The sequence below is a fragment of the Caretta caretta genome, chromosome 24 (assembly GCF_965140235.1).
Source record: "Caretta caretta isolate rCarCar2 chromosome 24, rCarCar1.hap1, whole genome shotgun sequence".
Classification (NCBI taxonomy): Eukaryota; Metazoa; Chordata; order Testudines; family Cheloniidae; genus Caretta; species Caretta caretta.
The window spans coordinates 18,939,994-19,010,715 of NC_134229.1; the positions used below are offsets into that span (position 1 = coordinate 18,939,994).

General features: G+C 50.8%; 2 protein-coding genes across 2 annotated transcripts; both read right to left on the reverse strand.

Moving 5' to 3' along the window:
* Positions 1-3,682: 3,682 nt before the first annotated feature.
* On the reverse strand, positions 3,683-55,476 carry LOC125629738 (phospholipase A2 inhibitor and Ly6/PLAUR domain-containing protein-like). Its single transcript, XM_075122816.1, has 6 exons — positions 55,428-55,476; positions 53,804-53,920; positions 6,334-6,486; positions 6,090-6,142; positions 5,969-6,059; positions 3,683-3,843 (listed from the first exon to the last, which is right to left on the reverse strand). The coding sequence occupies exons 1-6, from the start codon at positions 55,474-55,476 to the stop codon at positions 3,683-3,685; spliced, it is 624 nt and encodes a 207-aa protein (XP_074978917.1).
* A 10,305-nt stretch (positions 55,477-65,781) lies between these two features.
* Positions 65,782-70,557, reverse strand: LOC142069967 (phospholipase A2 inhibitor and Ly6/PLAUR domain-containing protein-like). Its single transcript, XM_075122817.1, has 5 exons — positions 70,509-70,557; positions 68,858-68,974; positions 68,424-68,573; positions 68,013-68,156; positions 65,782-65,942 (listed from the first exon to the last, which is right to left on the reverse strand). The coding sequence occupies exons 1-5, from the start codon at positions 70,555-70,557 to the stop codon at positions 65,782-65,784; spliced, it is 621 nt and encodes a 206-aa protein (XP_074978918.1).
* Between the last annotated feature and the right edge of the window lie 165 nt (positions 70,558-70,722).

The following is a 70,722-nucleotide window of genomic DNA, read 5'->3' on the forward strand; positions in this document are numbered from 1 at the left end:
GGCAGATTAGCCAATGGGCCGCCAGGGCCTGTGCCCAGCAGCCTCAGCCCATTGGGGGCCCCCTGGAAAATGGGCACCCCTGCACCCCAAGCCCGGTGCCTGGCAGAAGTGCCAGGTGGCGGAGGAAGCCCCAGCGCCCGGATCCCAGCTGCGGCTGTGGCCCGGGGACTGGAAGAGCTCTCACCCCCAGTTGGCGGTGGGACAGATCTTTCCTGGTCTTGGGGACGTGGGCGGGAGGGCTGCAAGGGGGTGGGTGGACTGGGACAGGACTGTGGGGGGAACCGGGGCAGGGCCACGGGGGAAGGAGCAGAACAGGGGTGGGACTGCAGGCAGAAGGGGCGGGCGGGCCCCAGGGCCTGCACAGCCCAGCCTTCCCGGCTTCTCGCTGGCCACCATGAGCCTGAAGTAGCAACTGCCGCCGAAGGAAGAACAAGAGACGTCCACCATGCGGCGTGCGGCCAGCTGCTCCCCAGGGCCGGGCAGCTGAGCTCTCACCGCTGTGACCTGCCCTGGGGTCTGGGTTGCTGTCCCGTGGATGCCGTCCCTCCCCTCGACCTCCAACCTAGACCTCCCCCACTGCAACTGGAGACCATTGCTCCTCGTTCTGTCATCTGCCACCACTGAGAACAGCCGAGCTCCATCCCCTTTGGGACCCCCCTCAGGTAGTTGAAGGTGCTATCAAATTCCCCCTCACTCTTCTCTTCTGCAGACGAAAGAAGCCCAGTTCCCTCGGCCTCCCCTCCTAAGTCACGTGCCCCAGCCCCCTAATCATTTTCGTTGCCCTCCGCTGGACTCTCTCCAATTTGTCCACATCCCTTCTGTAGTGGGGGGCCCAAAACTGGACGCAATATTCCAGATGAGGCCTCACCAGTGCCGAATAGAGGGGAATAATCACTTCCCTCCATCTGCTGGCAACGCTCCGACTGATGCAGCTCAAAACGCCTTTGGCCTTCTTGGCAACAAGGCCACCCTGCTGACTCATTGCCAGCTTCTCATCCACTGTAATCCCCAGGTCCTTCTCTGCGGAAAGGTTGGCAAATACCTACCCCTAAGGGATGGGCTGGGGCTCCCCCGTGACATCCTGGTGGGACCGGAGATGGGAGATTTCACAACCCTGCATGTGACACTGGCTGATCAGGTGATGCCAATGTGTCTTGAGGCCAATTTCCTTGTGCATTCGTGGAGACCAGCGGTTCTCAGCCAGGGGTCCGTGTACCCCAGGGGTACACACAGGTCTTCCACGGTGATACATCAGCTCATCTTTATGTTTGCCTCATTTTACTACAGGCCAGATAAAAAGCATGAGTGAAGTCAGTACGAGCTAAAATTTCCTGACACAATGACTTGTTTGTGCAGCTCTATGTACTATCCACTGAACTGTAAGAACAATATTTATATCCCAGTGGAGTTATCTTATAATTACACAGTGGAAATGAGAAAGGAAGCTATTTGTCAGTCACAGTGTGGCCGTGACACTTTTATATATTTTTAAAATAACATAAGAAAGGACCTGTCATAAATATAAAGGGAAGGGGAACCACCTTTCTGTCCCTGGTGCTCTAAAATCCCTCATGGCCAGTGGCAAAACACTTTCACCTGTTGTCATAAATATAAAGGAAAGTGTAAACCCCTTTATAATCCCTCCTGTCCAGAGGAAAAATCCTCTCACCTGTAAAGGGTTAAGAAGCTAAAGGTAACCTCGCTGGCACCTACCCAAAATGCCCAATGAGGAGATAAGATGCTTTCAAAAGCTGGGAGGAGGGAGAAAAACAAAGGGTCTGTGTCTGTCTGTGTGATGCTTTTGCCGGGGACAGAACAGGAATGGACTCTTAGAATTTAGTAAGTAATCTAGCTAGGTATGTGTTAGATTATGATTTCTTTAAATGGCTGAGAAAATAGCTGTGCTGAATAGAATGGATATTCCTGTATGTGTGTCTTTTTGTAACTTAAGGTTTTGCCTAGAGGGATTCTCTCTGTTTTGAATCTAATTCCCCTGAAAGGTATTTGCCATCCTGATTTTACAGAGGTGATTCTTTTCTACTTCTATTAAAAGTCTTCTTGTAAGGAAACTCAATGCTTTTTCTTTGTTCTAAGATCCAAGGTTTTGGGTCTGTGGTCACCTATGCAAATTGGTGAGGATTTTTACCAAACCTTCCCCAGGAAGTGGGGTGCAAGAGTTGGGAGGATTTTGGGGGGAAAGACGTTTCCAAACTACGTTTTCTCAGGAACCCAGATGAAGTTTGGTGGTGGCAGTGGAAATCCAAGGGAAAGGGTAAAATAGCTTGTACCTTGGGGAAGTTTTAACCTAAGCTGGTAAAAGTAAACTTAGGAGGTTTTCATGCAGGTCCCCACATCTGTACCCTAGAGTTCAGAGTGGGGAAGGAACCTTGACAATGCCGTAGGGATGCTAACGAAGAACTTTAGCACCAGAAAAGTGCTGACCCCAAAGGCAGGGGCATCGCGTGTGCAGACCACCGCGTTCCTCCCTCCCCCCATCGAAGGCAAAGCCCACGTGGGTGGGGGCCCTGCCACCTTGTTCTCTGGGAGAAGAAGCTGTAAGGATGGATTGAGGGAACCCTGCCTCGCTGGGCTGGCTGGATGCTTACAGGGACCAGAACCGGATGCAAAGCGGGGATCCCTGGAGACCGTCTGGGGGCACCTGAAAAGACTTTGGAAAATCGCAGTTTCTTCCTTCACCGCCACCATTTGGAATTACAGACTGCGACTCACCTGGGCATGAATTTTACCTGCTTTAACCCCTTGTGACCCTCATTCCCTTTCCTTAGCTCATGAACCTTTAGCGAGATTCCTACAGACCTGGCTGCCAGCGTTGCCTTTGGTGGAGGATCTGGGGTCCCGTGGCTCTGGGGTAAGTGACCGGTCTCCTGGGGCAGGGGACAACCTGGGTGGGCTAGGTTGGGGTGTACGTGAGGTTTCCTCACAAAGTCCGGCTTGTCTGAGAGTATCTGAGGGGACTGGCTGTGACTCCGGGGTCAGACGGGGGCAGCGATCCAGGAGTTCACACTGGGTGAAATCTGCTCACAGAGCACCACCGGCTGGGGGGATCTGCCCTGTTTCCTGACACCTTCCCTGAGCCTGGCACTCCCAGTGGAGCCGCCCCAGAGAAGAGGACGAACTGAGCCCTGCAAAATCAACCTAGAAGGACATTTCTCCCCTCCAGGGCTTTCCCGCCCACCTGGACAGCTGGGTGAGCCACGGCCTCTCCTTCCCACAGCCCTCCTTCCCCAGGGGAGCTCAGCCAGCAGGTGTCTTTCCCCCGGCCACGGGCCTTGCCCTGGGGGAGGGGATCTAGGCAGGACTCCTGGGTTCCATTCCCTGGCCCTGCAGTGGGCTTGGGAGCCAGGAATCCTGGGCTCTACCCCTGGCTTTCAGAAGGGAGTATGGTCTGGTGGGTTACAGGGTGGGGTACTGGGAGTCAGGACTCCCGCGTTCTCTTCCTGCCAGCATCACTTGTGCACAGATAGGGGCGGTGTGGGGCCTGGTACGGGGCAGTCAGGGGACAAGGAGCTAGGGGGGTGCTTTCCGGACAACCCACTTTATTCAGCCAATGCACAAAAGGAACCCGCAATCCCCCCCAAAGAGAAGCAGCAGCCGGAGGCTGCTGAAGGGAGGTGCACTGCAGCCCAGCACGCAGCAGAAGGGGAGGATGCCAGGCCGGGGCTCAGGGCTCCCCGATGCTTCCACTGGCCCAGGGAGCTGGGTAGCAGTTGGTCCGGCTCAGCATCTCCACCAGGCCCTGGGCGTATTTCTTCACCAACAATCTCTTCATGCAGGCGCCAGGGGAGCCACATCCAGCCGCACTCTTCATCAGCTTGATGTCACCTGGATGCGGGGAGAGAGATGTAATCAGGGGCTCCCAGTCCCCCCCCCGACCCCAATGAGGTCTCTCACACACTCCCTTCCCAGGAGGACTGCACCCGGCTCTGCAGGCAGAGTGGGGTCTAGTGCTCAGACCAGGGGGCTGGAACAATGTGAGAACATAACAGAGGAACGGCCCTCCTGGGTCATCCCAAAGGTCCATCTAGCCCAGTATCCTCTGGCCAATGCCAGGTGCCCCAGAGGGAATGAACAGAACAGGGAACCTTCCACTGATCCCTCCCCTGTCGCCCATTCCCAGCTCCTGGCAAACAGAGGCTAGGGCCGCCTTCCCTGCCCATCCTGGCGATAGCCACAGATGGACCTGTACTCCAGGAACTTCTCTCGTTCCTCTTTGAACCCTGTTATAGTCTTGGCCTTCAAAACATCCTCCGGCAATGAGTTCCACAGGTTGACTGTGCGTTGTGTGAAGCAGTACTTCCTTTTGTTTGTTTTAATCCTGCTGCCTGTGGTGACCCCTCCTTCTTATGTTAGATGGAGTAAATAACACTTCCTTATTTCCTTCCTCCACACCCTTCAACCTTCTCTAGACCTCAATCATATCCCCTCTTAGCCATCTCTTTTCCAGGCTGAAAAGTCCCACTCTTATTCATCTCTCCTCATATGGCAGCCGTTCCAACCCCCTCATCATTTTGTTTGGGCTTTTCTGAAGCTTTTCCAATGCCGATATCTCTTTTCTGAGAGTGGGCGACCACATCCGCCTGCAGTGTTCAAGCTGCGGGCTTCCCGTGCATTTATATTGAGGCAACACAATCTATTCTGTCCCATTCTCTGTCCCTTTCTTAATATTTCCCAGCATTCTGTTCCCTTTTTTCACGGCCGCTGCACATGGAGTCATTTCAGAGAACTCTCCACAATGACTCCAAGATCTTTCTTGAGTGGTAAATTCGACCCATTATTGTGTATGTCTACTTGGGATTACGTTTGCCCATGTGCATTACTTCACATTTATCAACATTGAATTTCATCTGCCGTTTTGTTGCCCAGTCACCCAGTTCTGAGATACCCTTTCGTACCTCTTCACAGTCTGCTTTGGACTTTACTATCTTGAGTAGCTTTGTATCTTCTGCAAATTTTGCCACCTCACTATTTACCCTTTTTTCCAGAACATTTCGGAATATGGTGAATAGCACTGGGCCCAGTGCAGATCCCTGGGGGACTCCCACTATTTACCGCTCTCCGTTCTGAAAACTGACCATTTCTTCCTACCCTTTTTTCTCTATCTTTTTAACCATTTACTGAGCCATGAGAGGATTTTATCCCATGACAGCTCACTTTGCTTAAGAGCCTTTGGTGAGGGACCTTTTCAAAGGCTTTCTGAAAATCTAAGTACCCTATAGCCACTGGATCCCCCTTGTCCACACGCTTCTTGACCCCCTCAGAGAATTCTAGTATACTGGTGAGGCGTGATTTTCCTTTACCAAAACCATGTTGACCCTTCCCCAACAAATTATGTTCATCTGTGTGTCTGACAGTTCTCTTCTTTCCTATAGTTTCAATGATTTTACCCTGTACTGAAGTCAAACTTACTAGTCTGTAGTTGCCTGGACCACCTCTGGAGCCCTTTTTAGAAATTGGCATGTCATTAGCCATCCTCCAGCCATTTGGGACAGAAGCTGATTTAAATGGTAGGTTACAAACCACAGTTAGTCATTCTGTAATTTGAAATTTGAGTTCCTTCAGAACTCTTGGGCGAATCCCATCTGGTCCTGGTGACTTGTTACTGTTTAATTTATCAATTTGTTGCAAAAACTCCTGTAATGACACCTCAATCTGGGACAGTTCCTCAGATTTGTCATGAAAACAGAATGGCTCAGGTTTGGGAATCTCCCTCCCAGCCTCAGCCGTGAAGACCGGTGCACAGAATTCATTTAGTTTCTCCGCAGTGGCCTTATCCTCCTTGAGTGCTCCTTTGGCATCTCAGCAAGTAGGACTCCAGGGTTCTCTCTGCAAATCTGCCAGGGGAGTGGAGTCTAGTGGGTCAGAGCCAGGAGGGCTGGGACTGAGCCAGGACACCTGGTCTCCACCTCGTATTCTGTGTTCAGACCCCGCCCCCATCAGGAGGACTTACCTAGTGTTAACACCCCATAATCCTCAATACAATGCTCCTCGGCGCCGGTGCAGGCCAAGAGCACCTTCTCCTTCTCCTTCTCCCTCTTCTTCTCCTTCTCATTCTCGTGATATGGCTACACGTTGAAGAACGACAGGCACTGCCAGCCGTTGGGGACGGAGCTCACAGTTGGCACTGAGAACAGTCAGACACACACAGTCAGCCAGGGGTGGGGAGTCACCACACGCTGGGCTCAATCCCAGCTCGGGGAGGGGAGTGGGGTCTAGGAGTTAGAGGTGGGGGGTGAGGCTGGGAGCCAGGACTCCTGGGTTCTCTCCAGGCAGGTGTGGCCGGAGCAGGGCTCTAGGTTTGCAGCAGACACACACCTGGGATGGCCCTGGCGTTACAGCCGTTGGTGTCACAGCTGACGATGTTCATCCGCACGGTGACATTGTGCGGGTAGGTCAGCGAGAAGGGGCTGGGCTCAAAGTTCTGGGGCTCCAGGCACGATTGAGCCGTGTAGGAGAAGTAGTATCCCTCTGTGGAAGGGAAACAGAGCTTCACCTCTGAGCTCCCCAATGGACCCCCAGCTGCTCAATCCTCCCCTTTTGTATCCATCCACCCCACCCCCAACTAATCTCATCTTCCCCCCCACCCCCAATAAAATCCTCTCTTCTGCCTGATCCAGCCCCACAGCCACCCACTGCAATTCCCCATCTCATCCCATCCCCCGTCTATGACATTATCTTTCCAGACTGGGCAGTTCCTGCTCCTGGAGAGGAGCGGAGACTATTGGTTAGAGTAGGGGGACGGGCTGGGAGCCAGGACTTCTGGGTTCTACCCCGGCTTCAGGAGGACAATGGTGTCTACACTTAGTAGAAATCTTCTTTCACTCACCCAGCCTGATCTCTGCCACGACAGTGATGCAGGTCCCTTCCGAGGGGGCGCAGAGCTGCAGGGGGCCGGAGCACGATTGCTCTCTGGACGCACACACCTTTGCACACCTTTGCACACCATTGCAGAGCGCTCCCTGGAGGCTGGAAAAATCCCTTCTCAGTACAAACCTCGGCTCCCCCCCCCTCCCCAGGCAGTGACCGTGGGCGAAATACCACGAGGAACCAAGAGGTGGCACTGTGGGAGTTGTTACCACCAATGCCTCCTCACTGAACGTGTGGGCAGGCAGATCTTGGAGAAATTCCACCTGCTTTTGCAGCAGTTCTGCCCAGTTCCATTTAACTCTCCGGATGGGGAAAGGCATCTTGCTAGCTGGTCATTTGTATCTGACTCAAAACCACAGACAAGTCTGTTTGCTGCCTGAGTGTCTGTGGCTAGAATACATTTTCAGCTGCTGATGTGGCTATCTGGGGTGTAGCTTGTGCCTGCGAACAAATCCCACACGTCTGTGCAGACAGAAAAACAAGAATTCAGCTGCTCTGAAGAGGGATTTCTGCCTGGCTTTGCGGTGAACCTTTCACACACACACACACACACACATCCCGCCATAACTCTCTGCTCTCAGAGTTATGTCAGCTCAGCCACGCTCGACTTCAGCCCACTTTTCATCGCTGATCCTGCCAATTCTCTTTTTCAGAATACGATTGATGCTTCTTAAGCCTTTGGATTGATGGCTGTGCGCCTCCAGCCAGCGATCCCAGGAGCATCAACTCTTTCCTCTCCAGAGTGTGGGGGCCTTTAAATTCATGACGTGAGTGTCAGGTAGTTTTAAGAAAGAAAGAAAGAGAAAAATTTTCCCACTTCGGTTTTTTTAGAGCTTTCATGTGGAAACATCAATTAAACCTCAGAACACCTTCCCCTGCCCTTCTATGTCCCTACATGATAGCAAAGTGATATTTTCCCCATGTAAGAAATAGGGAAACTGAGGTAGAAAAAAGATGTGTTCAATTCAGTGTTAGAACCAAGAAGACAGCCGAGAAGTCCTCACTGCTGACTCCCAGCCCACTCTAACTCACGAGACCCCACTCCTCTTTCAGAGCCACGGACAGAACCTGGGAGTCCTGATATGCACTCCTGACTCCCAGCCCACTCTAACTCACGAGACCCCACTCCTCTTTCAGAGCCACGGACAGAACCTGGGAGTCCTGATATGCACTCCTGACTCCCAGCCCACTCTAACTCACGAGACCCCACTCCTCTTTCAGAGCCACGGACAGAACCTGGGAGTCCTGATATGCAACCTGATTTGCATAGAACACCCCCTCCCTAGGGAACCCAATGCAGCGCTTCACCACCCTCCTATTGAAATAGTGTTTCATGATCTCCAGCCTAGACCTCCTCCACTGCAACTGGAGACCATTGCTCCTCGTTCTGTCATCTGCCACCACTGAGAACAGCCGAGCCCCATCCTCTTTGGAACCCCCCTCAGGTAGTTGAAGGTGCTATCAAATTCCCCCTCACTCTTCTCTTCTGCAGACGAAAGAAGCCCAGTTTCCCTCAGCCTCCCCTCCTAAGTCACATGCCCCAGCCCCCTAATTATTTTCATTGCCCTCCGCTGGACTCTCTCCAATTTGTCCACATCCCTTCTGTCGTGAGGGGCCCAAAACAGGACCCAGTACTCCAGATGTGGCCTCACCAGTGCCGAATAGAGGGGAATAATCACTTCCCTCCATCTGCTGGCAACGCTCCGACTGATGCAGCTCAAAATGCCTTTGGCCTTCTTGGCAACAAGGCCACCCTGCTGTCTCATAGCCAGCTTCTCATCCACTGTAATCCCCAGGTCCTTCTCTGCAGAAAGGTTGCAGAACACCTGCCCCCTGCGGGATTGGCTGGGGCTGCCCCATGATATCCTGGTGGGTCCGGAGATGGGAGATTTCACAGCCCTGCATGGGACACTAGCTGATCAGATGATGCCAATGTGTCTTGAGGCCAATTCCCTTGTGCATTCGTGGAGATCAGTGGTTCTCAGCCAGGGATCCGTGTACCCCAGGGGTACACACAGGTCTTCCGGGGGTACATCAGCTCATCTTAATGTTTATCTCGTTTTCCGACAGGACAGATAAAAAGCACGAATGAAGTCAGTACGAGCTAAAATTTCCTGACACAATGACTTGTTTGTGCAGCTCTATGTACTGTCCACTGAAGTGCAATATTTATATCCCAGTGGAGTTATTTTATAATTACACGGTGGAAATGAGAAAGGAAGCTATTTGTCAGTCACAATGTGGCCGTGACACTTATGTATTTTTATAATAACATAAGAAAGGACCTGTCATAAATATAAAGGGAAGGGGAACCACCTTTCTGTCCCCGGTGCTATAAAATCCCTCATGGCCAGCGGCAAAACACTTTCACCTGTTGTCATAAACATAAAGGGAAGGGTAAACTCCTTTAGAATCCCTCCTGTCCAGAGGAAAAATCCTCTCACCTGTAAAGGGTTAAGATGCTTAAGGTAACCTCAGTAGTATGAGGGCCCTACCGTCAATCAAACACCAACCCCGCCCCTTGACCCCTTTGTCCCACCCCTTGACCCCCACCGGAAGTGCCGCCCCATAGTATATTACTTCCGGGGTCAAGGCTGCCGCAAGACCTGAAGCAAGGTGTGTCTTGTGACACTCACCCCACCCCTTGACCCCTTAACCCTACCTCTGGACCACTGCCCCCTTCACTGGAATTCCCACCCCATGGGGTATTACTTCCAGGGTCATGGCTGCCACATGACCGGAAGCAAGGTATATCATGTGACCCCTCTAAATACTCCTCCCACTTCCCTCTTCCAATCAGGAGAGGTTTCGCCCCTGTAAGGCTTCCCGCAAGAGGAGATTTGACCAATCAGGGCAAGTTCCGGGGCGGGTTGTCCTCTCCACAATTGGGTCTTGTGACCCCTCTAACAACTCCTCCTCCCAACCTCTACCAATCAGGAGGGGTTTTGTCCCGATAGGACCAAGAGGAGATTTGACCAATCAGGATGAGTTCCGGAGTGGGGTGACCCATCCGGAAATGATTTGTGTGACCCCTCTAACAACTCCTCCTCCCACCAACGTCTACCAATCGGGCCGCCCCGAGAGCAGATTTGACCAAAATAGGGCAGGTTCTGGGATGGGGTGAACCACCCAGATGAGGGGCGTGTGACCCCTCTCCCAGTCAGAGCGTAGCACCATCACCCCATAAGTCCCAGCATCGGGCAGAAGAGGCTGTCTTTTATCAAGAGCGCGTGTTTTAGAAATCATGGAAACATGGACTCCTTCACCAGCCCTGTGGGAGCTTCGGACTTTGTTTTAGCCCCGAGAGCCTTTGGACTTGTGTGGAGAAAGCGCTACATCAGCGAGAGTTCTGAGGAGGACCCTTTGGCCCAGCCATCGACGGACACACCGGAAACCGACCCCGAAACCCGGCTGCTTGTGAGGCACCGCGATGAGCGTGATGGCCTCTTGTTGTCCTCCCCCCTGGAGGTGGAAGGTGATCATGGCTTGGGGGAGTTACGGGCGGACAAGGTGAATGAAAAAGACGTGGCTCAGGTAAATGAATGTTTAAGAAGTGAGGGTCGGGGTGGGGGTGTGTAATGGGGGGCTAGGAACCAGGGATTGTTTAAATCAAAAACCAGTGGGGAGCTTACCCTGTTTCTTTTTTGAAAAATTCTCTCGACAGCTCGATGGTGCCTTTCTGGAGGCCTTTGAGAACTTACACATCGGTAGCCCCGTGGGAGTAAATGTATCATGCATCAGCTGTTTTTGCTCATGTCTGAGACACAGATCTCAAGAGGAAAAGGACAAAATGGAAGAATGAACCAGCACAGACACCCTCATGTTAGGACTCATGGCGTCCATTTTTACGGGCGGCTATAAAAGGTTGTGTTAAACCAGGCGATTAATAAAACTTATTTAGATGTGTTCATATGAATGTTGTCCCCCACCCACACTTGTGTTAGTAAAAGAAGGTACCAGGAACAGTCATGTCTCCACAGGCGGCTCTGTTAAAGAAAATATATTTCACCCCCGGGGAAGCTGGGAGCTTTGGCGGGGTGAACCCTCTTTTTCAAGTGGCCAAAAAGCAGAGTAAAACTTCAAATAGAAGACAAGTAACAGCTTGGCTTTCAGACCAGGATGCTTATACTTTACACAAAGCGGCTCGAATACGTTTTAAAAGAAACAAGACCATTGTTTCAGATGTGGATGCGCAATGGCAGGCAGATTTGGTGGATATGCACCAGTTCTCCAGACACAACAGCAATTTTATGTACATCTTAACAGTGGTAGACATTCTATCCAAATATGCCTGGGCCTTAGGCCTAAGAGACAAGACGAGTGGTGAGGTATCCAAGGCCTTTCAAGCTATTTTTAGCGAAGGGCCTGTGCCTCAAAAATTACAAACCAATCAGGGGAAAGAATTTTTAAACAAACCCTTAAGCAGATTGTTAAAACGGCATGGCATTCCCCATTTTGTTGCTAATAATGAAGTCAAAGCAGGGGTTGTGGAGCGGTTTAACAGAACTTTAAAAACTAGGATGTGGAGATATTTTATCTAAAACCAAAGGAGCTTTTGAAAAAGGTTATGAACAGACATTTACCGATGAGATAGTCATAGTGGATGAAGCCTTAACCAGGGGTCAGAGACCTGTATATCGATTAAAAGACTACGAGGGTGAGACAGTTCCTGGATCTTTTTGCCCTGAAGAATTACAAAAAGTAAACACCAAACGAGACAGGATTTACAGGATTGAAAAAATTCGAGCAGAGAAAGGAAAAGGGAGAAAAAAGCAACTACGGGTGAAATGGTTGGGTGGCCTGATAAGTTTAACAGCGGGGTGAAAGCTTCTCAACTCTGTGAGATTTAGACACAAACAACAAACAAACAACAAAAACAAACAAAAGTTATTCCTCCTACAAAGACAGAGAAGATGAGCGACAGCGGGTTTTACATTACTTTGCCCAGCAACGCCAGCTCTGCAGTTTTTCCCCAAAGCACCAGCTTGAACTTTACAATACGGCTAATGAAGCTCTTGGATCTCCCGGGTTAGTGGAAATACAATACCCGCACAGCTGGAACACTATCAGCGACGACACCCCTTTTGAAGTCACCTTTGGAGATATGGCGTGGAGTTTCATCCTACGAGGAGGTGATTACCTGTCCATACCCGAATTACTGGATCATATGAACAGTACCGTGGCTCGTCACCCCGGACCGCCTGAGACAGTCATGAACTACGACCATGTGGGTAGAAAAATTAGACTTAAATCCGCCCCTTTTACTTATATGTTTTCTACCAGCGGGGAGCTAGCTAACACCCTGGGCTTGGGCCCCAAACGCAGCGAAAAAAAATTCCCTTTCTCGGCAGACATTACAGGGTGTTTTAATCCCTTGTATCTGTACACGGATATCGTAGAACATCAGTTTGTGGGGGACTTTTCTGTTCCCCTGTTACGTTGTGTCCCCGTCCAAGGAAGGAACAACGAGTTTGTCACCATCACCTACGATAAACCTCATTATGTCCCTATCAGTAAACATCGCATCGACACCGTTACCATTGAAATAAAGCCAGATCAGAACAGAAGCGTCTCATTTCGCTTTGGCAAGGTGATCATCAAGCTACACCTGCGTCGCCGGAGAGAGCGAGTTTTCTAAAAAGCAAAACACTATTATGGTGATCCTAAAAAATTATGGCAACCCCAACATCTACAGGAACTATTACAAAGCCCAGGCGGGATATGCCCTTCCTGGATATCATGGGGCCCCCGTGATGTATGGGGTTGGCGTGGGTGGAATATTCCGTAGCCTCTTTCGAAAAGCCCTACCGCTTTTGAGGAGGGGGCTAGAGATTATTAAACCCCACGTAAAAACTGCCGCTCAAAACATAGCTAAAGACGTGGTAGGTCATGTCTCCCGTGCTTTTCTGGAGAAGGTGGGGAACACAGCTTCACAGGAAGGATCGGGGCTGATGTACATTAAAAGGAGGAAGAAGAGAAAGAGAAATGCGTCATACCTGCGACACACAGGCCCCCCGAAACCCTTTAAAAGAAGGGCTTTGACCCGCAGGGTCAGCCACAAGCGAAAGTCCAAGAGGAAGCCGGGACGAAAGAGGAAACGCTCGCTGCCTGATAAAAGAGATATATTTGAATCAACATGGCTTTTGTTCACGGCGGTTCTGAAGAGCGCACCAAATCTGAACTAGACTTGTTCCAAATAGCCCCTCCGCAGACCAGCATTGAGAAAAGCATCTACATCGAGGTGCCACCTCTGTTGGCCGTTACGGAGTCTGCCCCCAATGACGTTTTTCTAGCAGGGAGTGGCGTAGATTATATGGATTTAAACAACACACTGCTGTCCCTGTGTTGCAAGATTGGAAAAGGAGACGGAACTGAGCTCTCCGCGGACGCCGAGGTGGGCCTGCTGAATTACCCCGTGGCCTCTATGTTTAGTCAGCTGGATGTCACGCCGGGAGACCGCCTTGTCAGCCAAAGCAACAACTGTTACCCTCACAGGGCCTTTGTAGAATCGATGCTCAATGACAGCGACGACACCCTGGCCACGCAATTTTCCGCTGGCCTGTTTTACAAAGACCCTGCCGGACAACAGGAAGAAACGGGGTCAGATGGCGAGAATCTAGGGTTTGTGAGGCATGCAAAGCTGACTGCCCAACGCAGAACAGTAGAGCTTCCAGGTCATCTACACAGCGACCTGTTTTTTCAAGAAAAACGATGGTTGAATGGAGTGGATGTGAAAATTAAACTGACGCCCAGTAAAGATGCTTTCTGTTTAATGGGCAGTGGAACCGAAGGTTTTAAACTGCGCATTCTATCAGCATCCCTTTTGGTGAAGAAAGTACGGGTGGCCCCAAACGCTCGTCTGGGGCACGCTGAGAGCCTGCTTACCGCTCATGCTAAATACCCTGTGGACCGTGTGGGAATGAAAGTGTTTAGCATCCCTGCAGGCAGCGGGGTCAGTAACCAGGAGAACCTGGTTTTGGGACAGTTACCCAAAATGCTTGTCCTAGGGTTTGTGAATAATGATGCCTTTAGCGGAAGTTACACTAAAAATCCCTTTCATTTTAAGCATTACGATATTCATTTTGTGGCCCTCTATGTGGATGGTGAACAAATACCAACCAAGCCTCTGCAACCAGACTTCGAGGCAGGAAGCTGCGTGAGAGAATACATGAAGCTGGTACAGACGGCTAGTAAACGCATGAAAGATCGTTCTCTGTTAATCGACCGTCAGGAGTTTGCACAGGGTTACACCTTGTTTGCCTTTGACCTGTCCCCGGACCAGGAATGCGCCAATCACTATTCCCTGATTAAAATCGGGAACCTGAGAGCAGAAATACGTTTTGGGAAGGCTTTAACCGTTACCATCAATATGATTGTGTATGGGGTTTTTGACAACGTCATAGAGATAAATCAGAGGAGAAATGTTCTGTTTGACTACATGTGAATATGGACACCGTGCAGCTCTCACGTGCCTTATCAATGGACCCTTACATGAAAAAGAATTTCTTAGATGTGTTTCCCTGCGATTGGCTCCCTGGCGGCAAGCTGTCTCAGAGACACCTAGGTTTGGTGGTCAACACACATCCACACAACCAAAAGGGTGAACACTGGCTTGCCTTGTATCTGGTGGAGCGCAACCTTGGAGAGTTTTTTGACTCATATGGGCATCCCCCAAACAGTGTGTTCTTTCCTAAAAGCATGATGAAATTTTGAAACAAAAATGCCACAGACATTGTGTTTCACAACAGACAATTACAAGACCCCAGCTCCGTCGCCTGCGGCTATCACTGCGTGTTTTTCTTACACCATCGTAGCAAGGGTTTATCTTTTGACCAGATTTCAAAATTGTATTCTAATGACTTAGTGCAAAACGACCGGCTGGGACTCCCTGACAACACCCATCCTTCCATCCGTCCATCCTCCTACACGTCCACCCTTCCCCCCACACACCCGTCCATCCATTCCCCTACGAATCTGTCTCTCCATCCATCCATCTGCCTTCACGCCCCCCATGGGGTATTATTTCCAGGGTCAAGGCTCCCACAAGACCGGAAGCAAGGGATGTCATGTGACCCCTCTAACAACTTCTCCCACTGCCCTCTACCAATACGGAGAGGTTTCTCCCCTGTAGGACTTCCCCCAAGAGGAGATTTGACCAATCAGGGCGAGTTCCGGGGCGGGGTGTCCTCTCCGGAAATGGGTCTTGTGTCCCCTCTACCAACTCCTCTTCCCCACCCTCTACCAATCAGGAGGGGTTTTGTCCCGATAGGACCGAGAGGAGATTTGACCAATCAGGATGAGTTCCGGGGGCGGGGTGACCCATCCAGAAATAATTCGTGTGACCCCTCTAACAACTCCTCCTCCCACCAACGTCTACCAATCGGGCCGCCCCGAGAGCAGATTTGACCAAAATAGGGCAGGTTCTGGGATGGGGTGAACCACCCAGAAGCGGGGCATGTGATCCCTCTGCCAGTCAGAGAGCAGCACCATCACCCCATAAGTCCCAGCATCGGGCAGAAGAGGCTGTCTTTTACCAAGAGCTCGTGTTTTAGAAATCGTGGAAACATGACTCCTTCACCACCCCCGTGGGAACTTCGGACTTTGTTTTAGCCCCCAGGGCCTTCGACAAACTGGGGAGAAAGCGCTACATCAGCGAGAGTTCTGAGGAGGAGGCGGGGGCGACTGAGGGGCAACCTTTGGCCCAACCGTTGATGGACACACCGGACCCCGAAACCCGGCTGCTTGTGAGGCACCGCGATGAGCATGATGGCCTCTTGTTGTCCACCCCCCGAGAGGTGGAAGGTGATCATGGCTTGCGGGAGTTACGGGCAGACAAGGTGAATGCAAAAGACGTGGCTCAGGTAAATGAATGTTTAAGAGGTGACGGTCGGGGTGGGGTGTGTAATGGGGGGCTAGGAACCAGGGATTGTGTAAATCAAAAACCAAGCAGTGGGGAGCTTACGCTGTTTCTTTTTTGAAAAAATCTCTCGACAGCTCGATGATGCCGTTCTAGAGGACCCGGACACCCTGGACAGCATTGCACCAAGCGGCAAGGATGAACTGGGCCCCCCTTGTTTTTGCTCGACGCCGATACAAAATGTTGAAGAGGACTCCGAGGATGACGGCTAGGAGGAGTTTAGGAGGAGGCTTGGCATGGAACTGACTGAGCCAGTGTCACGTCGTGAGTGTAAAAAAGTCATGCGGACTATTGTACGCGTTGCTGTTTATGCTGTTCTTAATCACTGTCTCAGGGAAAAGCTTTTTGAAGATTGTGAGGGCTGTGTCATAGATGTGCCAGGCCAGCGGCACCATGACTGTGTGACTTGGACTTCAGTGGATATAAACTGCCAGCTCCGGGGCCTGTGTGCTGAGCTGGGTTTGGAAAGCTTATTAACCACTGTGATTGCCATAGGTTATGCTACGCACTGTCTGTGTCCAACCCAAGAACATTTAGCGCAAGGGGTGACCTTGATAAATGCTGTGCAATTCAGTGGAGACCCTGGCTGTGTTTTAAAGAAAATGACCAAACCGGAAGATGCCTGCTTAGAGCATTATATGGACCGGCTGTCCGCATGAAAAGTTACAGAACCCTGCTTAAGAAAAAGGCTATTTGTAAGAAATCTAAAAGGATTAAGTTAGAAAATGGTGAGGGGCCAAACATATGATATAAAACTTGGTAGCTGTAAATTTAAAAAAAAAATCTTTTGAAAAGGGCTTTGTGACGATCTGTATTTCTGTTAAAAGGGCTCTGGCCCTTAAGGGAGCTTAAAGGTTTTTTTCTTTCTTTCTTTCTTTTTTTAATGGAGCATCTTGGTTCGTTTTAAAGGAGCTGTATGTCTTTTAAATAAAAAATTGTTTGTGAGCACCTCGCTCTTGTGTCTTTTCTGTAAGAGAGAGACCCATTGACAGCAAAAAGAAAAAGCTGAAATGTATGTTGTGGGAGGGGAAAAATATCCTAAAAACATGTTTACAATAAAACAAATAGGGATGGTTCAGACATGTGGTTGAGGACAATAGAGCTGATTTATCCTGTTGAACTGAATGGGTTTAATCACCCCCCTCACTGAATAGCCAGGGTGACCGTGATTACTCACCCTTGTTGCCATAGGGTTAATTTTGATGGCGGGGGGGGTGCACCCATCGTCAGGGAGGTGGGTGGGCGAGGATGGTGAGTTCTGATTAATATGAAATGAAATAAAACCTCAGGAGTTCGCAGATGCTATTGGACAGTTTAAATATAACCCCTGGAGTTGGCAGAACTCTATTGGGCAGTTTAAATATGACGCCAGGAGTTGGTGGAACGCTATAGGCCAGTTTAAATATGACCCAGGAGTTGGTTAAAGGCCCTGGGGCATTTTTTCTAGAAAGCACCCCCACCCCACCAAACTTTTTTCTTTGCAAAATTTTTTACTTCGCTATATTTTAAATAGGCCAGTTTAAATATGACCCAGGAGTTGGTTGAAGGCCTGGGGCATTTTTTCTAAAAAGCACCCGCACCCCACCTAACTTTTTTACTTTGCAAACTTTTTTACTTTTTTACTTTGCAAACTGAGATGCATTTTAATATATATATATATATATATATATATATTTGTGGGGGTTGTTTTTAAAGCGGTAGAAATAAACTCAAAACCTGTGTTTGTTGTACAGCCTGAAATGGATTATTTTGTTTTAAAGCTATGACTTTTTTAAATAGAAAAAACACCCTAATGAATATTTTTTTATTTTAAAGTTTACTAGACAGTTTCATGTGTCTTATTAGAATGTTGTTTGCTTTACAGTACGGTCAAAACGTGACGGGGTAAACAGCCTCAAAAGAAAAAGGAAAGTACAACTGAAAGGAAAAATTCACCAGTATCAGTGACGGATGGATGGATGAAGCCGGGTAAATATATTTTGCTTATTAGTCTGGTTAATTTATGAGGTTTTGTATTTTAAAAGTAAATACATAGGTGTGGGTGAGAAAGCTGGCAAAGTTACGTTTCGTAAAAAATGCATTTTTGCCCCCTGTCCCAATCAGTCAGGTGCAGCCCTTCTGACAAGGCTGTAGTGGGAGCTACCAAGACACAACCCCGAGAACCACCAAAGAACCAGGAATCTGCTTTGAGACCTTTAACAAGGCAAAACAGCACAAGAGTGCAGATGAAGCATCAGGCCAGTCCAAACCTCATTTACGTCAAAGCCAAGGACAAAACAAACACTCTGGTAAAAAACATCCATGCAAACACAACTCCAGTTCCTCAGCGGCCACCGCCACACCGAGCCCTGAGAAAACTGTGAGCGAAAACGCCCACATTCACAAACCCAGAGCACGCACTCTAGGGGCTCTGAATGTGCCCAGAAACACGCACATTCCAAACCCGGAGCAGGCGCTCTCGGGGTTGTGAATAAAAAACCAAGGATTGATAAGCCATTCTCCCAAAACCATAAGCTTGTCACAGATCCCCCATATTCTAGTATTTTGGAAGAGTTTGATGCTTCATTCAGAAAACTGATGGACGCTGTATCCTCGGGGGGTCTAAAACAACGGCATTCTCAAAAGATTTGGAAAAAATATGACGCTTTGTTCAGAAAACTGATGGATGCTGAATCCTCAGGGGGCCTAAAAGAAAGGGGGTCTGGAAAGGGTGGCTCTGATCAGGCATGACTAGGTGTGGAAAGGGGTACCCTGAAGGGTGCACGTCAGCTCATGTGTAAACAAAAGGGCTGACAGCGCTTGGGGGATAAACAGATGGCTGCCAAAAAGATCCAGGCCAGGGTCGCTGTAAAAATTTTAAGAAGGGCTAAAGAGGTAATGAAGAAAAAAACAAACAAAAAGAGATGCCCCCTACCGGAGGCTCTCAAACTGGCATGTCTGAAAATGGGGAGGCGAAATCAGACTCTGGTTTAGAAAATTCCCCAAAGGGCTGTCTAGATGGGGCCCCATCTGCTCCGAATGACCCTCACGGAGGCGTCTCAGAGTCTGACTCTCAATTAATATGGGATGTAGAAGATGCCACTGATGGTTCTGCAGAGGAACCCCCAAGTAACCCTGAAAATGCAGAGATCTATATGGAGAGAGTGAGAAGTTGGCAACGTGAATTACCTAGATCTGGGGGGTCGGTGTATTGTGACAGGTTTCAGAGGAACAGCCATGTTAAATGGCCCACCTGTTGATCACTTTAGATAAGCTATTACCAGCAGGACAGTGGGGTGGGAGGAGGTATTGTTTCATGATTTCTGTGTGTATATAAAGTCTGCTGCAGTTTCCACGGTAAACATCTGATGAAGTGAGCTGTAGCTCACGAAAGCTCATGCTCAAATAAATTGGTTAGTCTCTAAGGTGCCACAAGTCCTCCTTTTCTTTTTGGTGTATTGTGAGGAGTTTTGTTTTGTCAATCTTGAGGAAATAAATTCAGCTGAAAAGGTTGTTGAAGCCACACACAGAGGGATACAGCTAGTTCTTGATGACATTAATGGTAGGGTAGGCCCTGATGATTATGTACAGTTACGTTTAGAGAGCCATCATTGAACTGACCCTTTGTTTTCAGTCAGAAGAAGTAGGGATGAGCTTTCTTAAACCAGACCTCAAAGCTGCTACAGAGCGATAGAGAATTGCATGTCGATGGGACATTGTGCCTCGTTGTGACAGTTGTAAAAAATAGGGGTGGGGGCGCTCGAAGAGTTTTAAATTCTATCCTTAGTTGTCAAATTATTCCAAAAAAGAGACAATGTTTAGTAGAGCTGACTTACACTGGTACCAATTTCTATGTTTTGCGGGTGGGCTCTTGGCCGTCATGGCCGGTCATAAACCTACGGATGCGGAATTGTTAGCAGAGGCTAGAAAGTTGCATGAGAAACTGGGGTGGTGAGATCCAGAGAAGGTTCTGCTCAGTGACGTAGCAAAGTTTGAACAGCATTTAGGAGTTAACATACAGGTGGTGCTGTATGGCGGTGAAAGGTGGCTGGGGTTTTTTTAGGGCCTTGTGTACCCTAAGACTTACTTCATCCTGTTGCACGATGAACATTACTTTGGGGTTCTGGCGTGGGGGTGCCGCTGAGGTGTCCTAGCTGTAGACTGTTTTGTCGGCCCAAAGAGTGTTTAGACAGACATGTCAACTGTGCATCAAAAAAAACCAGTTGAATGCCTGTCTAAAACTTTGTGTGATCAGTGTCAGTCGTACGTGGACAAGCGGCACCGGTTGATCGTTGGAGATATAGACAGTCACCGCTGTTTTATGGACAGCCTTAGGAAGCCCGAATCCTCAGAAAAGTATATTTTTTATGATTTTGAATGTACGCAGGAGACTGGGTTGCATGTGCCCAATTACATTTTTGCGATGTCCCTAAAGCCAGAACAATCCTGGGAATTGAAGGGTGACGAATGTCTTTCAACGTTTGTTAAGACCTTTATTGGCAAAGAGTTCCGGGACTACACGTTCCTAGCGCACAAAGGTTCCAAAGGTGATGATGCGTACTTCAGCGTTAGACAGTTACTGAAGGAAAAGATGTGCATAGAGCTGATCACTCAGGGTAGTAAACTCATATGTGTAGAAGTTAAGGCCCTGGGCATTCGTTTTATAGACTCCTTAAACTTCTTGCCCATGAAGCTTAGCAAGCTCCCGCAGGCGATGGGGTTTGAAGGTTGCAAAGGGTATTTTCCACATTTTTTTTAACACTTTAGCAAATCAAAATTATGTGGGGCCTATGCCTGGTGTGGAGCACTGATGCCCAGGGCATGATGCCCAGGGAAAAAGCAGAGTTTCTCGACTGGTATCAAGACCACAGCTCTGAGACTTTTGACCTGCAGAAAGAGCTTGCGTATTACTGTCAGCAGGATGTAAAAATTTTGAGACAGGCTTGTATGCTATACAGAAAAGAAATGATGAAAATGACGGAGAAGGGCGATATAGTAGAGAGAGAACCTGGTAAATTCACCGAGAGAAAACTGTGTATAGTTCCATTCCGGCACATAACGCTGGCATCTGTCTGCATGGCTATGTACAGGTTTATGTTTTTGGAGCCTAACCCGGTAGCTCTTCTCCCTCCAGACAACTATCACAGACAGAAAAAGAGATATTCAACTCCATCTATTGAGTGGCTGTTGTATACCTCTCAAAAAGAAAACATACAAATACGGCACGCTTTACAGGGTGGGGAACTACAGGTAGGCCCCTACTTTGTAGACGGTTATGCCAATGTTGATGGGGTACACACAGCCTTTGAGTCTAATGGGTGTTTTTTTCACGGTTGTGTCACCTGTCATTGTGAAAAAGCACAAAACCCTATGATGGGTACAACTTTTGGATTTCTTTATTACAAGACGCAGCTCAAGACCGACTATCTAAAACGACTTGGTTTTGTAGTGAGGACTCTTTGGGAGCACGAGTGGGAGGTGATGAAAGAAACAGACAGGGAGCTTGCAAGCTTTTTAAACCGAGCCCAGTTACCCCAGCCTCTCATGCCTAGGGATGCTCTTTTTGGGGGGAGGACAAACGCTATACGTCTATATTATAAACCTAACCCCGGCGAAGAAATCCACTATTATGATTTTACCAGCCTGTACCCTTTCGTAAACAAAACCAAAGACTATCCTTTTGGACACCCCGATATAGTTTATGACAAATTTGGACCCCTTGCAAATTGTTTTGGAATTGCAAAAGTTAAAGTGTTCCCTCCACGAGGCCTCTTTTTCCCATTGTTACCTGTCAGAGTGGGTGGCAAGCTTATGTTCCCACTATGCCAAACCTATGCGGAAACCGAGCAGCGGGAGACGTGCACCCATACTGACGAGGAGAGGGCCATCCTGGGGACTTGGTGCACGGTGGAATTGAACGCTGCCATAGCGAAGGGGTACTTGGTGGCTAAAATCTATGAAATCTGGCATTTTAATGAAAAATCTGATGAACTCTTTTCAGAGTACATAAAATTACACCTCCGCCAGAAACAAGAGGCTTCAGGGTATCCCAGCTGGTGCACAGGTGAAGAAAAACAAAATAAGTATGTTAACGATTTCTACCAGCAAGAAGGTGTGCGTTTACGCCAACATGAGATCAGGCTAAAGCCCACTAAACGCCAAATTGCTAAACTGTTTTTAAATTCTCTATGGGGTAAATTCGGCCAAAGAACCAACCTACCCAATAGCAGCTTTGTGAGAGACCCTGATGAATTCTTTCAGTCCCTGTTTTATGAGGTTTCATCCTGTGAGTTTATTGACGATGAACCAGCGTGCGTATCTTGGAAGCACGCAAAGGACCGTTATTCTGTCTCTGGCAATACCAATGTTTTCATAGCCTGTTTCCCCACCGCTGACGCCCGCTTAAAACGATACAGCCTCCTGGACGGGTTGCAAGAGCGGTGCCTGTACCCCGACCCTGACTCGGTGATATTTGTGAAAAGGGAGGGGGCCTGGAATCCCGCTCTGGGGGATTATTTAGGGGACCAAAAGAGCGAGCGAGATCCGCCAGATCAACACATCACCGAGTCCCCGGGCGATGCTCTGGAGCTGCTCCCTACGAAGCCAGGCAGGACTCTGGGGAAGTCTCCTCTCGGGGAGCAGCCTGTCTGCAGGACACACAGCTCACCCGGCTCCACCTTCCTGGGTCTGACCACGGAGCATTCAGCCTCCTCTGCCCCTCCCTGCGCTTCCCTCAGCGAGTCCGCCTAGGCGGACTCCTGGGGAAGCCAGAGGGTCCTGCCCCCCAACTCTGCAGTCAGACGTGACTCTCAGCCAGCCAGTAAAACAGAAGGTTTATTAGACAACAGGAACATGGTCTAAAACAGAGCTTGTGGGTGCAGAGAACAGGACCCCTCAGCCCGGTCCATTTTGGGGGGCAGTGAGCCAGACAACCCCGTCTGCACTTCACTCCACTCCCCAGCCAGCCCCAAACTGAAACTCCCTCAGCCCCACCTCCTCTGGGCTTTGTCCCTTTCCCGGGCCAGGAGGGCTCTTGATTCCTTTGTTCTCCAACCCTTTAGCTCTCACCTTGCAGGGGGGAAGGGCCCAGGCCAACAGTGGCCAGGAAACAGGGTGTCGGCCATTCTCTGTCTCCAGACCCCTGCACACACCTGCCCTCTCGGGTTCTGCAAGGATCATACACCCTTATCCCACCACCTAGATACTTAAGAACTGCCTAGGGGAAACTGAGGCACCCCCACACTATTCAGAGGAAACATTAAGAACACTTCCACTTCATCACAGGTGTGTCGGGGATGGATGGAGGGGTGGCCCTGCACAGCCTTACAAAGCACAGAGGTAAACTGAGGCACTCCATGGCATCGTAGAAATAGGAGCTCAATTCCCACTTTGTCGCATCCCTCTGCGCCCCAAACTGCTGCAGACACCAGCCGGTGCACCCTGCCACTGCCAGCACCGATCCCAGGCACTGGCTTTAACGGCGGGAGTGAGATCAACCCAGCCAAGGCCACCTCCACAAGCCCTAAGCCTGCGGGGACCGTACGAGAAAGGGGGGACGCTGGCACCAGAAATTAAAATGGAAATCCTGCTTTATTTCCCTCCTCACCAGATCCTGTTACCAGTGTAGGAGAAATTCTGGAAGCAACTGTCCTGCTCAGCCACAGCCCTGCCCCGCTGGTCACAGCACCTGCCTCGGTGTCTGGGAGGCAAACGCACTGGTCAAAGGTGGGTGGCGCTGACTTTCCACCATCGTTCTCCGCACCGACCATTTGCTGGCTGTGGGCGGGGCACGCGTGCCAAGGGCTCAGCACACCTGGGCTCCAGGCCCCCCTCTGCCAGCCGCCATGTGTGACCTGGGACACACTACTTAGGCCCAGAGCTTCAAAGAGTTAGGTCCTGCTGAGGACCTGTGCCTCAGTTTCCCCCATCTGTTCAATGCGGGTGACAGCCCTGCCCCATCCCACAAGGTGGCTGTGAGGATAATACATTAAAGATGACGCAGGGTTCAGATACCATGATGATGCGTGCCAGACAAGTATTTAGCTAGACATGCTGGGGAGGGTGGTTAACAAGCTCCTGAGGGATGCCGTGGATGCGCCGTCCCTCAGCATCCCCCAGGCCAGGCTGGCTGCCCTCCTGGAAGATGCTTTCATCAAATACACGTGATTGGGCACAATGTAGGGAGGACTTCTCTAGCCTGGGCTATGCGGCAGGTCAGAGTAGATGCTGGGAATGGGCCCTTCTGGCCTGGGACGCCAGGAAAAGGGGTGAGGTGGCTCCCAGGAATCACCAGCCCTCGGGACGCTGGTTTCATCTGTAAATAATTTTTGTGACTGTTTTGCTTCTAACCAGAAGTGAAGGAAAATGCAGGCTATTCCTTGTCCTGTGTATCCTCCGCCACGCCCAGGAACATCTCCCTCTTCTTCGGGAACGGGGTCTTTGTGAAGATTCAATCCCGGACCTGCTCTACGAACAGCTGCAATACCCGGTTCTCTCCTGTCTGTACGTCTCTGCATCCCTCCCTGCTCGTTCCCAGTGACCCAGGCTCCGACTGAGTGTCAAACTGGTTTGGAAAAGGTTCTTTTCTGGAGAAGGGTGGGGTCCCGTGTAGCACCTGGTGCCATAGGAGGGACCCTGATCTCAGGGGAGGGAGGCGTGCAGTGCCTGGCACAATGGGGGGCCCCCAGTAGCAGGCTGGGGGGATCTATGCAGTGCCCAGTGCAATCAGGGCCCCTGCTCTGGGGAGTCTGTGCAGCTCTTGGCACAAGGAGGTCCCTGATCTCAGTTATTGCGGTGCTAGAAATAAGTGGTAACAAAGTAGAGAAGGCACCTGTCCTCAGCCCAGCCCGTCAACCCCCACCAACCCTCTCTTTGGGGGTCTTGCAAGGTCGATCATCAACACCGTCTAGACGGGAGGCCGGTGCCCGATCTGCATTGCCCCGGGTCGGAGCAGCTGTTCCAGCACGGAGACCCTGCAGTGCGAGGGCCGTGCCAGCCAGTGCATTTCCATCAGCGGGCAGATCTGGGAAGGTGAGCGCCTGTCCTGGATTCCTTCCAGCCCCGGCTCTCAGGGCCCATAGGCACTAGGACAAAGGGAGGCCCGGGCCGGGATTTCCAGTGGGCCAGGCCCCCGCAGCCTCCCAGCATTTCCCGCTTTACCTGGCTATGCCCTTGGCCCAGCTCTGGGCAAGGCTCAGCCCCAGGCTCCCTATGGGACCAGAGCCTCTTGTCACACCCTGTGGCTTTGCAAGCGAGTTCGGAGCCACACTCCCCTGTTCCAAAGCCAGCCGGCTTCCCCCTCTCCCTGTGGACATGGCTCTGACCCGTGTTTAAACCCAAACCCTGCTCCGTCCACACACAGAGCCCCCTGCCCCCACCTGCCCTGCCCTGCCAGGGCAGCTCAGCCAGGGGAGCCTGCACCCCTACCCGCAGTGCAGCGGTGGCAGATTAGCCAATGGGCCGTCAGGGCCTGTGCCCAGCAGCCTCAGCCCATTGGGGGCCCCCTGGAAAATGGGCACCCCTGCACCCCAAGCCCGGTGCCTGGCAGAAGTGCCAGGTGGCGGGGGAAGCCCCAGCGCCCGGATCCCAGCTGCGGCTGTGGCCCGGAGACTGGAAGAGCTCTCACCCCCAGTTGGCGGCGGGACAGATCTTTCCTGGTCTTGGGGACGTGGGCGGGGGGGCTGCAAGGGGGTGGGTGGACTGGGACAGGACTGTGGGTGGAACCGGGGCAGGGCCACGGGGGAAGGGGCAGAACAGGGGTGGGACTGCAGGCAGAAGGGGCGGGCGGGCCCCAGGGCCTGCACAGCCCAGCCTTCCCGGCTTCTCGCTGGCCACCATGAGCCTGAAGTAGCAACCGCCGCCGATGGAAGAACAAGAGACGTCCACCATGCAGCGTGCGGCCAGCTGCTCCCCAGGGCCGGGCAGCTGAGCTCTCACCGCTGTGACCTGCCCTGGGGTCCCGGTTGCTGTCCTGTGGATGCCGTCCCTCCCCTCGACCTCCAACCTAGACCTCCCCCACTGCAACTGGAGACCATTGCTCCTCGTTCTGTCATCTGCCACCACTGAGAACAGCCTAGCTCCATCCTCTTTGGGACCCCCCTCAGGTAGTTGAAGGTGCTATCAAATTCCCCCTCACTCTTCTCTTCTGCAGACGAAAGAATCCCAGTTCCCTCAGCCTCCCCTCCTAAGTCACGTGCTCCAGCCCCCTAATCATTTTCCTTGCGCTCCGCTGGACTCTCTCCAATTTTTCCACATCCCTTCTGTAGTGGGGGGCCCAAAACTGGACCCAGTACTCCAGATGTGGCCTCACCAGTGCCGAATAGAGGGGAATAATCACTTCCCTCCATCTGCTGGCAACGCTCCAACTGATGCAGCTCAAAATGCCTTTGGCCTTCTTGGCAACAAGGCCACCCTGCTGACTCATTGCCAGCTTCTCATCCACTGTAATCCCCAGGTCCTTCTCTGCGGAAAGGTTGGCAAATACCTGCCCCCTGCGGGATCGGCTGGGGCTGCCCCGTGACATCCTGGTGGGCCCGGAGATGGGAGATTTCACAACCCTGCATGTGACACTGGCTGATCAGGTGATGCCAATGTGTCTTGAGGCCAATTTCCTTGTGCATTTGTGGAGAGCAGTGGTTCTCAGCCAGAGGTCCGTGTACTCCAGGGGTACACACAGGTCTTCCACGGTGATACATCAGCTCATCTTGATGTTTGCCTATTTTTACTACAGGCCAGATAAAAAGCACTAGTGAAGTCAGTACGAGCTAAAATTTCCTGACACAATGGCTTGTTTGTGCAGCTCTATGTACTATCCACTGAACTGTAAGAACAATATTTATATCCCAGTGGAGTTATCTTATAATTACACAGTGGAAATGAGAAAGGAAGCTATTTGTCAGTCACAGTGTGGCCGTGACACTTTTATATATTTTTAAAATAACATAAGAACGGACCTGTCATAAATATAAAGGGAAGGGGAACCACCTTTCTGTCCCTGGAGCACTAAAATCCCTCATGGCCAGTGGCAAAACACTTTCACCTGTTGTCATAAATATAAAGGGAAGGGTAAACTCCTTTACAATCCCTCCTGTCCAGAGGAAAAATCCTCTCACCTGTAAAGGGTTAAGAAGCTAAAGGTAACCTCGCTGGCACCTACCCAAAATGCCCAATGAGGAGATAAGATGCTTTCAAAAGCTGGGAGGAGGGAGAAAAACAAAGGGTCTGTGTTTGTCTGTGTGATGCTTTTGCCGGGGACAGAACAGGAATGGACTCTTAGAATTTAGTAAGTAATCTAGCTAGGTATGTGATAGATTATGATTTCTTTAAATGGCTGAGAAAATAGCTGTGCTGCATAGAATGGATATTCCTGTCTGTGTGTCTTTTTGTAACTTAAGGTTTTGCCTAGAGGATTCTCTATGTTTTGAATTTGATTACCCTGGAAGGTATTTACCATCCTGATTTTACAGTGGTGATTCTTTCACCTTTTCTTTCATTCAAATTCTTCTTTTAAGAACCTGTTTGCTTTTTCATTGTTCTGAAGATCCAAGGGTTTGGGTCTGTGTTCACTTGTACAAATTGGGGAGGATTCTTATCAAGCCTTCCCCAGGAAAGGGGGTGTAGGACTTGGGGTGATATTTTGGGGGAAGACGTCTCCAAGTGGGCTCTTTCCCTGGTCTTTGTGTAAGACGCTTGGTGGTGGCAGCGTACGGTTCAAGGACAAGGCAAAGTTTGTACTTTGGGGAAGTTTTGAACCTAAGCTGGTAAGAATAAGCTGAGGGGGTCTTTCCTGCGGTCCCCACATCTGTACCCTAGAGTTCAGAGTGGGGAAGGAACCCTGACAGGGCCACACTGGGTCAGACCAAAGGTCCATCTAACCCAGTATCCTGTCTTCCGACAGTGGCCAATGCCAGGTGCCCAGAGGGAATTAACAGAACAGGTAATCAAACATCAAGTGTTCCATCCCCTGTCATCCATTCACAGCTTCTGGCAAACAGAGGCTAAGGACACCATCCCTACCCAGCCTGGCTAATAGCCATTGATGGCCCTATCCTCCATGAATTTATCTAGCTCTTTTTTGAACCCAGTTTACTTTTGGACTTTGCACATTCCTCTGGCAAGGAGTTCCACAGGTTGATGGTGCATTATGTGAAAAAAACACTTCCCTTTGTTTTTTTAAACCTACTGCCTCTTAATTTCATATGGTGGCCCCTAGTTCTTGTGTTATGAGAAGGAGTAAATAACACTTCCTTATCTACTTTCTCCACACCACTCATGATTTTCTAGACCTCTCTCCTATCCCCCCTTGTCCGTCTCTTTTCCAAGCTGAAAAGTCCCACTCTTATGAATCTCTCCTCACGGAAGCTGTTCCATCCCCCTAATAATTTTGTGACCCTTTTCTGAATCTTTTCTGAATACAGTGGATGTATTGTTTCTTGACTTCAGCAAAGCTTTTGACACGGTCTCCCACAGTATTCTTGTCAGCAAGTGAAGGAAGTATGGGCTGGATGAATGCACTATAAGGTGGGTAGAAAGCTGGCTAGATTGTCGGGCTCAACGGGTAGTGATCAATGGCTCCATGTCTAGTTGGCAGCCGGTATCAAGTGGAGTGCCCCAGGGGTCGGTCCTGGTGCCGGTTTTGTTCAATATCTTCATAAATGATCTGGAGGATGGTGTGGATTGCACTCTCAGCAAATGTGCGGATGATACTAAACTGGGAGGAGTGGTAGATACGCTGGAGGGGACGGATAGGATACAGAGGGACCTAGACAAATTGGAGGATTGGGCCAAAAGAAATCTGATGAGGTTCAATAAGGATAAGTGCAGGGTCCTGCACTTAGGATGGAAGAATCCAATGCACCGCTACAGACTAGGGACCGAATGGCTAGGCAGCAGTTCTGCGGGAAAGGACCTAGGGGTGACAGTGGACAAGAAGCTGGATATGAGTCAGCAGTGTGCCCTTGTTGCCAAGAAGGCCAATGGCATTGTGGGATGTATAAGTAGGGGCATAGCGAGCAGATCGAGGGACATGATCGTTCCCCTCTATTCGACATTGGTGAGGCCTCATCTGGAGTACTGTGTCCAGTTTTGGGCCCCACACAACAAGAAGGATGTGGATAAATTGGAGAGAGTCCAGCGAAGGGCAACAAAAATGATTAGGGGTCTGGAACACATGACTTATGAGGAGAGGCTGAGGGACCTGGGATTGTTTAGCCTGCAGAAGAGAAGAATGAGGGGGGATTTGATAGCTGCTTTCAACTACCTGAAAGGGGGTTCCAAAGAGGATGGCTCTAGACTGTTCTCAATGGTAGCAGATGACAGAACGAGGAGTAATGGTCTCAAGTTGCAGTGGGGGAGGTTTAGATTGGATATTAGGAAAAACTTTTTCACTAAGAGGGTGGTGAAACACTGGAATGCGTTACCTAGGGAGGTGGTAGAATCTCCTTCCTTAGAGGTTTTTAAGGTCAGGCTTGACAAAGCCCTGGCTGGGATGATTTAACTGGGAATTGGTCCTGCTTCGAGCAGGGGGTTGGACTAGATGACCTTCTGGGGTCCCTTCCAATCCTGATATTCTATGATTCTATGATTTTCCAATTCCGATATCTCTTTTATACGCTGGGGTGACCACATCTCCACACAGTTTTCAAGAATGGGAGTAGCATGGATTTATGTAGGGGCAATATGACATTTACTGTCTCATTATCTCTCCCTTTCTTAATGATTCCCAACATTCTGTTCTCTTTTTTGACATGCACTGCGTACTGTGAACTATCCACTGTGACTCCAAGATCTCTTTCTTGACTGGGAACAGCTAATTTAGACCCCATGTCTGGTTTTGGAAGCAAGTAGCTTTAAGTGAGGGGAAACTTGGGCTATGCAAGACACATCATACTGCCACAAGGGGTACAGCGGTCTGGAAAGGTCGAGAGCCCCTGGCCTAGATCAAAGGCATGGCAAAGGTAGAACAGTGTGTTTGGAGTTTCAATTTCATGAAAACCAATGGGCCGTGGTATGGTTTTCCCTTCCCCGTCTGCTGTTTTCGCGGAGTAACAACCATTCACCCTGAGCACAGCCCTGGGACTCACTGACCCAGCAGAGACGGTGGAGGGATGCTAAGGAGGAACTTTCGCACCAGGAAAGTGCTGAGTCCAAAGGCAGGGGCCATCGTGTGTGCTGACTGCCGCATTCCTCCCTCCCTCATCGAAGGCAAAGCCCACGTGGGTGGGGGCCCTGCCAGCTTGTTCTCTGGGAGAAGAAGCTGTAAGGATGGATTCAGGGAAGGATCCTGCCTCGCTGGGCCGGCTGGACTCTTACAGGGACCAGAACCAGATGCAAAGCAGGGATCCCCGGAGACGGTCTGGGGGCACCTGAAAAGACTTGGGAGAATGGCAGGTTCTTCCATCACCGCCACCGTTTGGAATTACAGAATGCAACTCATCTGGGCATGAATTTTACCGCCTTTAACCCCTTGTGACCCTCATTCCCTTTCCTTAGCTCACGAACCTTTAGCGAGTTTCCTACAGACCTGGCTGCCAGGGTTGCCTTTGGTGGAGGATCTGGGGTCCCGTGGCTCTGGGGTAAGTGACCGGTCTCCTGGGGCTGGGAACAACCTGGGTGGTCTGGTTTGGGGTGTACGTGACCTTTCCTCACAAAGTCCGGCTTGTCTGAGAGTATCTGAGGGGACTGGCTGTGACTCCGGGGTCAGACGGGGGCAGCGATCCAGGAGTTCACACTGGGTGAAATCTACTCACAGAGCACCACCGGCTGGGGGCATCAGCCCTGTTTCCTGACACCTTCCCTGAGCCCGGCACTCCCAGTGGAGCCGCTCCAGAGAGCGGGACGAACTGAGCCCTGCAAAATCAACCTAGAAGGACATTTCTCCCCTCCAGGGCGTTCCCGCCCGCCTGGACAGCTGGGTGAGCCACGGCCTCTCCTTCCCACAGCCCTCCTTCCCCAGGGGAGCTCAGCCAGCCGGTGCCTTTCCACAGGCCACGGGCCTTGCCTTGGGGGAGGGGGTCTAGGCAGGACTCCTGGGTTTCATTCCCTGGCCCTGCAAGGGGAGAGGGGTCCAGTGGTTAGAGCAGGGGGCTTGGGAGCCAGGACTTTGGCTGATCAGGTGATGCAATGTGTCTTGAGGCCAATTCCCTTGTGCGTTAGTGGAGATCAGTGGTTCTCAGCCAGCGGTCCGTGTACTCCAGGGTACACACAGGTCTTCCAGGGGGTCATCAGCTTATCTTGATGTTTGCCTCATTTTACAACAGGCCAGATATAAAGCACTAGTGAAGTCAGTACGAGCTAAAATTTCCTGACACAATGACTTGTTTGTGCAGCTCTATGTACTATCCACTGAACTGTAAGAACAATATTTATATCCCAGTGGAGTTATCTTATCATTACACGGGGGAAGTGAGAAAGGAAGCTATTTGTCAGTCACAATGTGGCCATAACACTTATGTATTTTTATAATAACATAAGAAAGGACCTGTCATAAATATAAAGGGAAGAGGATCCACCTTTGTGTCCCCGGTGCTATAAAATCCCCCATGGCCAGTGGCAAAACACTTTCACCTGTTGTCATAAATAGAAAGGGAAGGGTAAACTCCTTTATAATCCCTCCTCTCCAGAGGAAAAATCCTCTCACCTGTAAAGGGTTAAGAAGCTAAAGGTAACCTCGCTGGCATCTGACCAAAATGACCAATGAGGAGATAAGATACTTTCAAAAGCTGGGAGGAGAGAGAAAAACAAAGGGTCTGTGTCTGTCTGTGTGATGCTTTTGCTGGGGACAGAACAGGAATGGACTCTTAGAACTTAGTAAGTAATCTCGCTAGGTATGTGTTAGCTTATGATTTCTTTAAATGGCTGAGAAAATAGCTGTGCTGAACAGAATGGATATTCCTGCCTGTGTGTCTTTTTGTCACTTAAGGTTTTGCCTCGAGGGATTCTCTCTGTTTTGAATCTAATTCCCCTGTAAGGTATTTGCCATCCTGATTTTACAGAGGTGATTCTTTTCTACTTCTATTAAAAGTCTTCTTGTAAGGAAACTCAATGCTTTTTCATTGTTCTAAGATGCAAGGGTTTGGGTCTGTGGTCACCTATGCAAATTGGTGAGGATTTGTACCAAACCTTCCCCAGGAAGTGGGGTGCAAGGGTTGGGAGGATTTGGGGGGAAAGGCGTGTCCAAACTACCTTTCCCAGTAAACCCAGTTCAAGTTTGGTGGTGGCAGTAGAAATCTAGGGGCAAAGGACAAAATTAATTTGTACCTTGGGGAAGTTTTCACCGAAACTGATGAAAGTAAGCTTAGGAGGTTTTCATGCAGGTCCCCACATCTGTACCCTAGAGCTCAGAGTAGGAAGGAACCTTGACATGGTGGCAGAGTGGTGGGATTAACCTGAAATCATTTTGAGATCAATTTGAGATTTTTTTGAACCAGAAAAATGGATTTTAAAAAGGAAATATTTTTTTTCCTTTGGGGCTGCTGGAAAGGAGGTCCAACTGAAAGCAACTAGTTCTTTCTCTGCTTTGGGGCCAGAGCAGAGACAAAAGGGGATTATCTTTGTGAATTGCAGGTTTTCTTTGCCTGGAGGCAGAGTAGTTAATCTCCTGCAGGGAAATGCACAGTCTTCGAAAACCTGAGGTTTTGTTTCCCCCTACAACTAAATGGGAGGGGGGGGGGTGTTCCACCCATTTCCCTGGAGACAAAAGTGGCAGGGGTTTTTTTTTTTTAGGATTCTGATTTTTTTTTTTAAGAAGGAGCACAGATTTGAACACGAATTTTTTTTTCCTTTGGGGCTGCTGATCAGCAGGTTTCTAAGTAGTTGGAGGTTTTTTGCTTTGATTTGGGGCCAGAGCAGAGACAAAGGGAATTGTCTTTTTCTGTAGGCTGACAATCACAATCAGAGAATAGGTATCCTATTCCAGCACAGCAAAATTTTACAGCCAAGTTTTGTTTGTTTATTTCCAAACCTCCGGTGTAAAGTTAGTTAAAAACAGAGAGGTTAGGATGACAGAATCCACGGCTCAACAAAAGCTGGAAGTAGCCAGATTTCAGGCTGAGGAAAAACATAAGGAACATGAAAGACAGATAGAACTCATGCGGCTGGAGAAGGAGGTACAGGAGGCTGCCCACAGGAGGGAAATGGAGGCAAGGAAGCATGTGGAGGAGGAGAAGGAAAAAGAGAGGCAGCATGAACTGGAGATGGAGCAAGTAAAGACTCAGCAGAATATACCAACAAACCCTAGCAATCCTTCTCCAGGTAGCACTTCCCATCCCAGAAAGTTCCCCACCTACAAGGCAGGCGATGATACCGAGGCCTTCTTAGAAAAGTTCAAAAGGGCCTGCCTTGGGTACAGCATCCCTACAGACCAATACATGGTAGAGCTGAGGCCGCAGCTCAGTGGACAATTAGCTGAGGTGGCGGCTGAAATGCCTAAAGAACACATGAACGAGTATGAACTGTTTAAATCCAAGGTGAGAGTCAGAATGGGGATAACACCCAAGCATTCTCGTCGGAGCTTCAGAGCCCTAAGGTGGAAACCAGACGTGTCATTTACCCGACATGCCTACCACATTGTGAAACATTGGGATGCCTGGATATCAGGAGCAAGTGTTGAATCTCCAGTAAATTTGCCCTTCCTAATGCAAATGGAACAATTCTTAGAGGGTGTTCCTGAGGAAATAGAAAGATACATCCTAGATGGGAAGCCCAAAACTGTAATCGAGGCAGGAGAGATCGGAGACAGATGGGTGCAGGTGGCAGAGAAGAAGAAAACTTGTCGCAGTTGGAGCAGAGACCAGAAGGGACAACCCCAGACCACACCCTATTACCGGGGGTCACCCAAGGCCCCACCTACCTCCCAAAGAACCCTCCGGACCCCTTATCGTCCCACCACCCCGTTCTCCAGCAACCCACCTCGCCCCAGTGACCCCTCAGCTGGACGATATTTTAAATGTAACGGGCTGGGGCAAGTAATTGCCAACTGCCCCAAGAACCCCAACAGATTACAGTTCATTGCACCGGAATCACACCAAAGATCCGCAGGCCCAGATACCTCCCAGATACCCTTGGAGTGGAGGGAAACTGTGCGTGTGGGTGGGAAGAAGGTCCCCGCGTGGAGGGACACCAGAGCACAAGTGTCAGCTATCCATGCTTCCTTAGTGGACCCCAATTTAATCAACCCAGAGATCCAAGTGACGATTCAACCCTTCAAGTCCCACTCTTTCCATTTGCCTACAGCCAAATTGCCTGTCCAGTACCAGGGCTGGTCAGGAACGTGGACTTTTGCAGTCGATGATGATTATCCCATCCCCATGCTGTTGGGGGAAGACTTGGTCAATCATCTGAAGTGGGCCAAGAGGGTGGGAATGGTCACCCGCAGCCAGGCTAAACGAGCCGTGAGGCCTAGCTCTGTTCAGGAAACTTCTCTCAGGAGCCGGTCAGAGGTGATGGACCCGGACCCCAGCCCAATGTCTGCAACAGCAGTAGTGGATCCAGTCCCAGAGACCCAGACGGAACCAGTCCCAGAACCAGAACCAGAGGAACAACCAGCACCAGACCCATTGCCAGCACTGAATCCAGTACTTGCAACCTCAACACCAGAGGGCCCCACCGAACCTGAACCAGCAGCAGCCCATAACCCTACACAAGAGGCTCAGCCAGAGCCTGAACCCCAATATAGTGTCCCAGCGGAGAGCGGTTCACAGTCAACGGAAACAGCCCCATCCCCTACATTGCTCCAGAGGGACCAAGCATAGGTCCACAATCCAATGAGGAACTGATGTCTCCAGTATCAAGGGAACAGTTCCAGACGAACAGGAAGCGGATGAAAGCCTCCAGAGAGCTTGGACGGCAGCACGGAGCAATGCACCGCCTCTCAGCTCTTCTAATCGATCCAGGTTTGTTGTAGAAAGAGGACTTTTATACAAGGAAACTCTTTCTGGTGGACACCAGGAAGACTGGCATCCTCAGAGACAGTTGGTAGTTCCAACTAAATACCAGGCCAAGATCTTGAGCTTAGCCCATGATCACCCTAGTGGCCATGCTGGGGTGAACAGGACCGAAGACCGTTTTTGGGGGGCCATTCCACTGGGAGGGAATGGGCAAGGATGTTTCTACATATGCCTGGTCTTGTGAAGTATGCCAAAGAGTGGGAAAACCCCAAGACCAGGTCAAAGCCCTTCTCCAACCACTCCCCATCATTGAAGTTCCATTTCAGTGAGTAGCTGTGGATATTCTGGGTCCTTTTCCGAAAAAGACACCCAGAGGGAAGCAGTACAGACTGACTTTCATGGATTTTGCCACCCAATGGCCGGAAGCAGTAACTCTAAGCAACCCCAGGGCTAAAAGTGTGTGCCAGGCACTAGCAGACATTTTTGCCAGGGTAGGTTGGCCCTCCGACATCCTCACAGGTGCAGGGACTAATTTCCTGGCAGGAACTATGGAAAACCTCTGGGAAGCTCATGGGGTAAATCACTTGGTTGCCACTCCTTACCACCATCAAACAAACGGCATGGTGGAGAAGTTTAATGGGACTTTGGGGACCATGATACGTAAATTCGTAAATGAGCACTCCAATGATTGGGACCTAGTGTTGCAGCAGTTGCTCTTTGCCTACAGAGCTGTACCACATCCCAGTTTAGGGTTTTCCCCATTTGAACTTTTATATGGCTGTGAGGTTAAGGGGCCATTACAGTCGGTGAAGCAGCAATGGGAGGGATTTACACCTTCTCCAGGAACTAACATTCTGGACTTTGTAACCAACCTACAAAACACCCTCCGAACCTCTTTAGCCCTTGCTTAAGAAAACTTACAGGATGCTCAAAAAGAGCAAAAAGCCTGGTATGATAAACATGCCAGAGAGCGTTCCTTCAAAGTAGGGGACCAGGTCATGGTCTTAAGGCGCTCCTGGCCCATAAAATGGAAGCATCGTGGGAAGGGCCATTCACGGTCCAGGAGCGCCTGGGAGCTGTTAATTATCTCATAGCATTCCCCACCTCCAACCAAAAGCCTAAGGTGTACCATATTAATTCTCTAAAGCCCTTTTATTCCAGAGAATTAAAGCTTTGTCAGTTTACAGCCCAGGGAGGAGACGACGCTGAGTGGCCTGAAGGTGTCTACTACGAAGGGAAAAGTGCTGGTGTGGAAGAGGTGAACCTCTCCATGACCCTTGGGCTTATGCAGCGACAGAAGATCCAGGAGCTGTGTACTAGCTACGCGCCGACGTATCATTGTATCAGACAATGTATACCTTCAGATCAGCGGCACTGCTATGGGTACCCGCATGGCCCCACAGTATGCCAACATTTTTATGGCTGATTTAGAACAACGCTTCCTCAGCTCTCGTCCCCTAAAGCCCCTACTCTACTTGCGCTATGTTGATGACATCATCATCTGGACCCATGGAAAAGAAGCCCTTGAGGAATTCCACCATGATTTCAACAATTTCCATCCCACCACCAACCTCAGCCTGGTCCAGTCCACACAAGAGATCCACTTCCTGGACACTACAGTGCTCATAAACAATGGTCACATAAACACCACCCTATACCGGAAGCCTACTGACCGCTATTCCTACCTGCATGCCTCCAGCTTTCACCCTGACCACACCACACGATCCATCGTCTACAGCCAAGCTCTGCGATACAACCGCATTTGCTCCAACCCCTCAGACAGAGACAAACACCTTCAAGATCTCTGTCAAGCTTTCTTACAACTACAATACCCACCTGCGGAAGTAAAGAAACAGATTGATAGAGCCAGAAGAGTTCCCAGAAGTTACCTACTACAGGACAGGCCTAACAAAGAAAATAACAAAACGCCACTAGCCGTCACCTTCAGCCCCCAACTAAAACCCCTCCAACGCATTATTAAGGATCTACAACCTATCCTAAAGGATGACCCAACACTCTCACAAATCTTGGGAGACAGGCCAGTCCTTGCCTACAGACAGCCCCGCAACCTGAAGCAAATACTCACCAACAACCACATACCACACAACAGAACCACTAACCCAGGAACTTATCCTTGCAACAAAGCCCGTTGCCAACTGTACCCACATATCTATTCAGGGGACACCATCACAGGGCCTAATAACATCAGCCACACTATCAGAGGCTCATTCAGCTGCACATCCACCAATGTGATATATGCCATCATGTGCCAGCAATGCCCCTCTGCCATGTACATTGGTCAAACTGGACAGTCTCTACGTAAAAGAATAAATGGACACAAATCAGATGTCAAGAATTATAAGATTCATAAACCAGTCGGAGAACACTTCAATCTCTCTGGTCACGCAATCACAGACATGAAGGTCGCTATCTTAAAACAAAAAAACTTCAAATCCAGACTCCAGCGAGAAACTGCTGAATTGGAATTCATTGGCAAATTGGATACTATTAATTTAGGCTTAAATAGAGACTGGGAGTGGCTAAGTCATTATGCAAGGTAGCCTATTTCCCCTTGTTTTTTCCTCCCCCTCCCCCCACCTGATGTTCTGGTTTAACTTGGATTTAAACTTGGAGAGTGGTCAGTTTGGATGAGCTATTACCAGCAGGATAGTGAGTTTGTGTGTGTGGTTTTTGGGAGGGGGTGAGGGGGTGAGAGAACCTGGATTTGTGCAGGAAATGGCCCACCTTGATTATCATGCACATTGTGTAGAGAGTTGTCACTTTGGATGGGCTATCACCAGCAGGAGAGTGAATTTGTGTGGGGGGTGGAGGGTGAGAAAACCTGGATTTGTGCTGGAAATGGCCCAACTTGATGATCACTTTAGATAAGCTATTACCAGCAGGACAGTGGGGTGGGAGGAGGTTTTGTTTCATATTCTCTGTGTGTATATAAAGTCTGCTGCAGTTTCCACGGTATGCATCCGATGAAGTGAGCTGTAGCTCACGAAAGCTCATGCTCAAATAAATTGGTTAGTCTCTAAGGTGCCACAAGTCCTCCTTTTCTCTATGTTTTGAATCTAATGTTTTGAAGGACAGGCAGGGTAGAAAAGGTGGGGGAGTCGCACTGTATGTAAGGGAGCAGTATGAATCCTCAGAGCTCCAGTATGAAACTGCAGGAAAACCCTGAGTGTCTCTGGATTAAGTTTAGAAGTGTGAGCAACAGGAGTGATGTAGTGGTGGGAGTCTGCTATAGACCGCCGGACCAGGGGGAGGAGGTGGACGAGGCTTTCTTCCGGCAACTCGCAGAAGCTACTAGATCGCACGCCCTGGTTCTCATGGGTGACTTTAATTTTCCTGATATCTGCTGGGAGAGCAATACAGCGGTGCACAGACAATCCAGGAAGTTTTTGGAAAGCGTAGGGGACAATTTCCTGGTGCAAGTGCTAGAGGAGCCAACTAGGGGGGAAGCTTTTCTTGACCTGCTGCTCACAAACCGGGAAGAATTAGTGGAGGAAGCAAAAGTGGATGGGAATCTGGGGGGCAGTGACCATGAGTTGGTTGAGTTCAGGATCCTGACGCAGAGAAGAAAGGTAAGCAGCAGGATACGGACCCTGGACTTCAGGAAAGCAGACTTCGACTCCCTCAGGGAACGGATGGCCAGGATCCCCTGGGGGACTAACATGAAGGGGAAAGGAGTCCAGGAGAGCTGGCTGTATTTCAAGGAATCCCTGTTGAGGTTACAGGGACAAACCATCCCGATGTGTCGAAAGAATAGTAAATATGGCAGGCAACCAGCTTGGCTTAACGGTGAAATCCTAGTGGATCTTAAACATAAAAAAGAAGCTTACAAGAAGTGGAAGGTTGGACATATGACCAGGGATGAGTATAAAAATATTGCTCGGGCATGTAGGAATGAAATCAGGAGGGCCAAATCGCACCTGGAGCTGCAGCTAGCAAGAGATGTCAAGAGTAACAAGAAGGGTTTCTTCAGGTATGTTGGCAACAAGAAGAAAGCCAAGGAAAGTGAGGGCCCCTTACTGAATGAGGGAGGCAACCTAGTGACAGAGGATGTGGAAAAAGCTAATGCACTCAATGCTTTTTTTGCCTCTGTCTTCACGAACAAGGTCAGCTCCCAGACTGCTGCGCTGGGCATCACAACATGGGGAGTAGATGGCCAGCCCTCGGTGGAGAAAGAGGTGGTTAGGGACTATTTACAAAAGCTGGCCTTCTGCAAGTCCATGGGGCCGGACGAGTTGCATCCGAGAGTGCTGAAGGAATTGGCGGCTGTGATTGCAGAGCCATTGGCCATTATCTTTGAAAACTCATGGCGAACGGGGGAAGTCCCGGATGATTGGAAAAAGGCTAATGTAGTGCCAATCTTTAAAAAAGGGAAGAAGGAGGATCCTGGGAACTACAGGCCAGTCAGCCTCACCTCAGTCCCTGGAAAAATCATGGAGCAGGTCCTCAAAGAATCAATCCTGAAGCACTTGCATGAGAGGAAAGTGATCAGGAACAGCCAGCATGGATTCACCAAGGGAAGGTCATGCCTGACTAATCTAATCGCCTTCTATGATGAGATTACTGGTTCTGTGGATGAAGGGAAAGCAGTGGATGTATTGTTTCTTGACTTGAGCAAAGCTTTTGACTCGGTCGCCAACAGTATTCTTGTCAGCAAGTTAAAGAAGTATGGGCTGGATGAATGCACTATAAGGTGGGTAGAAAGTTGGCTAGATTGTCGGGCTCAACGGGTAGTGATCAATGGCTCCATGTCTAGTTGGCAGCCGGTGTCAAGTGGAGTGCCCCAGGGGTCGGTCCTGGGCCCGGTTTTGTTCAATATCTTCATAAATGATCTGGAGGATGGTGTGGATTGCACCCTCAGCAAATTTGCTGATGATACTAAACTAGGAGGAGTGGTAGATACGCTGGAGGGCAGGGATAGGATACAGAAGGACCTAGACAAATTGGAGGATTGGGCCAAAAGAAATCTGATGAGGTTCAATAAGGATAAGTGCAGGGTCCTGCACTTAGGACGGAAGAACCCAATGCACCGCTACAGACTAGGGACCGAATGGCTCGGCACCAGTTCTGCGGGAAAGGACCTAGGGGTGACAGTGGACGAGAAGCTGGATATGAGTCAGCAGTGTGCCCTTGTTGCCAAGAAGGCCAATGGCATTTTGGGATGTATAAGTAGGGGCATAGCGAGCAGATCGAGGGACGTGATCGTCCCCCTCTATTCGACATTGGTGAGGCCTCATCTGGAGTACTGTGTCCAGTTTTGGGCCCCACACTACAAGAAGGATGTGGATAAATTGGAGAGAGTCCAGCAAAGGGCAACAAAAATGATTAGGGGTCTGGAACACAAGACTTATGAGGAGAGACTGAGGGAACTGGGATTGTTTAGTCTGCAGAAGAGAAGAATGAGGGGGGATTTGATAGCTGCTTTCAACTTCCTGAGAGGTGGTTCCAGAGTGGATGGTTCTAGACTATTCTCAATGGTGGAAGAGGACAGGACAAGGAGTAATGGTCTCAAGTTGCAGTGGGGGAGGTTTAGGTTGGATATTAGGAAAAACTTTTTCACCAAGAGGGTGGTGAAACACTGGAATGTGTTACCTAGGGAGGTGGTAGAATCTCCTTCCTTAGAAGTTTTTAAGGTCAGGCTTGAGAAAGCCCTGGCTGGGATGATTTAATTGGGGATTTGTCCTGCTTTGAGCAGGGGGTTGGACTAGATGACCTCCTGAGGTCCCTTCCAACCCTGATATTCTATGATTCTATGATTCTAATTACCCTGTAAGGTATCTACCATCCTGATTTTCCAGAGGTGATTCCTTTACTTCTATTAAAGGTCTTCTTGTAAGGAAACTCAATGCTTTTTCATCATTCTAAGATCCAAGGGTTTGGGTCTGTGGTCACCTATGCAATTGGTGAGGATTTTTACCAAACCTTCCCCAGGAAGTGGGGTGCAAGGGTTGGGAGGATTTTGGGGGGAAAGACATGTCCAAACTACGTTTCCCAGTAAACCCAGTTAAAGTTTGGTGGTGGCAGTGGAAATCCAAAGGCAAAGGATAAAACTAATTTGTACCTTGGGAAAGTTTTAACCTAAGCTGATGAAAGTAAACTTAGGAGGTTTTCATGCAGGTCCCCACATCTGTACCCTAGAGTTCAGAGTGGGGAAGGAACCTTGACAGGTGTGTAGAGGAATGGATGGACAGGCGTGAAGGCAGATGGATAGATGGACAGACAGTCTCGTAGGGGAATGGATGGATGGGTATGTGGGGGGAAGGGTGGACGTGTAGGAGGATGGACGGATGGAAGGATGGGTGTTGTCAGGGAGTCCCCGGGCTATGCTCTGGACCTGCTCCCTACGAAGCCAGGCAGGACTCTGGGGAAGTCTCCGCTCTGGGAGCAGCCTGTCTGCAGGACACACAGCTCGCCCGGCTTCCACCTTCCTGGGTCTGACCTCGGAGCATTCAGCCTCCTCTGCCATTCCATGCGCTTCCCACAGTGAGTCTGCCCAGGCGGGGTCCTGGGGAAGCCAGAGGGTCCTGTCCCCCAACTCCACAGTCAGACGGGACTCTCAGCCAGCCAGTAAAACAGAAGGTTTATTAGACAACAGGAACATGGTCTAAAACAGAGCTTGTGGGTGCAGAGAACAGGACCGCTCAGCCAGGTCCATTTTGGGGGGCAGTGAGCCAGACAACCCCGTCTGCACTTCACTCCACTCCCCAGCCAGCCCCAAACTGAAACTCATTTCAGCCCCTCCTCCTCTGGGCTTTGTCCCTTTCCCGGGCCAGGAGATCACCTGATTCCTTTGTTCTCCAACCCTTTAGCTCTCACCTTGCATGGGGGGAAGGGCCCAGGCCATCAGTGGCCAGGAAACAGGGTGTCGGCCATTCTCTGTGTCCAGACCCCTGCACACACCTGCCCTCTTGGGCTCTGCAAGGATCATACACCCTTATCCCACCTAGATACTTAAGAACTGCCTAGGGGAAACTGAGGCACCCTCACACTATTGAGAGGAAACATTAAGAACGCTTCCACTTCCTCACAGGTGTGTCGGGGATGGATGGAGGGGCGGCCCTGCACAGCCTTGCAAAGCACAGAGGGAAACTGAGGCACTCCATGGCATCGTAGAAATAGGAGCTCAATTCCCACTTTGTCGCATCCCTCTGTGCCCCAAACTGCTGCAGACACCGGCCTGTGCACCCTGCCACTGCCAGCACCGATCCCAGGCACTGGCTTTAACGGCGGGAGTGAGATCAACCCAGCCAAGGCCACCTCCACAAGCCCTAGGCCTGCGGGGACCGTACGAGAAAGGGGGGACGCTGGCACCAGAAATTAAAATGGAAATCCTGCTTTATTTCCCTCCTCACCAGATCCTGTTACCAGTGTAGGAAAAATTCTGTGAGCAACTGTCCTGCTCAGCCACAGCCCTGCCCCGCTGGTCACAGCACCTGCCTCGGTGTCTGGGAGGCAAACGCACTGGTCAAAGGTGGGTGGCGCTGACTTTCCACCATCGGTCTCCGCACCGACCGTTTGCTGGCTGTGGGCGGGACATGCGCGCCAAGGGCTTAGCACACCTGGGCTCCAGGCCCCCCTCTGCCAGCCACCCTGTGTGACCTGGGACACACCACTTAGGCCCAGAGCTTCAAAGAGTTAGGTCGTGCTGAGGATCTGTGCCTCAGTTTCCCCCATCTGTTCAATGCGGGTGACTGCCCTGCCCCATCCCACAAGGTGGCTGTGAGGATAATACATTAAAGATGACGCAGGGTTCAGATACCATGATGATGCGTGCCAGACAAGTATTTAGCGAGACATGCTGGGGAGGGTGGTTAAAAAGCTCCTTAGGGATGTGGTGGATGCAGCATCCATCGGCATCCCCCAGGCCAGGCTGGCTGCCCTCCTGGAAGATGCTTTCATCAAATACACGTGATCGGGCACAATGTAGGGAGGACTTCTCCAGCCTGGGCTGTGCGGCAGGTCAGACTAGATGCTGGGTATGGGCCCTTCTGGCCTGGGACGCCAGGAAAAGGGGTGAGGTGGCTCCCAGGAATCACCAGCTCTCGGGGCGCTGGTTTCATCTGTAAATAATTTTTGTGACTGTTTCGCTTCTAACCAGAAGCGAAGGAAAATGCAGGCTATTCCTTCTCCTGTGTATCCTCCGCCACGCCCAGGAATATCTTCCTCTTCTTCGGGAATGGGGTCTTTGTGAAGATTCAATCCCGGACCTGCTCTACGAACAGCTGCAATACCCGGTTCTCTCCTGTCTGTACGTCTCTGCATCCCTCCCTGCTTCTTCCCAGTGGCCCAGGCTCCGACTGAGTGTCAAACTGGTTCGGAAAAGGTTCTTTTCTGGAGAAGGGTGGGGTCCCGTGTAGCACCTGGTGCCATAGGAGGGACCCTGATCTCAGGGGAGGGAGGCATACAGTGCCTGGCACAATGGGGGGCCCCCAGTAGCAGGCTGGGGGGATCTATGCAGTGCCCAGTGCAATCAGGGCCCCTGCTCTGGGGAGTCTGTGCAGCTCTTGGCACAAGGAGGTCCCTGATCTCAGTTATTGCGGTGCTAGAAATAAGTGGTAACAAAGTAGAGAAGGCACCTGTCCTCAGCCCTGCCCGTCAACCCCCACCAACCCCCTCTTTGGGGGTCTTGCAGGGCCGATCATCAACACCGTCTACACGGGAGGCCGGTGCCCGATCTGCATTGCCCCTGGTCGGAGCAGTTGTTCCAGCACGGAGACCCTGCAGTGCGAGGGCCGTGTCAGCCAGTGCATTTCCATCAGCGGGCAGATCTGGGAAGGTGAGCGCCTGTCCCGGATTCCTTCCAGCCCCGGCTCTCAGGGCCCATAGGCACTAGGACAAAGGGAGGCCCAGGGCCGGGATTTCCAGTGGGCCAGGCTCTCGCAGCCTCCCGGCAGTTCCCGCTTTACCTGGCTATGCCCTTGGCCCAGCTCTGGGCAAGGCTCAGCCCCAGGCTCCCTATGGGGCCAGAGCCTCTTGTCACACCCTGTGGCTTTGCAAGCGAGTTCGGAGCCACGCTCCCCTGTTTCAAAGCCAGCCGGCTTCCCCCTCTCCCTGTGGACATGGCTCTGACCCGTGTTTAAACCCAAACCCCGCTCCGTCCACACACAGAGCCCCCTGCCCCCTGCCCCCACCTGCCCTGCCCTGCCAGGGCAGCTCAGCCAGGGGAGCCTGCACCCCTACCCGCAGTGCAGCGGTGGCAGATTAGCCAATGGGCCGCCAGGGCCTCTGCCCAGCAGCCTCAGCCCATTGGGGGCCCCCTGGAAAATGGGCACCCCTGCACCCCAAGCCCGGTGCCTGGCAGAAGTGCCAGGTGGTGGGGGAAGCCCCAGCGCCCGGATCCCAGCTGCGGCTGTGGCCCGGGGACTGGAAGAGCTCTCACCCCCAGTTGGCGGCGGGACAGATCTTTCCTGGTCTTGGGGCCGTGGGCGGGGGGGCTGCAAGGGGGTGGGTGGACTGGGACAGGACTGTGGGGGGAACCGGGGCAGGGCCACTGAGGAAGGAGCAGAACAGGGGTGGGACTGCAGACAGAAGGGGCGGGCGGGCCCCAGGGCCTGCACAGCCCAGCCTTCCCAGCTTCTCACTGGCCACCATCAGCCTGAAGTAGCAACCGCCGCCGATGGAAGAAAAAGAGACGTCCACCATGCAGCGTGCGGCCAGCTGCTCCCCAGGGCCGGGCAGCTGAGCTCTCACCGCTGTGACCTGCCCTGGGGTCCCGGTTGCTGTCCTGTGGATGCCGTCCCTCCCCTCGACCTCCAACCTAGACCTCCCCCACTGCAACTGGAGACCATTGCTCCTCGTTCTGTCATCTGCCACCACTGAGAACAGCCGAGCTCCATCCCCTTTGGAACCCCCCTCAGGTAGTTGAAGGTGCTATCAAATTCCCCCTCACTCTTCTCTTCTGCAGACGAAAGAAGCCCAGTTCCCTCAGCCTCCCCTCCTAAGTCACGTGCTCCAGCCCCCTAATCATTTTCATTGCCCTCTGCTGGACTCTCTCCAATTTGTCCACATCCCTTCTGTCGTGGGGGGCCCAAAACTGGACCCAGTACTCCAGATGTGGCCTCACCAGTGCCGAATAGAGGGGAACAATCTCTTCCCTCCATCTGCTGGCAACGCTCCTACTGATGCAGCTCAAAATGCCGTTGGCCTTCTTGGCAACAAGGCCACCCTGCTGACTCATTGCCAGCTTCTCATCCACTGTAATCCCCAGGTCCTTCTCTGCGGAAATGTTGGCAAATACCTACCCCTAAGGGATGGGCTGGGGCTGCCCCGTGACATCCTGGTGGGACCGGAGATGGGAGATTTCACAACCCTGCATGTGACACTGGCTGATCAGGTGATGCCAATGTGTCTTGAGGCCAATTTCCTTGTGCATTTGTGGAGAGCAGTGGTTCTCAGCCAGGGGTCCGTGTACCCCAGGGGTACACACAGGACTTCCACGGTGATACATCAGCTCATCTTGATGTTTGCCTCATTTTACTACAGGCCAGATATAAAGCACTAGTGAAGTCAGTACGAGCTAAAATTTCCTGACACAATGACTTGTTTGTGCAGCTCTATGTACTATCCACTGAACTGTAAGAACAATATTTATATCCCAGTGGAGTTATCTTATAATTACACAGTGGAAATGAGAAAGGAAGCTATTTGTCAGTCACAATGTGGCCGTGACACTTTTATATATTTTTAAAATAACATAAGAACGGACCTGTCATAAATATAAAGGGAAGGGGAACCACCTTTCTGTCCCTGGAGCTCTAAAATCCCTCATGGCCAGTGGCAAAACACTTTCACCTGTTGTCATAAATATAAAGGGAAGAGTAAACTCCTTTACAATCCCTCCTGTCCAGAGGAAAAATCCTCTCACCTGTAAAGGGTTAAGAAGCTAAAGGTAACCTCGCTGGCACCTGACCAAAATGACCAATGAGGAGATAAGATACTTTCAAAGGCTGGGAGGAAAGAGAAAAAACAAAGGGTCTGTGTCTGTCTGTGTGATGCTTTTGCTGGGGACAGAACAGGAATGGACTCTTAGAACTTAGTAAGTAATCTAGCTAGGTATGTGTTAGATTATGATTTCTTTAAATGGCTGAGAAAATAGCTGTGCTGAATAGAATGGATATTCCTGTCTGTGTGTCTTTTTGTAACTTAAGGTTTTGCCTAGAGGGATTCTCTCTGTTTTGAATCTAATTCCCCTGTAAGGTATTTGCCATCCTGATTTTACAGAGGTGATTCTTTTCTACTTCTATTAAAAGTCTTCTTGTAAGGAAACTGAATGCTTTTTCTTTGTTCTTAGATCCAAGGGTTTGGGTCTGTGGTCACCTATGCAAATTGGTGAGGATTTGTACCAAACCTTCCCCAGGAAGTGGGGTGCAAGAGTTGGGAGGATTTTGGGGGGAAAGACGTTTCCAAACTACGTTTTCTCAGGAACCCAGATAAAGTTTGGTGGTGGCAGTGGAAATCCAAGGGAAAGGGTACAATAGCTTGTACCTTGGGGAAGTTTTAACCTAAGCTGGTAAAAGTAAGCTTAGGAGGTTTTCATGCAGGTCCCCCCATCTACCCTAGAGTTCAGAGTGGGGAAGGAACCTTGACAATGCCGTAGGGATGCTAACGAAGAACTTTAGCACCAGAAAAGTGCTGACCCCAAAGGCAGGGGCATCGCGTGTGCAGACCACCGCGTTCCTCCCTCCCCCCATCGAAGGCAAAGCCCACGTGGGTGAGGGCCCTGCCACCTTGTTCTCTGGGAGAAGAAGCTGTAAGGATGGATTGAGGGAACCCTGCCTCGTTGGGCTGGCTGGACGCTTACAGGGACCGGAACCCGATGCAAAGCGGGGATCCCTGGAGACCGTCTGGGGGCACCTGAAAAGACTTTGGAAAATGGCAGTTTCTTCCTTCACCGCCACCGTTTGGAATTACAGACTGCGACTCACCCGGGCATGAATTTTACCTGCTTTAACCCCTTGTGACCCTCATTCCCTTTCCTTAGCTCACGAACCTTTCGCGAGATTCCTACAGACCTGGCTGCCAGCGTTGCCTTTGGTGTAGGATCTGGGGTCCCGTGGCTCTGGGGTAAGTGACCGGTCTCCTGGGGCAGGGGACAACCTGGGTGGGCTGGTTTGGGGTGTACGTGAACTTTCCTCACAAAGTCCGGCTTGTCTGAGAGTATCTGAGGGGACTGGCTGTGACTCCGGGGGCAGACGGGGGCAGCGATCCAGGAGTTCACGCTGGGTGAAATCTGCTCACAGAGCACCACCGGTTGGGGGGATCTGCCCTGTTTCCTGACACCTTCCCTGAGCCCGGCACACCCAGTGGAGCCGCTCCAGAGAGCGGGACGAACTGAGCCCTGCAAAATCAACCTAGAAGGACATTTCTCCCCTCCAGGGCTTTCCCGCCCGCCTGGACAGCTGGGTGAGCCACAGCCTCTCCTTCCCACAGCCCTCTTTCCCCAGGGGAGCTCAGCCAGCCGGTGCCTTTCCCCCAGCCACGGGCCTTGCCTTGGGGGAGGGGGGTCTAGGCAGGACTCCTGGGTTCCATTCCCTGGCCCTGCAAGGGGAGAGGGGTCCAGTGGTTAGAGCAGGGGGCTTGGGAGCCAGGACTCCTGGGCTCTATCCCTGGCTTTCAGAAGGGAGTGGGCTCTGGTGGGTTACAGGGTGTGGTACTGGGAGTCAGGACTCCCGGGTTCTCTTCCTGCCAGCATCACTTGTGCACAGATAGGGGTGGGGGAGCCGGTACGGGATGGTCAGGGGACAAGGAGCTAGGGGGGTACTTTCCTCACAACTTGCTTTATTCAGCCAATGCACAAAATTAACCCGCAATCTCCCCCAAAGAGAAGCAGCAGCCCGTGGCTACTGAAGGGAGGCGCACTGCAGCCCAGCACGCAGCAGAAGGGGAGGATGCCAGGCTGGGGCTCAGGGCTCCCCGATGCCTCCACCGGCCCTGGGAGCTGGGTAGCACTTGGCCTGGCTCAGGATCTCCGGCACGCCCTGGGTGTATTTCTTCACCAACGCTCTCTTCACGCAGGCGCCAGGGGAGCCACATCCAGCCGCAGTCTTCCTCAGTTTGATGTTACCTGGACAGGGGGAGAGACGTGATCGGGGGTTCCCAATTCCCCCCCCGTGACCCTCATGAGGTCTCTCACATACTCCCCTCCCAGCAGGACTGCACCCGGCTCTGCAGGCAGACTGGGGTCTAGTGCTCAGAGCAGGGGCCTGGAACAACATGAGAACATAAGAGGAATGGCCCTCCTGGGTCAGACCAAAGGTCCATCTAGCCCAGTATCCTCTGGCCAATGCCAGGTGCCCCAGAGGGAATGAACAGAACAGGGAATCATCCAGTGATCCATACCCTGTCGCCCATTCCCAGCTCCTGGCAAACAGAGGCTAGGGCCACCTTCCCTGCCCATCCTGGCTAATAGCCACAGATGGGCCTGTCCTCCAGGAACTTCTCTAGTTCCTGTTTGAACTCTGTTATAGTCTGCGCCTTCACAACTTCCCCCGGCAATGAGTTCCACAGGTTTCTTGTGCATTGTGTGAAGCAGTACTTCCTTTGGTTTGTTTTATACCTGCTGCCTGTGGTGACCCCTCGTTCTTATGTTAGGAGGAGTAAATAACACTTCCTTCTTTACTTCCTCCAGACGCTTCAACCTTCTTTAGACCTCGATCATACCCCCCCTTAGCCGTTTCATTTCCAAGCGGAAGAGTCCCACTCTTATTAATCTCTCCTCAGATGGCAGCCATTCCATCCCCCTCATCATTTTGGTTGGCATTTTCTGAAGCCTTTCCAATTCCAATACATCTTTTTTGAGACAGGGCAACCACATCCGTCCGCAGTGTTCAAGCTGTGGGCGTCCCATGGATTTATATTGAGGCAACACGATCTTTGGGGTTAGATCTCTGTCCTATTCTCTGTCCCTTTATGAATGATTCCCAGCATTCTGTTTGCTTTTTTGACGGCCGCTGCACATGGAGTGGATGATTTCAGAGAACTCTCCACAGTGACTCCAAGATCTTTCTTGAGTGGTAAATTTGACCCATTATTGTGTATGTCTACTTGGGATTACGTTTGCCCATGTGCATTACTTTGCATTTATCAACACTGAATTTCCTCTGCCATTTTGTTGCCCAGTCACCGAGTTCTGAGAGACCCTTTAGTACCTCTTCACAGTCTCCTTTGGACTTTAATATCTTGAGTAGGTTTCAGAGGAACAGCCGTGTTAGTCTGTATTCGCAAAAAGAAAAGGAGGACTTGTGGCACCTTAGAGACTAACCAATTTATTTGAGCATGAGCTTTCGTGAGCTACAGCTCACTTCAGCGGATGCATGCCATGGAAACTGCAGCAGACTTTATTTATACAAAGAGAATATGAAAAAATACCTCCTCCCACCCCACTGTCCTGCTGGTAATAGCTTATCTAAAGTGATCATCAAGTTGGGCCATTTCCTGCACAAATCCAGGTTCTCTCACCCCCTTCCAAAAACCACACACACAAGCTCACTATCCTGCTGGTAATAGCTCATCCAAAGTGACCACTGTTCCTACAATGTGCATGATAATCAAGGTGGGCCATTTCCAGCACGAATCCAGGTTTTCTCACCCCCCCACCCCCATACACACACAAACTCACTCTCCTGCTGGTAATAGCTCATCCAAACTGACCACTCTCCAAGCTTAAATCCAAGTTAAACCAGAACATCTGGTGGGGGGAGGAAAAAACAAGGGGAAATAGGCTACCTTGCATAATGACTTAGCCACTCCCAGTCTCTATTTAAGCCTAAATTAATAGTATCCAATTTGCAAATGAATTCCAATTCAGCAGTTTCTCGCTGGAGTCTGGATTTGAAGTTTTTTTGTTGTAAGATAGCGACCTTCATGTCTGTGATTGCGTGACCAGAGAGATTGAAGTGTTCTCCGACTGGTTTTTGAATGTTATAATTCTTGACATCTGATTTGTGTCCATTTATTCTTTTGCGTAGAGACTGTCCAGTTTGACCAATGTAAATGGCAGAGGGGCATTGCTGGCACATGATGGCATATATCACATTGGTGGATGTGCAGCTGAACGAGCCTCTGATAGTGTGGCTGATGTTATTAGGCCCTGTGATGGTGTCCCCTGAATAGATATGTGGGCAGAGTTGGCAACGGGCTTTGTTGCAAGGATAAGTTCCTGGGTTAGTGGTTCTGTTGTGTGGTATGTGGTTGTTGGTGAGTATTTGCTTCAGGTTGCGGGGCTGTCTGTAGGCAAGGACTGGCCTGTCTCCCAAGATTTGTGAGAGTGTTGGGTCATCCTTTAGGATAGGTTGTAGATCCTTAATAATGCGTTGGAGGGGTTTTAGTTGGGGGCTGAAGGTGACGGCTAGTGGCGTTCTGTTATTTTCTTTGTTAGGCCTGTCCTGTACTAGGTAACTTCTGGGAACTCTTCTGGCTCTATCAATCTGTTTCTTCACTTCCGCAGATGGGTACTGTAGTTGTAAGAAAGCTTGACAGAGATCTTGTAGGTGTTTGTCTCTGTCTGAGGGGTTGGAGCAAATGCGGTTGTATCGCAGAGCTTGGCTGTAGACGATGGATCGTGTGGTGTGGTCAGGGTGAAAGCTGGAGGCATGCAGGTAGGAATAGCGGTCAGTAGGTTTCCGGTATAGGGTGGTATTTATGTGACCATTGTTTATGAGCACTGTAGTGTCCAGGAAGTGGATCTCTTCTGTGGACTGGACCAGGCTGAGGTTGATGGTGGGATGGAAATTGTTGAAATCATGGTGGAATTCCTCAAGGGCTTCTTTTCCATGGGTCCAGATGATGAAGATGTCATCAATATAGCGCAAGTAGAGTAGGGGCTTTAGGGGACGAGAGCTGAGGAAGCGTTGTTCTAAATCAGCCATAAAAATGTTGGAATACTGTGGGGCCATGCGGGTACCCATAGCAGTGCCGCTGATCATAGAATCATAGAATATCAGGGTTGGAAGGGACCCCAGAAGGTCATCTAGTCCAACCCCCTGCTCAAAGCAGGACCAATTCCCAGTGAAATCATCCCAGCCAGGGCTTTGTCAAGCCTGACCTTAAAAACCTCTAAGGAAGGAGATTCTACCACCTCCCTAGGTAACGCATTCCAGTGTTTCACCACCCTCTTAGTGAAAAAGTTTTTCCTAATATCCAATCTAAACCTCCCCCACTGAAACTTGAGACCATTACTCCTCGTTCTGTCATCTGCTACCATTGAGAACAGTCTAGAGCCATCCTCTTTGGATGTCTTTTGGATGGAACAGTCTAGACCCTGCACTTATCCTTATTGAACCTCATCAGATTTCTTTTGGCCCAATCCTCCAATTTGTCTAGGTCTTTCTGTATCCTATCCCTCCCCTCCAGCTTATCTACCACTCCTCCCAGTTTAGTATCATCCGCAAATTTGCTGAGAGTGCAATCCACACCATCCTCCAGAACATTTATGAAGATATTGAACAAAACTGGCCCCAGGACCGACCCTTGGGGCACTCCACTTGATACCGGCTGCCAACTAGATATGGAGCCATTGATCACTACCCTTTGAGCCCGACAATCTAGCCAGCTTTCTACCCACCTTGTAGTGCATTCATCCAGCCCTTACTTCTTTAACTTGCTGACAAGAATACTGTGGGAGACCATGTCAAAAGCTTTGCTAAAGTCAAGAAACAATACATCCACTGCTTTCCCTTCATCCACAGAACCAGTAATCTCATCATAAAAGGCGATTAGATTAGTCAGGCATGACCTTCCCTTGGTGAATCCATGCTGGCTGTTCCTGATCACTTTCCTCTCATGCAAGTGCTTCAGGATTGATTCTTTGAGGACCTGCTCCATGATTTTTCCAGGGACTGAAGTGAGGCTGACTGGCCTGTAGTTCCCAGGATCCTCCTTCTTCCCTTTTTTAAAGATTGGCACTACATTAGCCTTTTTCCAGTCATCCGGGTCTTCCCCGGTTCTCCACGAGTTTTCAAAGATAATGGCCAATGGCTCTGCAATCACAGCCGCCAATTCCTTCAGCACTCTCGGATGCAACTCGTCCGGCCCCATGGACTTGTGCACGTCCAGCTTTTCTAAATAGTCCCTAACCACCTCTATCTCCACAGAGGGCTGGCCATCTCTTCCCCATTTTGTGATGCCCAGCGCAGCAGTCTGGGAGCTGACCTTGTTCGTGAAGACAGAGGCAAAAAAAGCATTGAGTACATTAGCTTTTTCCACATCCTCTGTCACTAGGTTGCCTCCCTCATTCAGCAAGGGGCCCACACATTCCTTGGCTTTCTTCTTGTTGCCAACATACCTGAAGAAACCCTTCTTGTTACTCTTGACATCTCTGGCTAGCTGCAGCTCCAGGTGCGATTTGGCCCTCCTGATAACATTCCTACATGCCCGAGCAATATTTTTATACTCTTCCCTGGTCATATGTCCAACCTTCCACTTCTTGTAAGCTTCTTTTTTATGTTTAAGATCTGCTAGTTGAACCTCATCAGGAGGTTCAAGGAATGTGTGGGCCCCTTACTGAATGAGGGAGGCAACCTAGTGACAGAGGATGTGGAAAAAGCTAATGTACTCAATGCTTTTTTTGCCTCTGTCTTCACGAACAAGGTCAGCTCCCAGACTGCTGCGCTGGGCATCACAACATGGGGAGTAGATGGCCAGCCCTCGGTGGAGAAAGAGGTGGTTAGGGACTATTTACAAAAGCTGGCTTTCTGCAAGTCCATGGGGCCGGACGAGTTGCATCCGAGAGTGCTGAAGGAATTGGCGGCTGTGATTGCAGAGCCATTGGCCATTATCTTTGAAAACTCGTGGCGAACGGGGGAAGTCCCGGATGATTGGAAAAAGGCTAATGTAGTGCCAATCTCTAAAAAAAGGGAAGAAGGAGGATCCTGGGAACTACAGGCCAGTCAGCCTCACCTCAGTCCCTGGAAAAATCATGGAGCAGGTCCTCAAAGAATCAATCCTGAACAATCAATACAGAAGGACCTAGACAAATTGGAGGATTGGGCCAAAAGAAATCTGATGAGGTTCAACAAGGATAAGTGCAGGGTCCTGCACTTAGGACGGAAGAACCCAATGCACCGCTACAGACTAGGGACCGAATGGCTCGGCAGCAGTTCTGCGGAAAAGGACCTAGGGGTGACAGTGGATGAGAAGCTGGATATGAGTCAGCAGTGTGCCCTTGTTGCCAAGAAGGCCAATGGCATTTTGGGATGTATAAGTAGGGGCATAGCGAGCAGATCGAGGGACGTGATCGTTCCCCTCTATTCGACATTGGTGAGGCCTCATCTGGAGTACTGTGTCCAGTTTTGGGCCCCACACTACAAGAAGGATGTGGATAAATTGGAGAGAGTCCAGCGAAGGGCAACAAAAATGATTAGGGGTCTGGAACACATGACTTATGAGGAGAGGCTGAGGGAGCTGGGATTGTTTAGCCTGCAGAAGAGAAGAATGAGGGGGGATTTGATAGCTGCTTTCAACTACCTGAAAGGGGGTTCCAAAGAGGATGGCTCTAGACTGTTCTCAATGGTAGCAGATGACAGAACGAGGAGTAATGGTCTCAAGTTGCAGTGGGGGAGGTTTAGATTGGATATTAGGAAAAACTTTTTCACTAAGAGGGTGGTGAAACACTGGAATGCGTTACCTAGGGAGGTGGTAGAATCTCCTTCCTTAGAGGTTTTTAAGGTCAGGCTTGACAAAGCCCTGGCTGGGATGATTTAACTGGGAATTGGTCCTGCTTCGAGCAGGGGGTTGGACTAGATGACCTTCTGGGGTCCCTTCCAACCCTGATATTCTATGATTCTATGATCACCTCTGAGCTCCTCAATGGACCCCCAGGTGCTCCATCCTCCCCTTTTGTTCCATCCACCCCACCCCCAACTAATCTCATCTCCCCACCCCTGATAAAATCCTCTCTTCTGTCTGATCCAGGCCCCACAGCCACCCAATGCAAATCCCCATCTCATCCCATCCCCCGTCTATGACATTACCTTTCCAGACTGAGCAGTCCCTGCTCCTGGAGAGGAGCAGAGACTATTGGTTAGAGTAGGGGGAGGGGCTGGGAGCCAGGACTCCTGGGTTCAACCCCTGGCTTCAGGAGGACAATGGTGTCTACACTTAGTAGAAATCTTCTTTCACTCACCCAGCCTCATCTCTGCCACGACGGTGACGCAGGTCCCTTCCGAGGGGGCACAGGGCTGCAGGGGGCCGGAGCACGATTGCTCTCTGGACGCACACACCTCGCACTGCAGAGCGCTCCCTGGAGGTTGGAAAAATCCCTTCTCAGTACAAACCGCGGCTCCCCAACCCTCCCCAGGCAGTGACCGTGGGCGAAATACCACCACCAACCAACTGTGGGAGTTGTTACCACCAATGCCTCCTCACTGAACGTGTGGGCAGGCAGATCTTGGAGAAATTCCACCTGCTTTTGCAGCAGTTCTGCCCAGTTCCATTTAACTCTCCGGATGGGGAAAGGCATCTTGCTAGCTGGTCATTTGTATCTTACTCAAAACCGCAGACAAGTCAGTTTGCTGCCTGAGTGTCTGTGGCTAGAATACATTTTCAGCTGCTGACGTGGCTGTCTGGGGTGCAGCTTGTGCCTGTGAACAAATCCCACACGTCTGTGTAGACAGAAAAACAAGACTTCGGCTGCTCTGAAGAGGATTTTCTGCCTGGCTTTGCAGTGAACCTTTCACACACACACACACACCCCGCCGTAACTCTCTGCTCCAGGCCTCTGCCTCTCAGAGTTACGTCAGCTCAGCCACACTCGACTTCAGCCCACTTTTCATCACTGATCCTGCCAATTCTCTTCTTCAGAATACGATTAATGCTTGTTAAACCTTTGGATAGATGGCTGTGCACCTCCAGCCAGCGATCCCAGGAGCATCAACTCTTTCCTCTCCAGAGCGTGGGGGACTTTAAATTCATGACGTGAGCGTAAGGTAGTTTTAAGAAAGAAAAAAAGAAAGAAAGAAAGGAAGATTTTCCCACTTTGGTTTTTTTAGAGCTTTCATGTGGAAACATCAATTAAACCTTAGAACACCTTCCCCTGCCCTTCTATGTCCCTAGATGGTTGCAAAGTTATATTATCCCTATCAAAGAAATATAGAAACTGAGGTAGAAAAAAGATGTGTTCAATTCAGGGTTAGAACCAAGAAGACAGCTGAGAAGTCCTCACTCCTGACTCCCAGCCCACTCTAACCCACGAGATCCCACTCCTCTTTCAGAGCCACGGACAGAACCCGGGAGTCCTGATTTGCAGCCATCTCCGCTCAAACTCACTACACCCCAGCCCGCTTCTACAGCGGGGGAATGAGCCCAGAACTCCTGGCTCCCAGCCCCCACCCGTTGCACCCCCATTCCCCTTTCAAACCCGGGGAATGAAGCCAGGAGTCCTGGCAGGAATCTCAGCGCTGACAGGCAGGGGAACATTTCTAGGCAGGACGACATGTGGACGGGGGTGCTGCTCCTCATCGGGATGACCCCAAGCTCGGGCAAGAGCTGGAGGAGGAACAAGAAGAAGGAAGGACAGACGGACTCAGACCCGCTGGCCAGGCCCTAGCGTGGGCTGTGGGAGTCCCAGACTCCAATCCCTGCTCTCCCCGAGTCAGCCGGGGGAACGTGACTCCGGGTTTTCCTCTCGCTGGTTTTACCCACAAATTCCATCCTGACCCCAGAATCCACCATCGACAGCAGCATGTTCCCCAAGTGAATTCCCGACCCCACCACCCGGCTCCCTGTGCCCGGGGACGGACGGGACTCACCTGTGGCCAGGAGAGCGGACAGCAGGCAGAGGGGCAGAGCCACCCACATGGTGCCTGGATGTTAGCTGCAGTGAGCAGAACAGCGAGGAAGCATCTGGCTGTGGTTTTCTCAGGCAGGTTGGCAAATACCTGCCTGTGGCGGTTCAATACAAGACAGGACACGGCTTTAGGCAAGCAAGCAGGCTGGTCTGCTGATGGGATCACCCCTGTCAGCTTTTCCACCTCTCCCCCCTGCGCATCACATACCCCAACCAACCGCAAAAGGCATCAACAAAGGAAATAATATGACTTTGATTAATATTCCTATTTACTAGCCTCTATCTACTACAATCTTCATTCTCAGGCCTTGAGCTTCGGCCGAGGAAGCTTCCCACAGCTGATGTCCTTATTTTGACTTCCCAGATGGTCCATGTTTTCATGGTCCATGTCCTTGGATAGAATAGAGCAATGTGTGCATTGCTCCTACACAACAGTCAGGGTGTGCCCTGACTGTTTCCAGGTGCATGAACGCTACATAAACCCTTCACCTGCCCCCTGGGGGATCGGCTGGGGCTGCCCCATGACATCCTGGTGGACCCGGAGATGGGAGATTTCACAACCCTGCATGTCACATTGGCTGATCAGGTGATGCAATGTGTCTTGAGGCCAATTCCCTTGTGCGTTAGTGGAGATCTGTGGTTCTCAGCCAGGGGTCCGTGTACTCCAGGGGTACACACAGGTCTTCAGGGGGTACATCAGCTTATCTTGATGTTTGCCTCATTTTACAACAGGCCAGATATAAAGCACTAGTGAAGTCAATACGAGCTAAAATTTCCTGACACAATGGCTTGTTTGTGCAGCTCTATGTACTATCCACTGAACTGTACGAACAATATTTATATCCCAGTGGAGTTATCTTATAATTACACGGTGGAACTGAGAAAGGAAGTTATTTGTCAGTCACAATCTGGCCGTGACACTTATGTATTTTTAGAATAACATAAGAAAGGACCTGTCATAAATATAAATGGAAGGGGAACCACCTTTCTGTCCCCAGAGCTATAAAATCCCCCATGCCCCGTGGCAAAACACTTTCACCTGTTGTCATAAATAGAAAGGGAAGGGTAAACTCCTTTATAATCCCTCCTCTCCAGAGGAAAAATCCTCTCACCTGTAAAGGGTTAAGAAGCTAAAGGTAACCTCGCTGGCACCTGACCAAAATGACCAATGAGGAGATAAGATACTTTCAAAAGCTGGGAGGAGGGAGAAAAACAAAGGGTCTGTGTCTGTCTGTGTGATGCTTTTGCCGGGGACAGAACAGGAATGGACTCTTAGAACTTAGTTAGTAATCTAGCTAGGTATGTGTTAGGTTATGATTTCTTTAAATGGCTGAGAAAATAGCTGTACTGAATAGAATGGATATTCCTGTCTGTGTGTCTTTTTGTAACTTAAGATTTTGCCTAGAGGGATTCTCTCTGTTTTGAATCTAATTCCCCTGTAAGGTATTTGCCATCCTGATTTTACAGAGGTGATTCTTTTCTACTTCTATTAAAAGTCGTCTTGTAAGGAAACTCAATGCTTTTTCTTCGTTCTAAGATCCAAGGGTTTGGGTCTGTGGTCACCTATGCAAATTGGTGAGGATTTTTACCAAACCTTCCCCAGGAAGTGGGGTGCAAGGGTTGGGAGGATTTGGGGGGAAAGGCATGTCCAAACTACGTTTCCCAGTAAACCCAGTTAAAGTTTGGTGGTGGCAGTAGAAATCTAGGGGCAAAGGACAAAATTAATTTGTACCTTGGGGAAGTTTTCACGTAAGCTGGTGAAAGTAAGCTTAGGAGGTTTTCATGCAGGTCCCCACATCTGTACCCTAGAGTTCAGAGTGGGGAAGCAACCTTGACATGGTGGCGGGAGGGGGGGGTTAGGATTTTTATTTCTTTTTACAAGGAGCACAGATTTGAACATGAAATTTTTTTTCCTTTGGGGCTGCTGATAAGCAGGTTTCCAAGTAGTTGGAGGTTTTTTGCTTTGATTTGGGGACAGAGCAGAGACAAAGGGAATTGTCTTTTTCTGTAGGCTGACAATCACTATCAGAGAATAGGTATCCTATTCCAGCACAGAAAAATTTTACAGCCAAGTTTTGTTTGTTTATTTCCAAACCTCGGGTGTAAAGTTAGTTAAAATCAGAGAGGTTAGGATGACAGAATCCATGGCTCAAGAAATGCTGGATTTAGCCAGATTTCAGGCTGAGGGAAAAACAAAAGGAACATGAAAGACAGATAGAACTCATGCGGCTGGAGAAGGAGGTACAGGAGGTTGCCCACAGGAGGGAAATGGAGGCAAGGAAGCATGTGGAGGAGGAGAAGGAAAAAGAGAGGCAGCATGTGGAGGAGGAGAAGGAGAAAGAGAGGAAGCATGAACTGGAGATGGAGAAGGTAAAGACTCAGCAGAATATACCAACAAACCCTAGCAATCCTTCTCCAGGTAGCACTTCCCATCCCAGAAAGTTCCCCACCTACAAGGCAGGCAATGATACCGAGGCCTTCTTAGAAAACTTCAAAAGGGCCTGCCTTGGGTACAGCATCTCTACAGACCAATACATGGTAGAGCTGAGGCCGCAGCTCAGTGGACCCTGAGCTGAGGTGGTGGCAGAAATGCCTAAAGAACACATGAACAAGTACGAACTGTTTAAATCCAAGGCGAGAGTCAGAATGGGAATAACACCTGAGCATTCTCGTCGGAGGTTCAGAGCCCTAAGGTGGAAACCAGACGTGTCATTTACCAGACATGCCTACCACATTGTGAAACACTGGGGTGCCTGGATATCAGGAGCAAGTGTAGAATCTCCAGTAAATTTGCCCTTCCTAATGCAAATGGAAAAATTCTTAGAGGGTGTTCCTGAGGAAATAGAGAAATACATCATAGATGGGAAGCCCAAAACTGTAATCGAGGCAGGAGAGATTGGAGACAGATGGGTAGAGGTGGCAGAGAAGAAAAAAACTGGTCGCAGTTGGAGCGGAGACCAGAAGGGACAACCCCAGACCACACCCTATTACCGGGGGCCGCCCAAGGCCCCACCTACCTCCCAAAGAATCCTCCAAACACCTTATCGTCCCACCACCCCGTTCTCCAGCAACCCACCTCACCCCAGTGACCCGTCAGCTGGACGATGTTTTAAATGTAACGAGCTGGGGCATGTAAAGGCCAACTGCCCCAAGAACCCCAACAGATTACAGTTCATTGCACCGGAATCACACCAAAGATCCGCAGGCCCAGATACCTCCCAGATACCCTTGGAGTGGAGGGAAACTGTGAGTGTGGGCGGGAAGAAGGTCACCGCGTGGAGAGACACCGGAGCACGTGTCAGCTATCCATGCTTCCTTAGTGGACTCCAATTTAATCAACCCAGAGATCCAAGTGACGATTCAACCCTTCAAGTCCCACTCTTTCCATTTGCCTACAGCCAAATTGCCTGTCCAGTACCAGGGCTGGTCAGGAATGTGGACTTTTGCAGTCGATGATGATTATCCCATCCCCATGCTCTTGGGGGAAGACTTGGCCAATCATGTGAAGCGGGCCAAGAGGGTGGGAATGGTCACCTGCAGCCACTCTAAACAAGCCATGAGGCCTAGCTCTGTTCCGGAAACTTCTCTCAGGACCCGGTCAGAGGTGATGGACCCGGACCCCAGGCCAATGTCTGCAACAGCACTAGTGGATCCAGTCCCAGAGACCCAGACGGAACCAGTCCCAGAACCGGAACCAGAGGAACAACCAGCACCAAACCCATTGCCAGCACTGAATCCAGTACTTGCAACCTCAACACCAGAGGGCCCCACCGAACCTGAACCAGCAGCAGCCCATAACCCTACACAAGAGGCTCAGCCAGAGCCTGAACCCTAACATAGTCTCCCAGCGGAGAGCGGTTCACAGTCAACGGAAACAGCCCCATCTCCTACATTGCTTCCAGAAGGACCAAGCATAGGTCCACAATCCAATGAGGAACTGATGTCTCCAGCATCAAGGGAACAGTTCCAGACCGAACAGGAAGAGGATGAAAGCCTCCACAGAGCTTGGACGGCAGCACGGAGCAACCCACTGCCTCTCAGCTCTTCTATTCGATCCAGGTTTGTTATAGAAAGAGGACTTTTATACAAAGAAACTCTTTCTGGTGGACACCAGGAAGACTGGCATCCTCAGAGACAGTTGGTAGTTCCAACTAAATACCGGGCCAAGCTCTTGAGCTTAGCCCACGATCACCCTCGTGGCCATACTGGGGTGAACAGGACCAAATACCATTTGGGGGGGGCATTCCACTGGGAGGGAATGGGCAAGGATGTTTCTACCTATGTCCGGTCTTGTGAAGGATGCCAAAGAGTGGGAAAACCCCAAGACCAGGTCAAAGCCCTTCTCCAACCACTCCCCATCATTGAAGTTCCATTTCAGTGAGTAGCTGTGGATATTCTGGGTCCTTTTCTGAAAAAGACACCCAGAGGGAAGCAGTACAGACTGACTTTCATGGATTTTGCCACCCGATGGCCGGAAGCAGTAGCTCTAAGCAGCCCCAGGGCTAAAAGTGTGTGCCAGGCACTAGCAGACATTTTTGCCAGGGTAGGTTGGCCCTCCGACATCCTCACAGGTGCAGGGAGTAATTTCCTGGCAGGAACTATGGAAAACCTCTGGGAAGTTCATGGGGTAAATCACTTGGTTGCCACTCCTTACCACCATCAAACAAACGGCATGGTGGAGAAGTTTAATGGGACTTTGGGGGCCATGATACGTAAATTCGTAAATGAGCACTCCAATGATTGGGACCTAGTGTTGCAGCAGTTGCTCTTTGCCTACAGAGCTGTACCACATCCCAGTTTAGGGTTCTCCCCATTTGGACTTGTATATGGCTGTGAGGTTAAGGGGCCATTACAGTCGGTGAAGCAGCAATGGGAGGGATTTACACCTTCTCCAGGAACTAACATTCTGGACTTTGTAACCAACCTACAAAACACCCTCCGAACCTCTTTAGCCCTTGCTAAAGAAAACTTACAGGATGCTCAAAAAGAGCAAAACGCCTGGTATGATAAACATGCCAGAGAGCGTTCCTTCAAAGTAGGGGACCAGGTCATGGTCTTAAAGGCGCTCCAGGCCCATAAAATGGAAGCATCGTGGGAAGGGCCATTCATGGTCCAGGAGCTCCTGGGAGCTGTTGCTTACCTCATAGCATTCCCCATCTCCAACCGAAAGCCTAAGGTGTACCATCTTAAATCTCTAAAGCCCTTTTATTCCAGAGAATTAAAGCTTTGTCAGTTTCCAGCCCAGGGAGGAGACGACACTGAGTGGCCTGAAGGTGTCTATTACAAAGGTTAAACTATTGGTGGTGTGGAAGAGGTGAACCTCTCCATGACCCTTGGGCTTATGCAGTGACAGCAGACCAAGGAGCTGTGCACAAGCTATGCGCCGACGTTCTCATCCACCCCAGGACTGACTGAACGGGCATACCGCTCCATTGACACAGGTAATGCTCACCCAATTAAAGTCCAACCTTACCGGGTGTCTCCTCAAGCTAAAACTGCTATAGACCGGGAGATCCAGTATATGTTACACAGTGCATGGGCATCTCCAGTGGTTCTAGTTCCCAAACCAGATGGGGAAATACGTTTTTGTGTGGACTACCATAAGCTAAATGCTGTAACTCGCCCAGACAACTATCCAATGCCACACAGATGAACTATTAGAGAAACTGGGGCGGGCCCAGTTCATCTCTCCCTTGGACTTAACCAAGGGGTACTGGCAGGTACCGCTAGATGAATCCACCAAGGAAAGGTCAGCCTTCATCGCACATCTCGGGCTGTATGAATTTAATGTCCTCCCTTTCGGGCTGCGGAATGCACCCGCCACCTTCCAAAGACTTGTAGATGGTCTCCTAGCGGGATTAGGAGAATATGCAGTCGCCTACCTTGACGATGTGGCCATATTTTCGGATTCCTGGGCAGAACTCCTGGAACATCTACAAAAAGTCCTTGAGCGCATAAGGGAGGCAGGACTAACTGTTAAGGCTCAGAAGTGTCAAATAGTCCTAAACAGTGTGACTTACCTTGGACACCAGGTGGGTCAAGGAACTATCTGCCCCCTACAAGCCAAAGTGGATGCGATCCAAAAATGGCCTGTCCCAAAGTCAAAGAAACAGGTTCAATCCTTCTTAGGTTTGGCTGGTTATTACAGACGATTTGTACAGCAATAGAACCAAATCGCCACCCCGCTGACAGACCTAACCAAAAAGAAACAGCCAAATGCTGTTCAGTGGACCAAAAAGTGTCAGGAGGCCTTTAACCAGCTTAAAGAGACACTCATGTCTGACCCTGTACTAAGGGCCCCAGACTTTGACAAACTGTTCCTAGTAACCACAGATGCGTCCGAGCGTGGTGTGGGAGCAGTTTTAATGCAGAAAGGACCTGATCAAGAATTCCACCCTGTAGTGTTTCTCACCAAAAAACTGTCTGAGAGGGAAAGCAACTGGTCAGTCAGTGAAAAAGAATGTTATGCCATTGTCTAAGGTAGAACAGTGTGTTTGGTGTTTCGATTTCATTAAAACCAATGGGCCGTTGTACGGTTTTCCCTTCCCCGTCTGCTGTTTTAACGGAGGAACAAACATTCACCCTGAGCACAGCGCTGGGACTCACTGACCCAGCAAAGACACCCGGCGATGCTAACGAAGAACTTTAGCACCAGAAAAGTGTCGACTCCAAAGCCGGGGACCATCCTGTCCTGTCAACTCTCTTCTTCCGAATTTGATTGGTGATCGTTCACCCTTGCCACTGATGGCTTCACACCTCCATCGTGCATGCAAAAACTCTGGGCTGGCTGAAGAGATCCCATGATCCTTAACTCTTTCCTGTCCAGAGCTTGGGAAAGTTTCAATTCAGTCACTGAACATAAGTTTTTAATTGAAGGACGACAGAGAGAAAACCAATTGGTCCACTTTGGTATTTTCCAGAGCTTTCCTCTGGAAACATCACTTCAACCTCCAAAAGCCTTCTCCTGCCTTTGCCAGGGTCCCAGGTGGGAGGAAGGGAACATTATCCCCATCTTATAAACAGGGAAACTGAGGCAGAAAGAGGCAGTGTCAGACTCAGAGCCACGAATACAGCCAAGGAGTCAGATTTCAGAGTAGCAGCCGTGTTAGTCTGTATCGCCAGAAAGGACGGGAGTACTTGTGGCATATGAATTTGTTAGTCTCTAAGGTGCCACAAGTACTCCTGTTCTTTTAACCAAGGAGTCCTAATTGCTGCTGGCTTCCAGCCTATTCTAGACCCACCCCTCCCTGACCTGGGGATAGAACCCAGGAGTCCTGGCTCCCAGAACTCAGACCATGTGAGTCAGTGCGATGGTGCAACAGTGTCCCCTCCTGGCCAAGCAGGGCACGGTCCCGGCTCACCCAGCTCAGCGCGGCCCTCACGCTAGTCCCTGTGCCCAGGAATCTGCAAACCCCTCCCGCTGCTCAGCCCTTTTCTCCCTGCGCTCGCTGGGCCAGCGTGTGGTACATACACCCCAGAAGAGACCCCCACTCCCTGCAGACAGCAGTCAGAGGGGCTGGGGCACCCACATGGTGGCCGGGCATTTTCTGCAGTGACCAGAGCAGCGATGAAGTAGCTGGCTGTGGGTACGGCAGGCAGGTTCAGAGAATCAGAGAACCATAGAAGATCAGGGTTGGAAGAGAGCTCAGGAGGTCATCTAGTCCAACCCCTGCTCAAAGCAGGACCAACCCCAAGTAATTCATCCCAGACAGGGCTGTGGCAAGCTGGGCCTTAAACACCTCAAAGGATGGAGATTCAACCCCCTCCCTAGGAAACCCAATGCAGCGCTTCATCACCCTCCTATTGAAATAGTGTTTCCTGATCTCCAGCCTAGACCTCCCCCACAGCAACTGCAGACCATTTCTCCTCGTTCTGTTGTCTGCCACCACTGAGAACAGCTGAGCTCCAGCCTCTTTGGAAACCCCCTCAGGTAGTTAAAGGCTGCTATAAAATCACCCCTCACTCTTCTCTTCTGCAGACGAAAGAAGCCCAGTTCCCTCAGCCTCCCCTCCTAAGTCACGTGCCCCAGCCCCCTAATCATTTTCCTTGCCCTCCGCTGGACTCTCTCCAATTTGTCCACATCCCTTCTGTAGTTGGGGGCCCAAAACTGGACCCAGTACTCCAGATGTGGCCTCACCAGTGCCGAATAGTAGGGAAGAATCACTTCCCTCCATCTGCTGGCAACGCTCCTACTGATGCAGCTCAAAATGCCGTTGGCCTTCTTGGCAACAAGGCCACCCTGCTGACTCATAGCCAGCTTCTCATCCACTGTAATCCCCAGGTCCTTCTCTGCAGAAAGGTTGCCAAATACCTGCCCCCTGCGGGATCGGCTAGGGCTGCCCCATGACATCCTGGTGGGCCCGGAGATGGGAGATTTCACAACCCTGCATGGGACACTGGCTGATCAGATGATACCAATGTGTCTTGAGGCCAATTCCCTTGTGCATTAGTGCAGATCAGTGGTTCTCAGCCAGGGGTCCAGGTACCCCAGGGGTACACACAGGTCTTCCGGGGGGAACATCAGCTCAGTTTGATGTTTGCCTCGTTTTACAACCGGCCGCATTAAGGCACGAGTGAAGTCAGTACGAGCTAAACTGTCGACCCCTTGTTCATATTGCTCTATATACTCTACACTGAAATGCCAGTGCAGGATTTGTCCTGTGTTCCCAGCGAGTTATTTTATAATGGCGGAAATGAGAAAGGAAGCAGCTTGTCAGCAGCAGCATGGCCGTGACATTTTGCATTTTTATGGCTGGTTTTGTGAGCAAGTCGTTTTTAAGTCAGGGGAAACTTGGGGTACCCAAGACACATCAGACTCCCGCAAGGGGTACAGCTGTCTGGAAAGGTCGAGAGCCCCTGGCCTAGATCAAAGGCATGGCGAAGGTAGAACAGTGTGTTTGGAGTTTCGATTTCATGAAAACCAATGGGCCGTGGTATGGTTTTCTCTTCCCCATGTGCTGTTTTAGCGGAGTAACAACCATTCACCCTGAGCACAGCCCTGGGACTCACTGACCCAGCAGAGATGCCGGAGGGATGCTAAGGAGGAAGTTTAGCACCAGAAAAGTGCTGACCCCAAAGGCAGGGGCGATCGTGTGTGCTGACCGCCGCGTTCCTCCCTCCCCCCATCGAAGGCAAAGCCCAAGTGGGTGGGGGTCCTGCCAGCTTGTTCTCTGGGAGAAGAAGCTGTAAGGATGCATTCAGGGAAGGATCCTGCCTCGCTGGGCTGGCTGGACTCTTACAGGGACCAGAACGGGATGCAAAGCAGGGATCCCTGGAGACCGTCTGGGGGCACCTGAAAAGACTTGGGAAAATGGCAGTTTCTCCCATCACCGCCACCGTTTGGAATTACAGACTGCGACTCACCTGGGTATGAATTTTACCGGCTTTAACTCCTCGTGACCCTAATTCCCTTTCCTTAGCTCACAAACCTTTAGCGAGTATCCTACAGACCTGGCTACCAGCGTTGCCTTTGCTGTAGGATCTGGAGTCCCGTGGCTCTGGGGTAAGTGACCGGTCTCCTGGGGCAGGGAACAACCTGGGTGGGCTGGTTTCAGGTGTACGTAACCTTTCCTCCCAAAGTCCGTCTAGTTTGAGGGGACTGGCTGTGACTCCGGGGTCAGACGGGGGCAGTGGTCCAGGAGTTCACGCTGTGTGAAATCTGCTCACAGAACACAACCGGCTGGGGGGATCTGCCCTGTTTCCAGACACCTTCCCTGAGCTCCGCAAAATCAGCGGGACAAACTGAGCCCTGCAAAATCAACCTAGAAGGACATTTCTCCCCTCCAGGGCATTCCCGCCCGCCTGGACAGCTGAGTGAGCCACAGCCTCTCCTTCCCACAGCCCTTCTTCCCCAGGGGAGCTCAGCCAGCGGGTGCCTTTCCCCCAGCCATGGCTTCCCCAAGCCTTCCGGGAGGGGGTCCAGGCAGAACTCCTGGGTTCCATTCCCTGGCCCTGCAAGGGGAGAGGGGTCCAGTGGTTAGAGCAGGGGGCTTGGGAGCCAGGACTCCTGGGCTCTATCCCTGGCTTTCAGAAGGGAGTATGGTCTGATGGGTTACAGGGTGGGGTACTGGGAGTCAGGATTCCCGGGTTCTCTTCCTGCCAGCATCACTTGAGCACAGATAGGGATGGAGGGGCCCTGTAGGGGGCAGTCAGGGGACAAGGAGCGAGGGGGGTGCTTTCCCCACAGCTTGCTTTATTCAGCCAATGCACAAAAGGAACCCGCAATCCCCCCAAAGAGAACCACCAGCCGGAGGCTGCTGAAGGGAGGTTCACTGCAGCCCAGCACGCAGCAGAAGGGGAGGACGCCAGGGCAGGGCTCAGGGCTCCCCGATGCCTCCCCCGGCCCTGGGAGCTGGGTAGCACTTGGCCTGGAAGAGCCACTCCAGAACGCCCTTGGCGTATTTCTTCTCTCCCGCTCTCTTCACACAGGCGCCAGGGGAGGCACATCCAACCGCAGCCTTCTTCAGGGTGATGCCAGCTGGACGGGGGGAGACAGACGTGATCGGGGGCTCCCACATTCCCCCCCCCCCGACCCCGAAGAGATCTCTCACACACTCCCCTCCCAGCAGGACTGCACCAGGCTCTGCAGGCAGAGGAGTCTAGTGCTCTGAGCAGGGGGCTTTAACTACGTGAGAACATAACAGAGGAACGGCCCTCCTGGGTCACACCAAAGGTCCATCTAGCCCAGTATCCTCTGGCCAATGCCAGGTGCCCCAGAGGGAATGAACAGAACAGGGAATCATCCAGTGATCCATCCCGTCGCCCATTCCCAGCTCCTGGCAAACAGAGGCTAGGGCCACCATCCCTGCCCATCCTGGCTGTAGCCACAGATGGACCTGTCCTCCAGGAACTTCTCTAGTTCCTGTTTGAACCCTTCGCCTTCACAACATCCCCCGGCAATGAGTTCCACAGGTTGACTGTGTGTTGTGTGAAGCAGTACTTCCTTTTATTTGTTTTAAATCTGCTGCCTCTGGTGACCCCTCGTTCTTATGTTAGGAGGAGTAAATAACACTTCCTTATACACTTCCTCCACACCCTTCAACCTTCTCTAGACCTCAATCATATCCCCCCTTAGCCGTCTCTTTTCCAGGTTGAAAAGTCCCACTCTTATTAATCTCTCCTCATGTGGCAGCCGTTCCATCCCCCTCATCATTTCGGTTGGGCTTTTCTGAAGCTTTTCCAATTCCAATATCTCTTTTTTGAGATGGGGCGACCACATCCGCACGCAGAGGCAACATGCTATTGTCTGTCTTATTCTCTGTCTTTTACTTAATGACTCCCAGCATTCTGCTCGCTTTCTTCACTGCAGCTGCACATGGGGTGGATGATTTCAGAGAACTCTCCGCAATGACTCCAAGATCTTTCTTGAGTGGTAAATTCGACCCATTATTGTGTATGTCTACTTGGGATTACGTTTGCCCATGTGCATTACTTTGCATTTATCAACCTTGAATTTCATCTACCGTATTGTTGCCCAGTCTCCCAGTTCTGAGCGATCCTTTACTACAACTTCGCTGTCTGCTTTGGACTTAACTATCTTGAGTAGGTTTGTATCTTCTGCAAATTTTGCCACCTCACTATTTACCCCTTTTTCCAGAACATTTTGGAATATGGTGAATAGCACTGGGCCAAGTGCAGATGCCTGGGGGACTCCCACTATTTACCTCTCTCTGTTCTGAAAACTGACCATTTCTTCCTATCCTTTTTTCCCTATCTTTTAACCAGTTACTGAGCCATGAGAGGATTTTATCGCATGACAGCTCACTTTGCTTAAGAGCCTTTGGTGAGGGAGCTTTTCAAAGGCTTTCTGAAAATCTAAGTACACTATATCCACGGGATCCCCCTTGCCACAGGCTTGTTGAACCTTTCAGAGAATTCTAGTAGATTGGTGAGGCATGATTTCCCTTTACGGAAACCATGTTGACCCTTCCCCAACAAATTATGTTCATCTGTGTGGCTGACAGTTCTCTTCTTTCCTATAGTTTCAATGAGTTTGCCCTGTACTGAAGTCAGACTTATTGGCCTGTAGTTGCTGGAGCCCTTTTTCAAAATTGGCATGTCATTAGCCATCCTCCAGCCATTTGGGACAGAAGCTGATTTAAATGGTAGGTTACAAACCACAGTTAGTAGTTCTGTAATTTGACATTTGAGTTCTTTCCGAACACCTGGGCGAATCCCATCTGATCCTGGTGACTTATTACTGTTTAATGTATCAACTTGTTGCAAAACCTCCTGTAATGTCTCCTCAATCTGGGACAGTTCCTCAGATTTGTCACCACAAAAGAATGGCTCAGGTTTGGGAATCTCCCTCCCATCCTCAGCTGTGAAGACCGATGCACAGAATTCATTTAGTTTCTCCGCAGTGGCCTTATCCTCCTTGAGTGCTCCTTTGGCATCTCGGCAAGAAGGAATCCAGAGTTCTCTCTGCAACTCTGTCCGGGGAGTGGAGTCTAGTGGGTCAGAGCAAGGGGCCCTGGGACTGAGCCAGGACACCTGGGCTGCACCTCGTGCTCTGTGTTCAGACCCCTCCCGCATCTGGAGGACTTACCCAGTTCAAATATCCCAGATTCCTCAACACAATGGTCCTCGGCACCAGTGCAAGCCAAGGGCTCGTTGTCCTTACAGCTTCCTGTCCACAGTGTGAAGCACGATGGGCACTGCCGGCCGTTCGGGATGGAGCTCACAGTTGGCACTGAAAACAGTCAGACACACACACAGTCAGCCAGGGGTGGGGAGTCACCACACGCTGGGCTCGATCCCAGCTCGGGGAAGGGAGTGGGGTCTAGTGGTTAAAGCAGGGGGGCTGGGAGCCAGGACTCCTGGGTTCTGTCCCCAGTTGTAGGAGGGGAGTGGGGTCCAGCGGTTAGAGGTGGGGGGTGGGGTTGGGAGCCAGGACTCCTGGGTTCTCTCCAGGCAGGTGTGGCTGGAGCAGGGCTCTAGGTTTGCAGCAGACACACACCTGGGATGGCCCCGGCATTGCAGCCGTCGGTGTCACAGCAGGCAATGTTCGCCCGCACAGTGACATTGTGCGCGTAGGTGACCGAGAAGGGACCAGGCTCACAGTTCTTGGGCTCTAGGCACGATTTAGCCGTGTAGGACAAGGATCCCTCTGTGGAAGAGAAACAGAGCATCACCTCTGAGCTCCCCAATGGACCCCCAGCTGCTCCATCCTCCCCTTTTGTTCCATCCACCCCACCCCTGCAATTCCCCATCTCATCCCATCCCACGTCTATGATATTATCTTTCCAGACTGAGCAGTCCCTGCTCCTGGAAAGGAGCGGAGTCTATTGGTTAGAGTAGGGGGAGGGGCTGGGAGCCAGGACTCCTGGGTTCGACCCCTGGCTTCAGGAGGACAATGGTGTCTATACTTAATAGGAATCTTCTTTCACTCACCCGGCCTGAACCTTGCCACGACAGTGACGCAGGTCCCTTCCGAGGGGGCGCAGGGCTGCAGGGGGCCGGAGCACGATTGCTCTTCGGACACACACACCTCGCATTGCAGAGCGCTTCCTGGAGGTTGGAAAAATCCCTTCTCAGTACAAACCCCGGCTCCCCACCCCACCCAGGCAGTGCCCGTGGGTGACATACCACCAGGAACCAAGAGGTGGCGCTGTGGGAGTTGTTACCACCAATGCCTCCTCACTGAACGTGTGGGCAGGCAGATCTTGGAGAAATGCCACCTGCTTTTGCAGCAGTTCTGCCCAGTTCCATTTAACTCTCTGGATGGGGAAAGGCATCTTGCTAGCTGGTCATTTGTATCTTACTCAAAACCACAGACAAGTCTATTTGCTGCCTGAGTGTCTGTGGCTAGAATACATTTTCAGCTGCTGACGTGGCTATCTGGGGTGCAGCTTGTGCCTGCGAACAAACCCCACACGTCTGTGTAGTCAAAAAAACAAGAATTCGGCTGCTCTGAAGAGGGGTTTCTGCCTGGCTTTGCGGTGAACCTTTCTCACACACGCACACACACCCCGCCGTAACACTCTGCTCCAGGCCTCTGCCTCTCAGAGTTACGTCAGCTCAGCCACACTCGACTTCAGCCCACTTTTCATCGCTGATCCTGCCAATTCTCTTCTTCAGAATACAATTGACGCTTGTTAAGCCTTTGGATTGATGGCTGTTCGTCTCCAGCCAGCGATCCCAGGAGCATCAACTCTTTCCTCTCCAGAGCGTGGGGGCCTTTAAATTCATTACGTGAGCATAAGGTAGTTTTAAGAAAGAAAGAAAGGAAGAAAGAAAGGAAGAAGGAAAGAAACATTGATTTTCCCACTTTGGTTTTTTTAGAGCTTTCATGTGGAAACATCAATTAAACCTCAGAACACCTTCCCCTGCCCTTTTATGTCCCTAGATGGTTGCAAAGTTATATTATCCCTATCAAAGAAATATGGAAACTGAGGTAGAAAAAAGATGTGTTCAATTCAGGGTTAGAACCAAGAAGACAGCTGAGAAGTCCTCACTCCTGACTCCCAGCCCACTCTAACCCACGAGATCCCACACCTCTTTCAGAGCCACGGACAGAACCCGGGAGTCCTGATTTGCAGCCATCTCTGCTCAAACTCACAACACCCCAGCCCGCTTCTACAGCTGGGGAATGAGCCCACAAGTCCTGGCTCCCAGCCCCCCCCCCTTTGCACCCCCATTCCCCTTTCAAACCCGGGGAATGAAGCCAGGAGTCCTGGCAGGAATCTCAGCGCTGACAGGCAGGGGAACATTTCTAGGCAGGACGACATGTGGACGGGGGTGCTGCTCCTCATCGGGATGACCCCAAGCTCGGGCGAGAGCTGGAGGAGGAACGAGAAGAAGGAAGGACAGACGGACTCAGACCCGCTGGCCAGGCCCCTAGCGTGGGCTGTGGGAGTCCCAGACTCCAATCCCTGCTCTCCCCGAGTCAGCCGGGGGACGTGGCTCCAGGTTTTCCTCTTGCTGGTTTTACCCACAAATTCCATCCTGACCCTAGAATCCACCATCGACAGCAGCACTTTCCCCAAGTGAATTCCCGACCCCACCACCCAGCTCCCTGTGCCCGGGGACGGACGGGACTCACCTGTGGCCAGGAGAGCGGACAGCAGGCAGAGGGGCAGAGCCACCCACATGGTGCCTGGATGTTAGCTGCAGTGAGCAGAACAGCAAGGAAGCATCTCGCTGTGGTTTTATCCGGCAGGTTGGCAAATACCTGCCCCCTGGGGGATGGGATGGGGCTGCCCCATGACATCCTGGTGGACCCGGAGATGGGAGATTTCACAACCCTGCATGTGACT

Coding starts and splice junctions, on each gene's coding strand:
- LOC125629738 (XM_075122816.1), bottom strand. CDS start 55,476: ATGTGGGTGGCTCTGCCCCTCTGCCTGCTGTCCGCTCTCCTGGCCACA. Junction 53,921..55,427: donor GTCCGCTCTCCTGGCCACAG/GTGAGTCCCGTC, acceptor TCCAACCTCCAG/GGAGCGCTCTGCAGTGCGAG. Junction 6,487..53,803: donor CGTGGCAGAGATGAGGCTGG/GTGAGTGAAAGA, acceptor TCCCTTCCACAG/AGGGATACTACTTCTCCTAC.
- LOC142069967 (XM_075122817.1), bottom strand. CDS start 70,557: ATGTGGGTGGCTCTGCCCCTCTGCCTGCTGTCCGCTCTCCTGGCCACA. Junction 68,574..68,857: donor CGTGGCAAGGTTCAGGCCGG/GTGAGTGAAAGA, acceptor TCTCTTCCACAG/AGGGATCCTTGTCCTACACG. Junction 68,157..68,423: donor CAATGCCGGGGCCATCCCAG/GTGTGTGTCTGC, acceptor GACTGTTTTCAG/TGCCAACTGTGAGCTCCATC.